General features: G+C 57.4%; 1 long non-coding RNA gene across 2 annotated transcripts; it reads right to left on the bottom strand.

Annotated features, from left to right (window-relative positions):
• Positions 1-26,651: 26,651 nt before the first annotated feature.
• LOC108178478 (uncharacterized) lies at positions 26,652-36,762 on the bottom strand. Of its 2 annotated transcripts, none has more exons than XR_011382431.1 (3): positions 35,766-36,762; positions 32,360-33,353; positions 26,652-26,934 (listed from the first exon to the last, which is right to left on the bottom strand). It is a non-coding gene; the product is annotated as an uncharacterized lncRNA (long non-coding RNA). The 2 variants fall into 2 exon arrangements; XR_001795204.3 differs by having other exon boundaries at positions 31,636-33,353.
• Positions 36,763-69,996: the final 33,234 nt, after the last annotated feature.

Below are 69,996 nucleotides of genomic sequence, written 5' to 3' on the forward strand. Positions count from 1 at the left end.
AGCCTCTTCCGGGTCCCCCTCATGGGTGCAGGGGTGCAAGGACTTGGGCCATCTCCTACTGCTTTCCCAGGCCAGAGCAGAGAGCTGGGTCAGAGGAGAAGCAGCCGGGACTCGAACCGGTACCCATATGGGATGTTGGCGCCACAGCGCCGGCCCCTTCTTCTTTTAGATTAAAAAAATGTTGTGGTAAAACACCCATAATACAAAGCTTGCCATTGTGGCCACACTTGGGGATACGGTTCTGTGGCCCAGAATCCATTCGTAGCCTTGTGCATCACCGCCATCCCCATCCGGAACTGTTGCAGCTCACAGAGCTGAGCCTCTGAGCCCCTTAAACCAGAAGCCCCCACCTCCCCCAGCCCTGGCAACTCCCACTGTCTCCACGAATTTGACTACTCCAGGTGCCCCGTCTGAGTGGAATTCCAGCGTTTGTTTCTTTCCGATTGGTTGATTTCACTCACTCCATGTCCTCCAGGTTCAACCACATTGTAGCATGTGTGAAGATCACCTTCCTTTAAAAAAAAGTTGTGTTTACTCATTTATTTGAAAGGGAGAGAAAGAGAAAGAGAAGGGGAGGGGAAGGGAGGGAGAGAGAGAGGGAGAGAGAGAGGGAGAGAGAGAGAGATCTTCCATTGACTGGTTCATTTCCCAAGTGGCTGCAACAGCCAGGGTTGGGCCAGGCTGGTGTCTACACCCGAGGTGGGATCACCAGGTCAGCCGGTGTTGCCCCAGATGCTGCCTCATTTTTCACAGCCTGGGGGGCTCTCTTCTAACCAGAGGCTGCGTGTCCACGGCCAGAGGAGCCTCCCAGGTGCCGCAGAGCGCCTACTGTGGGCCCGGCGCTCAGGTCACCCATGTGCGGTGATGTCACTGTCCCCTGGTGCAGAAGAGGACGCTCATCCGGGTTCTGTGGCAGGCGACGGCTCCTCCCACCCTCCTCCACTCGACTGCTTCCCACTTTCCTGCCAGGAGGCGTCCTCCGCTCAGTGTGCGCTGCCCCCGCGGGGCCTGAGCCTGGCCGTGGCTCCAGGGGCTAATCAGGCAGCCGTTCCCCCGAATGTGCTGAGTGGTTCAGTGGGAGTTCCGTGCCCCAAACCTGGCCAGTCACACAGGCTACAGGCATCTTCTGGAAATTTCCTAAGTGTTTGCAGAAGTGGAGTTTTGCTTTCAACCATTTTTTTGTAAAGTTTCCATCCAGGAACAATTTTTTTTAAGACTATGTATTTTATTTGAAAGGCAGAGATACAGAGAGAAGGGGAAAGAGAGAGAGAGAGAGAGAGAGAGAGAGACAGAGAGAGAGAGACAGAGACTGCCATCTGCTGGTTCACTCCCCAAAGAGCTGTGCCGATCCAAAGCCAGGAGCCAGGAGCTTCTTCCGGGTCTCCACGCGGGTGCAGGGGCCCAAGGACTTGGACCATCTTCTACTGCTTTCCCAGGCCATAACAGAGAGCTGGATCGGAAGAGGAGCAGCCGGGACTAGAACCGGTCCCATAATGGGATGCCAGCGCTGCAGGTGGAGGCTTAACCTATTGCACCACAGCACCAGCCCCTCAGTTGGATTTGCTGAGATAGAAAGTGAGCCTTCAGTGGCTGTGGACACTTTTCTCACCCCTTAGGAAGACTGAGCAGAGTGTGAAGCCAGTGTGGAAACCTGGGGCCAAGAGGTGGGAAGAGAATAACTCCAGTGTCGTTGGAGCACCTGGGTCTTACTGCCTGAAGCGACTGTCTGTCCCCGCGCTCCTCAGTGACGGGAGCCAACACAGCTTCTTGGCTTAAGCAAGCAAACTGCAGCTCTCCCTCTTGCACCCAAGATCAGACAGGAAATGGTGCCCATCCCTAAATAGTGTTCCCAACGTAGCTCTGGATCCCAGTTCGGGATCAGGACTAACCACGTCCAACTCTCACCAGACCCTAGCACCGGTCCTCTGGGGTGGAAGCGAGATCCTGGCTGAAGCGTTGCAAGAATCCATGTAGTCAGTCACAAAGCACACAGGGCTCCCGAGCTGTACCTACACAGGGGTTGGCAACATCCAGCCCAAGGGCCAAACCCAGCCATCTCCTGCTTTTGTATGGCTTGCAAGCCAACAATGCTTTTTACATTTTTTCAATGTTGGGGAGGGAAAAAGACTATTTTGTATCATGTGAAAATTATATGAAGCTCACATTCCAGCATTCATGAATAGTGTTTTATTGGAAGGCAGCCACATGTGTTCGTTTACATATTGTCTTTTGCTGGCTGCAATGCAGAGCTGAGTAGTTGCCAAAGAGAAGTCTAAAATGTTTACTCTCTGCCCTATGGAGAGAAAGCTGGCCGACTCCTGCCACCCCCGGGCTTCCTGCCCGAGCTGCACATCGCGTCCTGCCCTGGCCCTTAAAGAAGCAGGACCTTCATGGAGTCGGCTAGTGCTAGTGCGTGAAAAGCACTCGGCACGGGGCCTGGCAGCCCCTTCGTGCTCAGTAGCCCAAAGCCAGGAGCCAGGAGCTGCTTCTGGGTCTCCCACAAGGGGGCAGGGGCCCAAGTCCTTGGGCCCCCTTCTGCTGCTCTCCCAAGAGCGTTAGCAGGGAGCTGGATCAAACGTGGGGCAGCCGGGACTTCCGGTGTGACCTTGGCTGGGTGTTCCGTCTTGCTGGCTTCGGTTGGTTCCTGCAAAACAGGAAGAACAGGGTCCCTGTGAAGATCAGGTCGGTCATCGTGTGGACAGCGCCTGGGAGACTGCTCGGCCTCGTGACACCTCAGCAGGAGGCGGCCGGGATTGACTGTCTTAAAGGCAGGAGATCCTGGCGTGTGTGTGTGTGTGTGTGTGTGTAAGTGTGTATGTGAGCTGGATGAGATATTCATTTTGGGGAAAAGAAAGAGAAATAGGGTCAGCCTAGGATAAGGCCTGGGAAGACCACCGAGCTGCCAACTGCCCCGGCCTCCCCCGTGTATGGCCGGAGTCACCCCCGATTGTGTCTTGCTCTGCCTGCTCTGCCCTGGCAGCCCTTCTGCTGGTGGGCCATGGCCCAGAGGAGCCCGGCCTCCGAGCAGGCCCAGCAGCCTGGGGTGTAGGGAGGAAGGCAGAAGAGTGATGGCAACCTGGGTCCTGGGTAGGGGGGACCTTCTGGGCCATCCCCTCTACTCCCAGTCCATGGGACGTTTTAGGCCCAGAGAGTGAGCTGGATGGAAATAGACAGAATTGAGGGTGCTGGGAGGTCTGCTCAGGCTTATGGCTGACCCGGAATTTCCGGAAGTGTTGTGGGAAGGACCTCTGTGAACCCAGTGCCTCCCCAGTCTCGGGCTGTGTCCAGCCCGTCCATCACCTGGCCCAGCCCAGTCCCCTCCCCAGACACTCCCTGCTGTGTTCCCAACCAGGGCCCAGCCCTGCAAACCCTGCAGTGGATACAGGTGGCAGGGGAGCAGGGCAGGGCGGGAGGGCCTTCCTGGGCCAGTGAGGCACTGTTCCCTGCTCCACTGAACCAGCGATGGCATCAGGGAGCGGTGGGGTGGCAAGAACCCAGTCTGGGGAGCAAGCACACGGTGTTGATGACACACACGCTCACGCACACAAGCATACACATGGCATTGATGACACACATGTTCACACAAGGCAGTGATGACATGTGCACCCAGGCACACAGTCCCCACCACACAGAGGAGCACACCCAGACCCCCTGGGGCACACACACGTCTTCCTGCCCATCCTCATGCTGCTGGCACCACCCGGGCTCCCGGTGTTCTGCAGACATCTCTGCCCGCCTGCGCTTGTCTGGAGGCCAGAGCAGGCTGATTCCAGCCTCCCGGAGCGACCATGAGCACCATGGAGGCCCCCGCAGGTCAGCAGGTTCCCATACCTGGAGGCACACCTGGGGGCCTTGGGTCAGAGTCCCCAGCGCAGCGTACCCAGTGCACACCTGGTGAACCAGAATCAGTGGTGGTGCTGACCAGGGAGGGAGGGCTGGCATCTGCCAGGCTTTCCATGGGCACAGGGGCTGGATGCCCAGGCCCCACACTGCGCAGATGTGGGAAGCCAGGCCGAAGGAGGGAGGCACACAGTAATCGGACGGCTGAGCCAGGGCCAGAACCAGGTCTCACTCCTGCCCCCAAGCTCCAGCTCTGCAGAGGTCCCCGTGCCCCCCACCAGCCCTGAGTGTCTCTCCACCCCTGCCTGCCTCCTGGCAAGGGGGCCAGCTGGCTGTCACATTCTGCAGGCCCTGGGGTGCCAGAAGCCGAGGTGACTGTCTCCACCCCCATCTCGCATGTGGAGGGCCCCTGGTCAGAGGCCCGCCTTAGTGAGGGCCAGGGCTGGGTTCCCTGCAACCACAGATGTTCCACACAGCACGCCGCGCCCCCCACCCCACTCCTGGGAGGCCGGAAAGGGGAGTCCACACACTGCCCAAACATCTGGGCTTTGCAGAGCGAGCCAGGCTGCGCCATGCAGATGTGCGCAAACGTCTCCATGCTGGGTGTCGGCTGAGAGCAGACATCTGGAGGGAGGGCGCTCGTGTTGTGGGGGAGACACATGGTTCTGTTCTGTGATGCAGGGTAGAGCTGGCACAAAGCTGGGGGCGGAGCATGGCCCGGGACGTCACTCCCCGACCTGGTGGCCAAGGCGCAGGGAGATGGTGTAGACGGCCCAGGCTCACGTAGCACGCCAGTGGCAGCATTGGTGCACATGGCAACTGTGCAGTGGCACTGTCTAGTCGCATCCTGTGCCATGAGCAGCCCAAGGGTTTCTGGGGGACCGATCCCAGTGTACCCTTCTTGCCTCAGCATCATTCACAAATGGAGGAATTCTGCAAAGGGGACAGCGGGCCCCTGGGAGGCACTTGTTTTGCCGTGTCTGGTACTGGGCAGGGGGATTCGGTCAGAAGCAGAGCTAGCCCCTCTGCCCAGGCCAGTGGCCAGTGGGTGCGGAGGCCCGCTCTCCCAGGGCTTCGGAGAACAGACACCGCTTCCCAAAGGAAAAACAAGCTCTTGCCACAGAGGCTGGCTGTGGCCAGCAGGGCTATTTATTTTTCTGTCCCTAAGCCCTTAAGTCATCTGTTTACACAGGGAAGAAAAGGAGCTGGGCTCCGTGTCTCAGCCCGGGGCCAGCTCTCCTCCAGCCTGGGGCCTTGCAGGCTGGAGCCAATGGTGGCAATGGTGGTGGTGGGAGTTCTCTGGGCCTGCACTCTCAGAGCCACAGGGGGCACTCCCACGCAGGGCTCCACTTGGGCCTGGCCATGGCCTCCTCAGACCCAGCGGAAGTTCTCAGGTCTGCTTGGCCGGCCAAGCGGCTCCACACTGGAGTTGCGATGTGGCTTTGCCACGCTCTGTGCTCCTGCCCACTCCCCTGCCCCGCCTGCACCAAGGGCACCAGGGTCCAAGAGCCCAGGGAAGATGCTGCCAGCTCATCTTGCCTTCCTTCTCCCTGGAGTCTTAGGTGTCCCCTCCTAAGAGGCCATCTGGGGAAGGGGCGGCAGTGTGGCCGGGCCAGGAAGGGCAGCCGGGGGAACTTTGCTCCTAAAGGCTGTCCTGCCTCGTCCGCGATGCAGGTGGAGAGTTCCTGGCTGAAGCAGGGATGAAGGCCCGGGGCTGGCTAGGGGCTTGGCCACAGGAGGAATTAACCCAGGACAGTGTGGCCGGGATGCTGGCAGACGGGCAGGGTTCTCCGGGGCCTGCCACGAGTCGCTTGCAGGACACGCAGCGTCTCCCCGAGAACTGTGTCGAGAAAAGGCACTGCCTGAGGCAGGCACGGGGCAGGGAGAGGGTGTCTCCCCTCGCACCTGGGACGCCGCTCTGCCCTGTGGCCCGTGTCTCTCGGGTTAGGGGACGAGATCAGAAAGGGCTCCCAGCTGAGGGTCATGGGCCGGGTCACAGGAGCCCATCCTGCCCCCTCCAGCTTCCAGTGAGCAGGAAGGGCCGCGTTGCCAGTGCTGAGCACTCCCTGCCGACGCAGGTGCCCGCGGTTTCCCTGCCTCTGCACAGACCTGCCGTGATCCCGTCCACGTGGCTTGCGTGGTCCAGGCTCGGCCTCCCCCGGCGTTGACAAGGCAGCTGAGAGATGGGGGAACCAGGACCTGGGGGCTGCCTGACGTTCCCATTGCTTTTGTCTGCCTGGCAGTGCTGGGAGGAAGGGAAACCGCCCCCTCTTTGGAATCCTTGACCTTCCTCTCAGAAGCGGCAGCCCGGCTTCAGCTGTTCCAGTCAAAGATGGCGGCCAGCGTGTGCGTCACCTCTCTGGCTGCCATCCTGGACGCTGGACCAGTCGCAGGCAGCAGGGTCAGGGCAGGAGTCCCCCGAGGAGGCTGGGCAGCAGGGCCCACCTGTGTTCTGGAAGGAAGGGGCCAGTATTCCCCAGACACTCTGCCCTGGGGACCGTGGCCTGGCTTCCAGGGGTACCAGCTGTGCTCTCAAGTGACCAGGGCCCCAGTCAGACTGGTGTGACCTGTGCAGCTCAGAATGCTCCCGACCCACAAAGTCAGGTTAGGGTTAGGGATAGGGATAGGGATAGGGTTACGGATAAGGATAGGGTTACGGATAGGGATAGGGTTAGGTATACGGTTAGGGTTAGGGATACGGTTAGGGTTAGGGATAGGGATAGGGTTAGGGTTAGGGTTAGGGATAGGGTTAGGGTTAGGGTTAGGGTTAAGGTTAGGGTAGGGATAGGATTAGGGTTAGGGTTAGGGATAGGGTTAGGGTTAGGGTTAGGGTGGCAGGCTGGGCCCATGGCTGAGGATGCAGAGCTTCCCAAGCCCGCTGGCCCCTGCTCCTCCTCCTGGGACCTCCAAGAGACAGGGAGGGAGGACAGCCCCTCTGATGCCCCAGCAGCAGCCTGTGAACGGCGCTTCCCGCCAGGGCCTCTGGGCCTTTGCCTTGCAAGGCTGAGGTGAGTTCGAACCCACTGGGTGACCTTGGAGAGGCCACAGACCCTCTCTCGGAACACTGAAGGCAAGTTCCATCTTCTGCTTCTCTCTTCCTCCCCTCCGCGGGGAAGGAGAAAAGCAGTTCTTCAGCGAAGGCTGATGCGTGGGAGAGACACACCCCCCCTGAGCTCGCTGGTCTGCCCTTGAGACCAGACGCACAGAGGCACGTACTCACCAGTGCGTGAGTGCATGTGGCGTATGCATGTGTGCATGCACAAACACATGAGGGCAGGCACACAGCCACATGCACACTCATGCAGGGACACGCGGGCACTCGCACGGGTCTGTGTGCCCTCTCCCGCCTCTGATTTTGACAGTTCAGTCAGACTTCTTGATACCCGGGACCCGAGAAGAAGCCCCTGTAAAGTCGCCGAGTTGGGCGTCCCTGGGGCCGCAGAGGCGGCTGGGTTTGTGGTAACCGCGCAGACAGAAGCTGTGGTTTTGTGGCTCCAGTAGCCAGCTCATTCTCAAGTGCTGATTGCACTGTCTTGGAGGCTACTCATACCTTCTCCCAGCCCACTGCTCCCAAGGAGGGAAGCCCATCCATCAGCCCAGAGCCAAGGCCACAAAGGCGGAGAGAGAGGGGTTCCCTCGTCCGGGGTCCCGCAGTTGGTTTCAGGGAAGGAATGATGCTGCCTGCTGCCCCTCCCCCTCAGCTCCTCCTGGAGCTTAGCTGCTTAGGACCACGATCTGTCCTGTGTCTGAGACCGAGCTGGGGACATGGGAGGGGCTGAGACTGGGAGCAGAGGTGGCTGGAAGCAGAGCAGAACTCCAGGGTGAGTAACTGGGCCCCAGTCGGAGGAACTGTGCACTTGACAGTTCCTGGGGGACAGCCAGGGGAGCAGCTGTGCCCCGAGGGCTGGCCTCAGCCCCTGACCTGGACCCGGGCAGGCTGGCATGCCCTGGGCTTCCTCTCTGGCGTCCAGCCCCTTCCCTGGAGGCCACTCCTGACAGGACAGCTGGTGCCCAGGCCTCTGCATGGGAGACGGCCTGTGGTGAGGCCACCTGATGGCTCCTCATCAGCTAGTGTCCTGTAGCCCCCACCCCTGTCCCCTGGGGAGCCTGGGGACCTCCCCTCCCCCAGAGCAGGAGGAGCCCCTCTCTAAGCACCTTTCATACTCTTCCCTTCTCCCTCCCCGCCGGCACCTTGATTGGGGTGGACGTGGGGAAGGGAAGGCCTGTTACTAAGGCCCCGGTGAGCTGCTCTGCGGCTGGACTGTCCACAGTCAAGTCTGCACTCTCCACGCTTTCAGTACCTGCTGGGGCTGGACATGCTCCTGCTGTGCCCAGGACTCCAGCAGGCACAGGTGGCCACTGGGTAACAGGTAGCCATGGGCAGGTCTGTCCTGCTAACAGTGAGCCATGGCAGCAACAGCTGAGTCACCTACCCCTGCTGCATATGCACACTCTTGTTAGCACCTCTCACATGTTAATACATGGGATCTGCATACGACAGTGTCAGCACACTGTCCCCCGTCACAGAGGAGGAAAACAGCGCTCAGAGAAGTTAAAGGCTTCTCCTGAGGTCACACAGCCAGGGCTTTGGGTCTCAGGAGCCCCGGGCCTGAAACACTTTTGTGAACTGCCCCTGGACTCTCAGGGGGTTTGTCTTCAGCCCCTCTGCAGCACTGCTGAATCTACCACAAACTCTTCCCGGGTGCCGCGGGCCAGCCCCGACTTCGGTGAAGGGTGGAGACGAGTGACTCTTTCTAGGCCTTCCCGGCTGTGCCTCCTGCTGCTGCCTCGCCCCACCCCCACGCCCCGGCCCTGCCTCTGCGGGGGTCAGGAGTGCACCCTCCCTGCGGAAAGCCTCCTGCTGTGGCCTGCCCCTCCCCCTTGTCCTCCCCAAACAGCTGAGCCTGTGCAATGTGAGAGGAGAGGGTTTCCAGAAAGCACCCAGAGGTCACTCTGGGCTGGCCCTGACCACGGTCCTGAGGAGCCACGGTGAGAGAGAGGCGGCTGACTGCTGGGGGCGTGGGGGGGCTGGGGCTGCGGCTGCGGCGGCTGGCTTACAGAGGAGCGGCTGCCAGAGAAGATGGAGTGGGCACCTGCACTGTCCCACCGAAGCCTGCCCTCCTGGGGCCCCTGTTCCCCCTCCCCAGCTGGCCCTCCCACCTGACCAGCCTCCCATCTCCACCAGCCCACCTAGACAGCCCAGGCAATGCTCAGCACACCCACCCTACTCCCATCACACCACACAGCCTGCCCCAAGCCCACACCCTCCCTAAGGCTCCTCTGGCCTGCATGCCCTCTCCTATCACCAGCCCCACCCACATCTGAAACCCAAACCACCACCCCTCCACCATCCAGCCACCTCCCCACCCAGACTCAGCCCCTCCCCACTCACCTGCTCCGGCCTTCCTACCTGGTCCCCATTTCTTTGATCTGGGCCGCACCATGCAGGCTCTGACCGAGGCAGGTTTTCCAGCTCTTCTGGGACTGCCCCAGAACCACTCCAGGTGCTCCACACTGCAACACGGGTGTTTTCCACTCAGGGTGTGGAGGAGCGGAGCAGGTGGCACCGGACTGCTTGGGAGAAACGGAGAACACAGGAGGGGTTTCCTCACGGCTCAGCATGCCGGCTGCGCAGCTCCTTGGAAGACAGTGGTTTTGACGCGGCCAGCCAGGCTGCAGGGCTCCCAGCAGGTGCACTTCCAGCCGTCTAGAGTCATCGTGGCAGGGGAGGCTGGTGTGGGGATGCAGCAGGGCCTGGCTCCAGGACTCAGATGGCCCCTGGGCACTGGTCTATGGACGTCCCAGCTTCCGGGTTTAGAGCCAGCTCCGTCGCTGGCTCTGTGGTTTGGGACAAGCCACTCGGCCTCTCTGTGTCTGGAGTACAAGACAGTGACACGAGATGGGCTCTGACCTCGCCAGGTTCTGGGCCGGCTGCTATCCTTGGCATTGCACCTGCAACTGCGGGATGGACCAGGCCCCCGCCCTGGGTTCCTGCTCCCTGGCTCCCTCTCTGGGGCTGAGCAGGGGGGATCAGGCAGGGCGGCCTCTGCAAGGATCCCCCCACCCGCTGAGGACGCACGGGTTGGCACCCTCGCCTCGTCCAGGCTCTCTGCCCAGTGGCAGGTCCTCTGACTGCACACGGCCACTGGGCACTGCCGCGAAGGGTCCTGTGTGGGGTGGGGCTGGAGGGTGCTGTCCGTGTGGGGACCTGGGTAGGAAGGAGGTATGAGGGCCAGGAACTGGGAAACCCTGACGAAGGTCTACACCACCTCTGCCTTCGTTTCCTGTTTCTCTGCCTTCGTTGTCGGCAAGCCCAGCGTGCAGCCTGGTTTAAACACGCCTCCTCTCAATCATCCTGCTGCAAGTTAGGGGGTTGGAGGGTCTGCTCTTGGATCAGGTGCCCACTGGGAGACAGCCTGCCCCTCCCCAAAGGTCAACAGGGTGGTGGCAGGGACCATTACCCGGAGGTCTTCCCAGAACATGGCCATGAGGCAGCAAAGACACTGTGGGCCCCTCGAGGGCCCTTTCGCCCTTTATATATGTATACTTTAAAATGATCAGATTTTCCTGTGCACATGCAAACTCCCTGAGAACAAATTTTTGCCTTGATCTGCTGTTTGCAGCTGGATAAGCTGCCAGCCCCAGGAGACTGGGCTCCATTACTCATCGTTCATTCTCTCTCCTTCCTGCCTCCATCACTCTTCCCTTTGCTGTCACTCAGCAAAGCAGCTTGGGGTCCCTGTCTCCCCGCTACCGCAGGAAGGCTCTGCTAATCCTCAGCCAGCCCAGGAGTGGGCGCAGCTCGCCAGGGCTGAACCGTGACTACTGAGCCATCCCCTGGAGGGCACACCAGGGGCGTCGGCCTCCGGGCAGCCACCTGGCCTCACTGCCTCAGTTTCCTCACTGTAGGTGGCCAGGGACAGTGTGAGAAGGACCTGGGAGGGGCAGTCAAGGCAAAGGGCAGGCGAGACCCTTGCTGGCCGTGATCACCTGAACCCTGCTCTGTGCCAGATGCACGGGAGGGCCAGAGGAGTCGGGCTGGGTCTAGAGGCTGCGGCTGAGCCAGCTGCCACTCAAGTCCCCGAGGGGGATCATGTGTCCTGGGAGTTAGCGTGGGTGGGCACCTCTTGCCTCGTTGGCCCCTGTGTGAGTGAAGATGCTTACGAGGGTGTGTGTGTGTGTGTGTGTGTGTGTGTGTTTGTGTGTCTGAATGCACAGGACTCTCCAGCAAGTTGGGCAGGGACTCGGTTTCCAACCCACAGACTCTCTTAGAAAGCAGCAGCAACCCTACTCCGCCAACCCTCACCCTGCATCACCCATCTCCCCCCACCCACGCATACACCCCCTGCAGCCCTCCTCCATTCAGAGGGTCCTTTTAGCAAAGTAGCAAGAATGTAGACGGCTTCGATCTGGGTCCAGTGGCTGGCCCGTGGCCTGATGCCACTAGAGTTTCCCATGGCAAAACGGGAGTCCTGGGTGAGACTGGAGGCAGAGGAGCTCCGTGCGTGTAAGAGGCGCAGCTCGGGGCCTGCCCGGCTCTTCCTGCCCTCCCGTTACACTAAACAATGGGGCCTCCCCTCGGCCAGATGGGCAGGGGGAGGGCAGGAGGAAATACCCATTTCCCAAAAATATTGACTTCAACCTTGAACCCAAGCAGCTGGTTGGAGCTGGTGGCCTCTTTCTGGAATTGTTTATGTAGTTTTCCCTGTAAACACAAAGGATGGGAAACAAACCCAAAAATATTTTAAAAATAAATGAATGAGTGAGGAGTCGTTTGTGGGTGGCATGGACAGGGCCTGGGGCAGACATCAGGCGTCACCCTGGGAACTGCAGGCCAGAGTTGAGCGGGACTGACCCCGAGCCTCTCTCCAGGCACTGCCCCCACCCCATTCTCTCAACAGCTCCCAGGCGTTCCCACCTTCCTGGAGAGACGTTCGTCCTGCAGCACTGTCACCCAGTCACCACCGTGAGGAAAGCCAGGGGCCCTGCGGCAGTCAGCCTAGCTCCACTCACACTCGCCTGTCTGTGGGCCTGGGCGAGCCCTTCCCCTGGCCGCCAAGGCCCCTCTCAGCACCCACACCCTGGGATTCCCTTCTAGCTCCCAGGGGGCCCAGAGAGCACTTGGGAAAGAACAAGGAATTCCGTGGGGAGATGCAGGGGGATGGGACAGCTCCGCCCCTGGGCTGCTGGGAAGCAGTCTCTTCAAGATGCTTGACCTTTCCTGTTGAGGATTGTTTGGGCCACAACTTGGCCCTGCAGTGTTTGTGGGTGATGGGTCCCCCAGGTGCAAGCAGCGTGTCCCACGACTGTCATTTCCACACTCACCCAGGTCTGGAGAAGCTGCTCTGTGGCCTCTGGTGTCTCCTGAGCCCAGATCAGGGTCCGTGTGCAATGCCAGTACCCCCAGCCCGACAGTGGCCCCCCCGTAGCCCGGCCCCACTGCGGCTGTGGATTTTATAGGCATGTTTATGTAGAGGACAGAGGATTTGAGCCACTGCCCAGAGACGGACACGTAGATCTTCCCCATGGAGGCGGGGAGAGCCTGGGGCTTGGCAGGAGAGCTGGACTCACTCACCGTGTGTCCCCAGGCAGCTCCCACCTCTTATATATGAGTTTCAGCATTTCCACAGTTCTACTTTCTCTTACATACAATGAACAATCACCGACCAACTACCTTGTATCAGGGCCAGGCCAGGTACTGTGGGATACATTCCTGAATAAGACAACCTGTGCCCTTGATGGGGCCCCACTTTGGTTCAGGGATGACCACTCTACTACACCTGGTGCCTGTACCCACTGCAGACATCACTAATCAATCCCAGCACCCTTCAACACTGAGCCCAACCATAACCTCAGGATCTCTTTGAACCCAGCACTCTAGGGCTTCCACTCAACTACCACATCCCCCCGTCATGCCTTCCTCATGGGATCACCTGGAGCCTAAACCAAGACAGCAGCTGGGGGAGGGCGCCATGCTGCAAAGGCAAGTGCAAGTGCTACATAGGCCCTGTTCCGTGAGCGCTGGCCTGGTCAGAGACGTGACTGCAATTCTCACCTCTGCCCAGCCACGAGTCTCCTCCGAGCCTGGGGGCTGTGCTTCCTGCCTCCTCCTTTCTGGGATGAGTCAGCCCAGGCCCAGGCCTTGGGGCTGGGGGTGGGGGGAGAGGAGGGACGGACCACTCATCAGCAGACAGATCCCAGCTCCCTGCATGGAGATCAGCAGCCCCGCCCCTCCAGGGCCTCACATAGAGCGGCTGCCTCTCTTGGCAGGAGCCTCTGTGGGGTCAAGTTTGGCTCTGGCAGGTGGGACATGGCTGTCTGGCGCCTTCTCCCTTCCCACTCAGCAGCTAGATAACCAGGGATGCAGGCTGACAGTGGATGCCTCTGGGGCGTCTGGGACCTGCAGCTGCTCCCAGAATGTGACAACACCTGAGCATTAGAGGAGCGAGGTGGGGAGGCTGCACGCCAGCCACCACTGGCCCCTCTTGTCTCCATCAGCCTGCTCGCTCCGCTCCCCGCTCCCCGCTCCCTGGGCAGACAGGTGAGGATCGAGGAGGTGGCTCCCCCTGAGGGCTGGTGGAGTCTGGCCTTGGCTGGCCCTGCTCTGTGTGTTCAGGAACTGGAATCTCACAGGGGGGCTGCAGAATTTCCAAAATCCCCTCTCGTCCTGTAGCTGACAGACACGACTCACGTAAGACCCAATGAGAAAGGCCATGCCGTTGTCACTGCTGTCCTGCCTATGGGCAAGCTGGCCCAGAGAGGCTGGGCTGCTCACCCCGGGTCACACAGTGTCCAAGACTGGCAGCATATCAATCATTTCTTCCCCCTTCAGAGAAGCCTGGAGACGCCAGGGGTTCAAAGTCTGTGAAAAGAGGACCATGTAGGAGCCATATGGATCACTGGGCAAGTGCCCCGGTCCAGGAGTCAGGCTCTCTGTATCCAAAGCTTGCTCCTCTCACCCTCAAGTTCTCTCTCTCTCTCTCCCTCTCACCCATCTCTCTCCTCCTCACCCACCTCCCACCCCCAACAGATACTGAGATTATTTTCTGTGTTGCTGAGGTCTAGAGATGCTGAGGAAAGATAGACCAACTGTGCAGGTGGGTTATTGGAAATCAGGTTGTTGAAGGATGAATAGAAGTTTGCCAAGTACACACAATGGAGGTGTATATGGGGAAGAAAGCAGACTCAGCGGAATGATGGGACCTGGCCTGCCTGGACTTGGGGGGCATGGTTTGGTGTGGTACGAGGCTGGTGGAGTTGTCAAGGCAGAGTCAGGGTTCTGCGGCCAGCCAGGCCCAGCAGAAGCTGGGGACGATGGGAGGATTTCCTGCAGGGACGGGGCATGGGGCCTCTGCCCCGGCTGCTCCAGCAGCAAGGAGGGGAAGGAGGCAGAGGAAAAACCAAGAACCAGAGCCTGACCCAAGAGTGGAAGCAGGGAGCTGATGCCTGGGAACCGATGGCCCTGTATCTCAGGTCCCAAGAAATGCTCTCGTGCAGGAGGAGTACAGGGGTCAGCGGGGCGACAGGAGCACCTGAGTGAGTGGCCTGGTCCATCCAGGCTGCTGGAACAGCAGACACGCATTGCCCACAGTGCTGGAGGCTGGGACGGTCACAGCCAAGGCAGCGGCAGGCTGTGCTTTAAGGAGGGTGTTCCCCGTGCTGGGAGGGCTGAGCAAGCTCCTCAGGGCTCTTCCACGAGGCCGGGGCCCTTATGATCCCCCCTGCAGGCCCTGCCTCTTCATACCGCCACATTGCAGATGATGTCGCCACGCGTGTGTTTTGGGAGGACCCACATGCACCACAGCAGCCCTCACCCAGGGCAGCGACTGGAACGGTGGCATCTTCAGCCTTCAGCCTGGAAGGGGAGAAGCAGACCTCTGGTTCCAGAACACCAAGGGTGGGGATGGGGGTAGCAGGACCTCACAGGGAGTGAGGGAGACGCAGCACCCCAGGACCTGGCCGCAAGTCCCGGCTCTGCTCTCTGAGTGCCCTGGTTCCTGGACATGCCGTGGAGCAAGCTGCACGGCTGAGCTGAAACCCCCGCTGCACACGAGAGCAGACTGGAAATGCACATGACAAAGGTCAGAATCCCCGATGGAGAAGGAATATTTGCACATTAGGAAGGAAGGGACCAGTGACACAACGGAAAAGTGGGCGAGTTCCCTGAACAGGCAATTTGGTAATAGGAGGACTACAAGAGATGGACACGTGCACACAGACAGCTCACCTCGGTGGTTGTCAGGGAGCTGAAGCACAGTCCCAGTTTCCACCAGACTGGGGCTCGTCCTAAGGCTTCACACCTTATTCTGATAGAAGAGAAGTAGGCGAGAGCATGGAGCCAGAGATGGTTCCCCAACTGAGAGGAAGTGTCCATTAATACAGCCACTTTGTGCAGCACCCCAGCTGTGCTCTGAAGTTCTGCATGACCTGGGACCCAGCAATTATGCTTCTGGGAACCCACTCCAGCTACTCACCCTGAAGAGGTGCTAGTTTGTGTATTGGATGTTCGCTGCAGATTGAAGGAGAAGTGAAAATGGAAAGCATTGTGAATATTCCCCAGAGGGAATGGCTACCGGAAACAGGTAGTAGTAGGTTAAACATCTGCCTGCAGTGCCGGCATCCCACGTGGGTGCCGGTTCGAGTCCTGCCTACTCCTCTTCTGATCCAGCTCCCTGCTGATGGTCTGGGAAAGCAGTAGAAGATGGTCCAAGTCCTTAGGCCCCTGCATCCATGTGGGAGACCCAGAAGAAGCTCCTGGCTTCTGGCTTTGGATCAGCCCAGTTCTACCCATTGCAGCCATTTGGGGAGTGAATCAGTGGATGAAAGACCTCTCTGTCTGCCCCCTCCCTGTAACTCTGCCTCAAGTAAATAAATAAAACTTAAAAAAAAAAAAAAAAACAGAAGCAGGACCTGTGCTGCAGTGGAAGTCCGTTCACTGGTTACAAGGTGACCCTGAGTGCTTCCCCGGGCAGTTCTCAAAATCACCTTGCGGGGGGAAAGGCACTGCCTACCCACGGGATAATCCCGAGGCAGGAATCCTTGGCTGCGTAAGTAAGCAAAGCCCACCCATCACAGGGGTGGGGGATGTCCAGTCCGCGGGCCCTGTAAGGCTCTCGAAATCATCTGCTGGGGCTCTGCTGAGGCAGCCGCAGGCGGACTCGAAGTTAATAAACCCATAGCAACTCATTGTTAAGCTGATTGCTGTGCACGGCCTGTGGATGACGCTGTGCCTGTCCAGATGGCCCTCGGCAGCAAAAAACGCCACCCCACCCCTGGCCGAGCTGCTTACTTTTCTCCAGTAACTCGGAGTCCTGAGGTGGCAGCTGAGGGAGTCGGGTCAGCGGCGCAGCCGGGCAGGGGAACCCTCCTCTTGTCTCCCTTTAGCTCGTTGCCTGTGGGCGTGATGAGGCTCCTGTGGCTCCGGACATCACATTTGTGTTCAATGCAGGAAGGGGGGGCTCTCTTTACTAGGCTCTGGCTGTTTCTTTGTAAGAGAAGGCCTCCCTCCCTCTCAGTAACAAGAGCTGGGTCTTCTGCCAACCTGTGCGGCTGTCAAAGGAGGGCCTGGTTCCGAGTCACTCCCAGCAGTCCTGACTCAGGGCTTGCAGGAGGGGCCCACTCTGCCTGCTCCTGGGAGAGCTCCTGGTGCCCGGTAAGGCAGAGTTACAGAGACAGAAGGAGAAGACAGAGAAAGAAAGTGATCTTCCATCTGCAGGTTCCCAACAGCCAGGGCTGGGCCAGGCCAAAGCAAGAAGCCTGGAATTCTATCCAGGTCTCCCACGTGGGTGCAGGGGCCCAAGCACTTGGACCATCTTCTGCTGCTTTCCCAGGCACATTAGCAGGGAGCTGGATTGGAAGTGGAGCAGCCAGGACTTGACCCGGTGCCCATGTGGGATGCTGGCGTTGTAGGCAACAGCTGAACCCATTATGCCACAATGCCAGCCCCAATTCTTCACTTTTAAAAAGGAGACTGTATTCACATATGACTTGCGTAATTAAAAGTCAGTTTTACAAACTCCTGTTGGTGAACACTTCAGCATCTCCAGATCCAGCCCAGTCCTACAGAGCCCGGCCGACAGAAGCAAAGACCTGGTTCTCCACAAAGCTCAAGTGAGGAAGCGGGCAGTGCAGAGTGGGAGGGAGGAAATGGCCGGAGGGCCTCTTGGCTCCAAGAAACCAGCAGGGAGCGGATCAGGGGAGGCTCTCTCAGCAGGGCTGTCTTTGACGGACAGAAGGTCAACTTGCAGGCCTTGCTCTGCAGATTCTCCGGAGCCTGCCCTTACTGGCCTAACACAATCTGCCTCTCGTGAAAACACCTGTCAGATGCTGGCAGACAGCAGCGGTGCCCTTCAAGCCGGCGGCAAGGCGCCCTGGAACACAGAGGGCAGCCAGGATCTAGGGGGTACTGGCTTCACAGGCTCAGCGCAGCCGTGACAGAGCCCCAGGCACTTGGAGCCACCGGCTGCACCCCGAATGTGGAAGGTTGGGGCCACGCAGCCCTAGCCTCATTACCACAACCCAGCACGCACTCACCGGTAGCCCCATCTCACAGTCAAGAAATGGAGGGCCAGGCAAGGGAGCTGATCAAGTTCACCCAGTAGAGATGTTGTAGGCAGGCATACAGGATGAAATGGATCAGGTTTGTGAACTGGAAGACCATGCCTTCACCACGCCCCCGTGGGACCTCATGCCCCTACATGACCACACCTGAGCACTCACCTGCCAATCAGGGTAATGTTTTTTTTTTTTTTGACAGGCAGAGTTAGACAGTGAGAGAGAGAGAGACAGAGAAAGGTCTTCCCTCCGTTGGTTCACCCCCCAAATGGCCGCTACGGCCGGCGCGCTGCAACTGGTGCGCTGCGCTGATCCGAAGCCAGGAGCCAAGTGCTTCCTCCTGGTCTCCCATCGGGTGCAGGGCCCAAGCACTTGGGCCATCCTCACTGCCTTCCCGGGCCACAGTAGAGAGCTGGCCTGGAAGAGGGGCAACCGGGACAGAATCCGGTGCCCCAACCGGGACTAGAACCTGGAGTGCCGGCGCCACAGGCAGAGGATTAGCCAAGTGAGCTGTGGCGCTGGCCACCAATCGGGGTAATTAACCACTCTCCTTTGGAAGTGGATTAAAGGCCTGAAACATGGTGAGCCCAGACCCCCCTGTTTTTTGCCTCTTTCACCATTGCGGACCCCTGCAGCCCCTGTGCCTTCGGGGGACCACCCCATGCTTTCTGGCTTGCGGGCTCCTCTGCGTGGCTGGCTCCTGGTGCTCTGTAGGAATCCAGATTTCCCTTTTGTAGACAGGGCCCTCACTCTCATGCATTTCTCTCACTGAATAAAAAGCTTACAACTTACCATGCTGCTTTGTTTATTTGTGCCAGTATTATGAATATTAGGCAAGAACCCACGGGCTTATTAATATTCTGAAATTTATTAATAAGCACCTGGCAACAGAGAGGGTCTCAGACCAGCCAGTGGCCACCTGGAAGAGCCTGCGGGGTTGGGGGGGAGAGCTGTAAAGGCGAATGAGAGAGCTGGAGCAGTGGCAGCTGCTGTGAGTAGAGCCCCTGCAGCCCCACCTCTGCTTCCTCCATCAGCCTGGAGGTGCCAGCCGAGATGCCAAGGTCAAAGCTCCACAGGGAAGGTTCAGCATCTGGTGCGGGCGTTTAAGACTACCGGAGGTTAAGACGCTGCTTGGGTCGCCCACATCCGGTGCTGGGGTGCCTGGGTTTCAGTCCCAGCTCCACTTGTGATTCCAACTTCCTGCTAATGCAGACCCCGGGAGGCAGCAGGTGCTGGCTCAAGTTGTTGAGTCCCTGCCACCCGTGTGGGAGAACTTACTGGGGTATAAAGCCAGGTGTAGTCAGGATAAAGCCAGGGAGGGGCTCACGCCCAGCCGAGAGAGAGAGAGAGAGAGAGAGAGAGAGAGAGAGAGAGAGAACCTTCCTTACAGATAGTGGTTTACACAGCACAAAGCGGCGGGAAGGGGTGTGGGGGTCTGAGCTAAAGCCGGGCTGGGCTGCCGAGAAAGGTCCTACGAGACCACAGTGTGAGCTGGGAGGGGTTTGGGCCAAGGCTTATGCTGAGGCTGATGGCGGGGCTCCCCAGATAGTGGCGTGTCCAGCAGTCCAGGCCCGGGCGGGGGGCTTTGTTAGCGGGCAGAGAAATGGGGTCCTGCTCGCTGTATGTAGGTGAGAGGCCAGTATGCATCCCAAGCATTTTGTCATTGCTCATCAGCGAGCATCTCGCTCCCATGCGGATTTCAGCAGGGTGGGGGGGGAGGGAGGGAGGAAGTGATCCGGGTTAAGGAATTCATTGGGCTCCTGAGCTGGAGGTCACACCCACCTTGCCCCAGGTGCTCTCACCTGTGTCCACCTCTGTCAATCAGACTATAACCACTCCCCTCCCCTTTTGCAGTGAGTAAGAGGCACTGGGCGCACTCCCTCTCTGCCTCTCGCCTGCCCTGCTCTCGCCCACAAGCAGCTCCCCGTTAACCCTTCTTGGCCCACCCTCCCTTAACAACACCCCCACATTCCTGTGCATTCTTCTCACTTTCTAAATAAATCATAAACCTCATCATGCTGCGTGTCTGGTTTGAGCCGGTGCTTAGAATTCTTCTCTAAGCAAACGGCAAAAACCCAATAGAGCACATTTTGGCCCAACTAAGCCCATAACAGAAGGAAGCAAGGAAGGGGAAAGAAGGGGAGGGGCTGCTGTGGCAGGCGGCCCAGGACGGGGGTGGGGGGGATGGGGGGGGCTGGTGGCCCAGGACAGAGGCTGGCGGCCCAGCACAGGGGCTGGCTTGCTGTGGCCCGCAGTGAGCCTTGCTCCACCTCCAACTGCTTCTCTAGTAGCACCAGGTCTCAGGGGCCCTCTTTGGGGGTCGGGGGTCTCAGGAGCCCTTCCTGCCTGGGCTCTGCACCGGAGCTGTTGTTCACCCAGCCCTGCTCCTTGGGGCCCCAGCTGGGCGGAGCTCCACGGTCTCTCCTGCTCTTGTATGTACCCAGCCGTCATCACCTGTGGCTCTCTGAGCTCCCCCTTCTCAGTCCTGGCCAGCCCGGAAGCTGTTCTCTTCCTGTCTTCTCAGAGTGGCTGTGCGTGGCCGGCACCGGCTGCAGGGGCCCTCAGAGTAGCACCGGGGCCTGTGTTTCCACGGGAGGGCATCCGCCTGGGCCACGCTGGCTGCTGCGCTGGCTTGCGTAGCATGGCCCTGTCAGGACCAGGAACGGGGTTTCTAGCCCTTCTGCATGGCCACCTTGCTCCGTGGTCTCAGACGCGTCCCCAAGGTCTCAGGCCTCAGTTTCCCTCTCTGCAACAAGTGACCAACTTCCACCAGCATGCCTCCCCATGAGGACCACGGCAAATTGGCCTTGATGTAAAAGTTCACCGTCTTGGGCATCAGCCGTGTGCCCCGGCATGCATCGCTTCAACAGCCCTCTCCCTGTCTGCTGACCTCTTTTCCTCGGGACCGGCTTCATCCACAGTCAGTCCTTGGGGTGGGTGTGGCTGGCCACTCACTGAGCACCGCCCTTCCTGCCCAGTCTCGACCCAGGCTTCCAGTTCAGCATGCTCTCCTCCCTCTGCCCAGCCTGGGTTCAGAGAACAGCGCATGAGAGCAGTCAGATCCACGGGGCGAGCCAGGCTTGCTGAGCTGGTACCGGAGCCGGGAGCCCCGGGGGGCCCATCACAGCAGAGCCAGCACTCTGAGGAAGAGACCCAGAGACTGGGAGCAAGAGAGACGTCTTGGTGACATGGCGTGGGCTTCTCAATCCAGGCACCCCAGCCTCTGGAAGCCCACGATGCCGTGTGATGGACGGCGGCAGGACATAAGGGTCACTCATCGGCAGCTGGGAATCCTGACTGATTCAGCACACGTGAAGTGGTAACAGCAAGAACGCAGCCCCTGCTGCTCTGCCCGCAGCCTCCCCGACTCCCCGGGGGCCCTCCTGCCTCCGCTCTCCTCAGATCCTCTGCATTCGTTGGCCGGGGAAGGGCGGCCTCACCACTCCCGTGAACACCTCCTGCACAGACTGGGAGGTGGCAGGGCCATTAACTGGCCCCTGTTGGTCTGGACATGGACTTCCTCCCCTAGCTCTGCCCCCTCTTATTGTAGCCCATCCCTTTCCTCCTCTGGGAAGCCTGCCAGGCCTGCAGTCTTCTCTGACTTCCTCAACCACGCGATGTCTACACCCTGCCTTGGAAATTCCTCACACTCACCAAGCTGCCCAGATGCACGCTCCACTCTGGTCCTGCTGCCCCCCACCCCCACCCCGCCTCCCTTCCCTCTGCTTCCTTTCCTTCTTCCTCATTTGGGGTTTGTCTGCTTGCTGTCTCTCTTTAAAGTTTCTTCTTCTTCTTTTTTAAAGATTTATTTATTTATTTGAAAGTCAGAGTTACCCAGAGAGAGGAGGAGAGACAGAGAGAGAGGGGTCTTCCTTCTGCTGGTTCACTCCCCAATTGGCTTCAACGGCCAGAGCTGTGCCGATCCAAAGCCAGGAGCCAGGAGCTTCCTCCAGGTCTCCCACATGGGTGAAGGGGCCCAAGGATTTGGGCCATCCATGCTTTCCCAGGTCACAGCAGAGAGCTGGATCACAAGCAGAGCAGCCGGGACTCGAACTGGCACCCATATGGGATGCCAGCATTGCAGGTGGCGGCTTTACCCTCTACACCACAGCACCAGCCCCTGTCTGCTGTCTTGTGCTTCTTGCCCATCTCGGCAGCCTGTGCTCTGGCATTCAGAGGCCTGTCGATGCCTTCTGTGTACACCTCCTCGCCCCTGCAGGAGGGAGGGCCTCATGCCCCACTCTGCCCGCTGGGACTGCCCGGTCGGTTGGGGCTCATTCTCCCATTCCTTCCTGACCACGTGTGACAGTCACCAGGCATCATGGGCCTTCACATTGAAGTCAACCCACACCCCTCCCAGGGTGGACCCCTAAGCACCTCCCCTGCCACGGGACCGGGGTGGTCCCCATAGGGTACAGTGGGAGATCAGAGCTTCCAAGCCAGTCTCAAGATGGGCATGGGTTACGCCCACAGTGCCTGTGGCCCACGTCAGCTGGAGGCGTGGCCAGGTAGCATGCAGGAGGACACCTGGCTACATTGGAGCTACAAATAAACATCATATTATATTACATGTCTGTCAGTGTAGGCTGAGAAGCACTGGGATATACTTTCACTAAGGATGCATTGTTTATCTGAAGTTCAAATTCAACTGGTATGCGGTCATTTCACCTTTGTTTCGGCCAGAGCTGCCCACTGTCAGCACAAGGCGAAAGCTGGGGAGATTACAAGAGGTGGCATAGCCATCAGCCCCCGGAACTGACACCTTGGCGTTTCTCTCCCTGGAGAACTCTAAAAAGCCAAGGGAGATGGTCGTTTTGCAAAGGGTCATTCTATTTAGGGGCGGATGAGTTTCCAGGACGCTCCCAGCTCTGGCCAATGACTGCAGGCCCTCGGGAGCCTGAGTGCTGGGGACCTGGCTGTGCTTAAAGTCCCGTGAACTCTGAGATCCTCCCAGACCACTTTTCTCCCAAGGGTTAAGCTCAGGATCTCATGGTTGTCAGAACTACAGAAAACAACTGGGTGAGGGGTGGCACGTGGTTTGGCACAGTGGACTCAGCTGCTGCCTACCATGCCGGCATCCCATATCAGAGCACTGGTTCAAGTCCCAGCTGCTTTGCTTCTGGTCCAGCTCCCTGCCAACACACCTGGGAAGGCATTGGATGATGGCCCAAGTGTGTGGGCCCCCCACTCATGTGGCTGGGCTAGCGCTGGCTGCTGTGGCCATTTTGGAGTGTAAATCAGTGGATGGAGATCCCTGTCTGTGTCACTGTGCTGTTCAAATAAATAAATATTTTTTTTAAAAAGCAAGCAAGCAGAAAACTGGAAGGGGCCCTGAGTGTCAAAGGCCTGGAGAAAGGTGGGGCGGGGGGAAGTTGCAGTAGACCTCGGCAGCAAGGGACGAGCACTTTAACTCGCTTCTGCATGGTGAGCCCGAAGTTGGCATGGACTTGCATTGTTAGATTGGAGATGGATTCCTCTGGAGGGAAAGTATTGGCTCTAAAATACAATGAAACGACATTCCCCCTGCTCAGAAAGAGCCAAAATGTGTATTTAAAGGGAAAAGATTTTCCAGTGTAATAATTGTAATATTCAAAACAAGTTGCCAAGCATAAACACAAAGTGATTACAAGTGGGCCTTTGTGTTAGGCCCGTGGTCTCAGGCACCCAGTGACAGCTCAATCGAGCAGAGCGCTGGGTTCATGAACAGCTCTCCCAGCTTCCTACAGCAGTAGACCGCAGCTGCGGCGAGTCTTGGCTGCCCAGCTTGCATTTTGGGGCACACTGGTGGCTGGTCACCAAGTAGAGGTGACACAAGTCGTTCTGCAGGGTCAGGGGGAGGTGCCCACGGAATCGCAGAGCAGGCTTTCCCGAGGTAGCTCAGAGACGGAGGGGCAAACCTCGGGCCAGGACCATCCAGGGAGTGCATGGTGCTGGGAAGAAGCAGGGAGATGCCCCGTGGAATATTCTAGAAGGGACAGCTCTAGGTTTTGTGGTTGGAATCAGTCTCTAGATGAACAATAACATCAAAGCAGGTGTGTGCATTGAATCTGCATTTGGAGGGTATGCCTACAAGCAGGAGGTCCCATGTAGGAAGTGGGGGGCCTGTGGAAAAGACCCTCACAGCACTCGGCAGACCCAGCTCCTAGAGGAAAAGGGAGCCCCCCAGCATGCCCTGTAATGTGGGGAAATGCACAAGACAGCCAGTCTGGAACAGGAGGGAGCCAGAGAGGCACTGGGAGTGAGGGCGGCCGGCCTTGGCCGTGGTTTTGGGTATTTGCAAGTTTGGACCACATTGTGTTTCTCGGTTTCTCTCTCGCCCCACCCTACCTGGCTCTGTCACCCCCAATTTCCTTCATCTTCTCCACCAGGCCGAGGCGGGGGTGTATCCTGGGCTGGGCCGTCCCCTTGGCTCGGGCCCATGGTATGTGTGTGTGTGTGTGTGTGTGTGCGCGTGTGGGGGGTGGGTGCTCTGGGGGTGGGTTTGTGGCACTAAGGGTGGAAATTGGTTTTCCCAGTTTGGAATGTTGGCCTCCTGCGGGGGCTGCTGCGGACTCGGTGGACTGTGAGCAACGGCTCTGGGTCTGACTCGCCCAGGGGAAGCCTCGGGGGCACTTGGGCTTTGCTTCTCCCTGTGAAAAAGACCCAGGAGCAGCCGACAGCCCCAGAGAAAGAGGCGACCAGGAGAATCTGGGCTTGCAAACCTGTGACTGAGCATATAGGTGACCAAATAAATGGGCCAATTCAGAGGAATTGTGGGAGGGGGTGGGGGAGGTTCTGGAGAAAGGATGGAGTCTGAGAATCCGGGTGAGGGCTGCTTTAGAGGGGGAGAGAATAGTTCCAGGGAAGCAAGTGGAGGGGGATTGAACACCAGGGTTTAGGAGAAAGGCCGTGGCTGGGAGGTGGCCGGGGGGAGGCCCGCATTGGGAGAGAAGCAAAGCCTCCTCTCAGGGCTGACGGCGGAGTCCTGAAGCCTGGAGCGGGCACTTGGCACGAGCCCTGCCGTGCGGCTCCCACCCGGCTCCTTCCTTTCTCGCACCAGACATTTATTGAGCCTCTACTGCTTGTGCTCGGGAGGCGCCCAGGCTGGTGGGAGTGTCCGTCTCGTATAAGCCCGCCCATCACACAGAGCGGTGCAGTCTGGACCAACCGTCACAGCCCAGAGCTCCTCCTCTGAGGACACAGGGCAGACCTGTCCATCTCCAGCTGTGCAGGGGCCCTCAGAGAGCGGGAGGGCTGCCAGTCACCCCTGGGCTCCTCTCCGGCCTGGGTGAGCTGGCCTGGACTCGCCCCTGTCTGTGGCCCACCTGAGGAGTCAAGGCAGGTTTTCTTGCCCATCCCAAGGCTCCCATCCTAGGCACCGGCAGGGACCCTTTGCCCAGACTCCTGGGACTCCCCACCCCAGCCCAGTTTTGTTCACCATAGCATTTGTACCTTAGACCCTCCCTCACTCTGTGGAATCCCTCGAGTTCTCTCTGCTTCCCTAGAAACCAATTTGCAATAGCCATTCCCCTGGGAGCCGAAGGTAGTGGAAGCTTCGCTCCTGACCTCTTTGAAATGTTTTTGTCAGCATGGATATCCTTGTCATCGTCAGGGATTTTGTTTCTTACAACTTCTTAATGACTTAGTTCCACAAAACCCACTAAAACAGACAAGTCAGCACTGTTGCTCCCATCTGCAGGTGGAAAGAGCTGAGGCTTGGAGAGGTTAAAAGACTTGCCAACAGGGGCCAGTGCTGTGGCTTAACAGGCTAAGCCTCCACCTGTGGCGCCAGCATCACATGTGGGCGCCGGTTTGGGTCCAGGCCGCTCCTCCTCTGATCCAGCTCTCTGCTAATGGCCTGAGAAAGCAGTGGAGGAAGGCCCCTGCACCCACATGGGAGACCCAGACGAAGCCCCTGGCTCCTAGCTTCAGATAGGCACAGCTCTGGCTGTTGGAGTCATTTGGGGACTGAACCAGTGGATGGAAGACCTCTCTGTCTCTCCCCCCAACCCTGTAACTCTGCCTCTCAAATAAAATAAATCTTAAAAAAAAAGGCATGGGTCAGAAGTGACTTTTTTTTTTTTTTGACAGGCAGAGTGGACAGTGAGAGAGACAGAGAGAAAGGTCTTCCTTTTGCCGTTGGTTCACCCTCCAATGGCTGCTGCAGCCGGCGCATCATGCTGATCCGAAGGCAGGAGCCAGGTGCTTCTCTTGGTCTCCCATAGGGTGCAGGGCCCAAGGACTTGGGCCATCCTCCACTGCCCTCCCGGGCCACAGAAGAGAGCTGGCCTGGAAGAGGGGCGACCGGGACAGAATCCGGCTCCCCAACTGGGACTAGAACCCGGTGTGCCGGTGCCGCAAGGCGGAGGATTAGCCTAGTGAGCCACGGCGCCAGCCAGAAATGACTTAAGAAAAGAAAAAAAACCCAGATACATTGGACTTTATGAAAATTAAAAACTTCAGCACTTCAAATAACACTCTCAAGAAAGTAAAACGACCACACCCGGAAGTGGGTGAAATGATTTGTAAATCATAAATCTGAAAAGAGACTTGGGTCTAGACTCTAAAATAATCATTACAACTCAATAATTCCCAAGAAACCCAATTAAAGGATCTAAATAGGCATTTCTTCAAGAAAGCTGTACAAATGTCAGCAAGTTTATTAAAAGATGCTCACCATCATCAGCGAGCAATACAAATCCCCGTCACAGCCAGCTACCGCTTTGCACCCACAGGACGGCTAACGTCACAGGACAGACTGGTAAGTGTACACAGATGCGGAGAAGTTGGGAGCCTCTCCCTCACCGCTGACCGGTACCTAAGGCCAGGCTACCAGCTGTGGAAACGGCTGAAATCAGTGGCCACGTGACCCTATTCCAGGCCCACACATGTACACGGAGAATCAAACATGTCCACACAAGGCTTGTGCACCATTGCACCATGTCAGTCAAGACGGACGGAAGGCACCTGCCGTGTATCCTGACAAGGGGCGCAACCACACGGTGGAATCCTACTCGATGGTGAAGACTCCCTTCACACACGAGGCCCACAGCAGGCAAATGTGGGGGCGGGGTGGGGGGCAGTTAACGGTTGCCTAGAGCTGGGGACGAGGTGGGGAGCAGAGGACGACCGCCAGGGCCATGGGGTTTCTTTCTGGGGTGAGGAAACTATTCTAGACTTACTGTGGTGCTGAGTCCACAGCTCTGCGGCTATCGCAACCACCAGTAAATTATACGCTCTGAGCACATTGTGAGCCGTGTGAATCAGGACGCAAAATAGTTGTTGCTTTTTTTATTTGAAAGAGAAGTAGACCCAGGGAGAGACAGAAAGAGAGAGACCCAAAGAGAGAGAGAGAGAGAAAGAGAGAGAGAGAATCTTCCATCTGCTGCTTTACCCTCCAGACAGTCAGGGCTGGGCCGGGCTGAAGCCAGAAGCCAGGAGCCAGGAGCTTCATCCAGGTGGTTTGGTCGGTAAAGCTGCTGCCTGAAATGCTGGCATCCCAAGTGGGCGCTGGTTCACACCCTGGCTGTTCTTTTTCCAATCCAGCTCTCTGCTGATAGCCTAGGAAAGCAACAGAAGCTAGTCTGAATGCGTGGACCCCTGCCATCCACATGTGAGACGTGGATGAAGCTCCTGGCTCTTGGCTTCAGCTTGGCCCATTCCTGACCACTGTGGCCATTTGGAGAGTGAACTAGTGGATGGAAGCTCTTTCCCTCTCTCTGTCTCTACCTGTCTCTCTGTAATTCTGCCTTTCAAATAAATCCATACATCTTTTTTTTTCTTAAAGATAACAAGAAGGCAAATCACAAAGCGGGGGACCCTTTTCAGTTGGGGGAACATCAGATCCCATGACAGCCCAGAGGGGAAGGACGCCCCTTTGAGGAGAGAGCTCTAGAGGGCCCTACCCTTGGGTGGGTGGTAGCTAGGCCTGGCCTGGCCTTGGGACACTGGCAAGCTACGCCATATTGGAAAAGCCCAGGATTCGCGGTGATGCCGGTGCCTTGGCCTCGTGTGTCCTTTCCTAGAAAAGAATCATTTCTAGGGGAGCAGAAGACCTCGGCCAAGCCATCAACAGCGGGCCACCCCAGGGAGGGCTGAGGTTGCAGTCAAAAGAGGTGGAAAAAGTTGAGGCTCCGAGAAGTTGAGAGACTGACCAGCAGCCGCCCAGCTAGTGTCAGACCCGTGGGCTTCTCGGGGGAGGCTTGGCTGATGCCTCCGAGTCCTTCCTCGGCCTGGGTCCCCAGAACACAATTTCCTGTCTGGCTGCCGACACTGCAGCCACTCTGTCCTCAGCACCCAGCTACCCGCTCACCTCCACTCTGGCCCATCCCACCAGAGATGAGCCGAGTCCTGTGTGGGGGCTTGGGGTCCAGGGCAGGAAGACAAGAGACCAAACCCCTCACCAGCCTCTCAAGGCCTAGCCAGGCCTTCCAAAGCCTGCTGCGGGAGCGTGGGACAGCAGTGCCTACACGTGGACAGGTTTGAGAATCTTTCTGCTTAAGTCAGTCCTGCAAATACACCTGGGCACCAGCCCACTGGGTGGCAGGAGCCTGGGAGAGTATCCACGGACAGTCTTCTCGCCGAGGGGAAAGGCTGGGCGAAGGCACTGCCATCCATCCGGCTCTCGTGGGGCAAGTCGGGTTCCTCTTCTCTGCCTCTCACTGTAGTTATCCTGAGTGCAAGTTGGTCTGAAGGCAGAGCCCACACCCTAGCTTGCAGCTCCTGCACAGTGCTGGCAACTTGGGCATTCTGTGACCAGCTCCCAGGATGCTTTCTAATGGCTTCCCTTCCATCTGTCTATCCTTCTTTTTTTATTTTTTAAAGATTTATTTATTTATTTGAAAGGCAGAGTTACAGAGAGGCAGAGGCAGAGAGAGAGAGGTCTTCCATCCTCTGGTTCACTCCCTAAATGGCTGCAATGGCTGGATCTGGGCCAATCTGAAGCCAGGAGCTTCTTCCAGGTCTCCCACATGGGTGCAGGGGCCCAAGGACTTGGGCCATCTTCTACTGCTTTCCCAGGCCACAGCAGAGAGCTGGTTTGGAAGTGGAGCAGCCGGGACTTGAACCAGCGACCACATGGGGTGCTGGAGCTAGAGGCCAGGGTTTTAACCTGCTACACCGTAGCACTGGCCCCCTCATCTATCTTTTTCCTTTCACAAAAAGAGATATATTTTTAGGATGTTCAGACTTGAACAACACGAGGCAGAAGTGTTTGGAGAGTAGCTAATATCTCAGAGGCTGCTCTCCAAGCCCAGATGACATGGATTTTGGTTGATGCATGACTATTCCACAGGCAGCAGACTCACCAAAAGCCTATTTTCCCCCAGAACCCTTCAGCGGGTTCCTCGTGCCTTGAGGTCGAGGGAGTGGACGCCTTAGACACACCTGCATCCTCATGGCCACAGGCTCTGCTGCTGCCTTTCCCTGCTCACTCACTTCCACGTGTTGGACCGCGACCGGTTGGTCACCAGCTCAGGACCGGCCCTCAGCTCCCCGCGGGTCCACGAGGAAGCCTGTCTGTCTATTTTATGTAGCTGATGTAAGAAGGTGGGAGGAATCACCCTCACAACAGAACAGAAAGCAAAGCCTGATTTTTCATTTTGTTAAACTGGGCTTCCTTCCTTCTAGACGTTTCCCTTCATACGCAGACACCTGTCTACACAACTGTATGTGTTTTATATGAGATGTGTTTGCCTGCCTGCTTTTTCTTAGTAGGATGTGACCCCCCCTTTTAAAGATTTATTTATTTATTGAAAAGGCAGAGTTACAGATAGTCAGAGAAAGAGAGAGAGAGAGAGAGAGAGGTCTTCCATCCTCTGGTTCACTCCCCAAATGCTCCAACAGCCAGAGCTGTGCCTCTCTAAAGTCAGGAGCCAGGAGCTTCTTCCAGGTCTCCCACATGGGTGCAGGAGCCCAAGGACTTGGGCATCTTCCACTGCTTTCCCAGGCCACAGCAGAGAGCTGGATGGGAAGAGGAACAGCTGGTACTAGACCCAGCGCCCACATGGGATGGCAGCACCTGCAGGTGGCAGCTTTACCCACTACGCAACAGCGCTGGTCCCAAGGTGACCACTTTTGTGGGATGGGGAGACCAGGGTCCCGGACAAAGACTCCAGAAGGAGGGCACAGGCCGGCAGGGCAGGAGAAGGCCGGGACCTTGTCCTGCTCTGGACCCCTCCGCTGGTCTCAAGGAGCTCCATCTGCAGTGAGGGATGCCCAGTTGACTTCCAGAAGCCTCTCCAGCTTTGGCTTCTGTGCTAATGGCGGCTATGTATAGATAATTTACTGTTAATTGGCCACTTAATGCCCACGAGCCAATCAGTGGACTATTCCTGCCCCAACTCTGTGACAGGAACTCAGACCCGGGGGATGAGGGAACTCCAAGGTCACACAGCGGGGCAGGTGCAATCAGGACTGGGACCCAGCGCTGTGTGACCCCAGGCCAGAGCGTTCGGCTACCACGCTGTCTCACGTCTTCCAGAACACCAGCTGGTGGCCCCGGGAGAGCACACACCAGGAGGCAAAGGGCTAGTAAGGACCTCAGCCCAGGTCATCAACTCAAGGTTTATACAGCAAAGCAAGAGACACCAGCCTCGCAGAGTGAGCTGGGCTTAATTAACTTCAAGAGCTTGTAGCGGGGCTGGCACTGTAGCACAATAGGTTAATCCTCCGCCATGCACTCTTCATGTGCACCAGTTCTAATCCTGGCTGCTCCTCTTCCCATCCAGCTCTCTGCTGTGGTCTGGGAAGGCAGTGAAGATGGCCCAACTTCTTGGGCCCCTGCATCCACATGGGAGACCTGAAAGAAGCTCCTGGCTTTGGATTGGTTCAGCTCTGGTCATTACGGTCATTTAGGGAGTGAACCAGAAGATGGAAGACCTTTCACTCTGTCTCTCCCTCTCACTGTTTGTAACTTTACCTCTCAGGGACAGTGGCCTGTACTGGCCAGAGGGCAGGCCAGTGCCCAGGCTCAGGGAGACACAGGTCAGGATCCAGCTGCGCCGCCTCTGCTGAAAACACACCCCTCCCCCGAGCCCACCATCCCCTCTATACCACAAACTCACCCTGCCCCTGTGCACTCCATCACTCATGTACACCCCGCCACCCCGCTATCCACAGCGTGTGGCTGGCCCCAGGCCCAGCCGCTTGGCTGCAGGGCTTGGCTGCAGTGACGGACTGGGAGAGGGCATGTCACGGCTCCTGGCACATCCGCAGCCTTTACTTTCTGTCCTTCTCCTCCACCAGCACCCCTGTCTGCCTGCAATTGAACCCAGATGCAAGGAAATAGCTTGGTTGTAGGGCTGAAGTGGAAACACATGGGTGGGGTGACAACTCTCCTCCGCTACAGCTCCATGACTGTCATCCCTGGAACTTGCAGTGGGAGAGGGACATCTGGGAGCCCAGGGCAGTGTGCTGTGCATGCGGGACATACAGCATGGAGCAAAAGCCAGGGGCTGCATGCCCACACCCCTGTGTCTTCAGCCAGGGAGCTGTGGAAGCGACAGAGGGTTCTCCACTGCACCACCTCCAAATCCTGTTCCTGCCTTCCTAAGATGCGTGGGGTCTCAGATCCCAGTCCTGACCCTGACACTGCTGGCTGTGTGACGTCAGGAAAATCATCACTTCTTGGAGCATTCATTTCAGCATCTATAGAGTGGAGACAAAAATGCCTCCTCCTAGGACTTGTTGCAGTATAGCAATTTATCGGAGTGGAAAAACAATCTTTGAGTATAAGGGATTTACAAAGCAAACCCACAACCCCTAATCCACAATCCCCAAGCCCCGAAAGCTCAGAGAACCAAAGCTTTTCATAACTCGCTTGACAACAAAAGCTGACCTGAACTGACACAAGACTATTTACCGCATTTCTGTGTCCTCCCTGGGGTGGTTATTCCAGTGTTTTGCTGCAGACTACTGCCCTGTCCGATCACGGGGGCTGCCCCAGACTTGCTAGGGGTGGGCGTGTATCTACACACATCTCAAGTCCAGAAAGCTCTGAATTCTGACACACACCCTGCCATGGGGACTTCAAACATGCCCTTGGCAATGAAGGGGAAGTACATTGGCTGTTGGTTGAAGCAGCAAGACATCTGTAGTTTGCTGGATTTGGAGCTTTTTTTAGAAGCCTCCTTACCCAGTGACCCACGAGTGACGACCTAGTGCCACTTGGGATTTCCACGCTCCGGGCATGAGACAATACTGCGAGATCTCTGCTTGGCTTGCCCACAGCCCTGTGGGGACCTCTGAGAGCTTCTCCCTTACCTGGTGCAAGTGGAGCCGCAGGCAGCAAAGCTGATCACAGGTAGATCCAAATCCGGTCTGATGGGCTTCAGAGGCAGGCTCCAAGCCTCTGAAACCCTGAGCGGGGAAGGGGCTCATGAGGGGGCTGGGAGAGGCCGCCCACTTCACTGGGGGAGGGGGTGAGTTCTGCTGCTTGTCCCCTCCCAATCCCAAACCCACACCTCGGCTCCACAGGCATTGGCCACTTCCCACTGCCTGCGGGGACCATGGCCAGGGTTGCTACTGGATCTGATTCCTTTTCCCTCTGCAGGATTCCGGGTGGCTCCATCCCCTGGGCCTGCCCTGTTGAGCAGGTGGGCTGTCAGTGAGCCTGTTAGGGAGCAACAGGTGGGTGTTCCCCGGGGCTTCTGGGGCAGGCCACCTGACCAGCCCCTCAGCCCCCACCAGCTGCCCACAACAGCAGCCAGGGCGGGCCACGCTGCTGCCTCCTGCTGAGCCTGGCCGGGCTGGTGCCTTTTAGTTCCAAAAGCGAATGATGAACCCTGTTCTCATTAGGACGAGCAGATCCACACCCGCGCAGAGAGCTGGAGCCGTACGCATCTCCTTCCCCTCTACTCTCCGCGCCTGGGCCCTCCCGGGGGGAGCTCCTGTTTACAGCGCAGGATCCTGGTTGTGGTCCGTCTTCCCGGTGGTTATTTACACCTATATATCATTTGGATTTGTTTTGGGCGTTTTATATACACACCTCACATAGTGTTCTGCAGCTTGCTTTCTCCTGCTCGCCATGTGTCTTGGAGATCGTCCCACGTCGGCTCACATATGTCTGCCCCATTCATCCTCGCAGCTGTCTCAGCCACCTTGCAGAGGCACAGGGCTTATGTAACCATCCCCCGCTGACAAGCAACACGTAGGTCCCCCGCTAGGAACATCTGTGGGTGCGTACCGCGTATACATCTGCACACGTGTGTGTCCCGCGTGCCCACAGGTCGTCTGATGCAAACATTTGCACATGTGTTCCCGTGTGCCCCTGTGGAAGGAGAGCAGCTGCATCGTGGAGGGTGACATGTTTTATTTTCGCTAGCTTCTGCCAAATGGCCCTCTCCAAGGCTGTGTCTGTGTTATCAGAGTTGGGGCACGGTTTCTGCTAGCAGATTGGGCTCAGGGCTTCCCGGCAGGTGGCTCTGCCATGGAGGCTATGGGAAGCAGCGTTGGGAGGTGGCCTCTGGCTGTGTGTGGGTCCTCCGTGGTGATCAGTATGGGGATTAAAAGCAGGGCGTGTGGGGTCCAACAGATGTGCATTTGCATCCTGCCTCTACCGGCTGGGAGTGCTGCGATCGCCACCAAATACAGCTTCTGTGAATCTTTTCAACTGGAGAATGGGAGTGGCCGTGACAGCACCAGGAACGGAAGCGTTGTGAGACTCGAGCAGGAAGATACAGTGTTTAATGCGTCCTTGCTTGCAGAAAATGGGGAGCAGACGGGATCTGGCACTTCTGTTGTGATTACACATATGATGGTTGTGAAGGTGATGGTGGCGGTGATGTGCAGGATCCTGTTCCCGGAAGTGCAGCTCCCTTTCCTTAAGGATGTCCTCTTGTCTCCTCCTTGTGCCACCACTCAGCGCTGCCAAGCTGGGCACCACGTGAGCCACTTGGTGACTGTCTCATAGCGCCTGCTGTGTGCAGAGGTCAGAGCCCACGGCGGGTGGGTGCCGGTACCCAGAGGGCAGACCTTCCTGGCTGGAAGGGCAGACAGGACACAAGCAGATAAACACCAGTAAACAGAGGTGGCGCATTGTGCAAACAGACACCAGTGTCAATGGTGCCTCCCTCCACCCCCGAGAGACACGCGTCCCAGCCAAGTCACCAGGTGGGGACACAGGCAGTGGGGTGGCTGCACAGGAGAGAGCGGAGCCGGAGAGATGGCCAGGCCGGGAAGGCAGAGTGGAAGGAGAAGTGGATAAAGAAGGAACCAGAAGGTGGCTGGGCAGGAGAGGAAGGTGCCCGGCCTGCCTGGCCACCCAGTCCTCGGCTCAGGACCCCGCCCTGCCTCTTGCCAGCTGCTGGCCTTGGGGGCATCTGGCGACACCCTTCCAGCCTGGGTCTTCTAGGAATTTCTGCACTTGGGACCCTCTGGGCTCTCTCATCTTGAATTGGAGTCCCTGTGGCCATCACCCTAATCCCTCCAAAGTGCTGGCAACGAACAGTTTGTAAACTCTCTTCCCATCTGTTTCCTCACCCAGCTCCGCCCTACAGCCTTGAATACGTTGGAGCTGAGGTTCGAATCTCGTTTGGCTGGGTCGGGGTCTGGGCCTTCCGGGGGGCGGAGGAGGGAGGCTTGAGTCAAGGTGCCAGGTCAGCCAGCCAGAGCTGAGCTGCCCGTGGCGGGGGCCGGGGCGGCCTGTAGCAGTCGGTGTTCCCTTTGGGCCAGGCTCTCTGTGCATGTGATGTCCAGTCCTCACCGCGACCTCTGAGACAGCTGTGGTCATGGTGCCCACTGCACAGCCTCCAAGGTGCTGAGTTACTGTCCAAAGTCCCCCAGCCAGTGAGCAGCACAGCGGGATCCCCTCCCCCCCCACAAGACCTGCCCTCCTGTGCACCTGCCTGGAGAGGGTGCTCATGCCCTCAGGGACACCTGAGAGCTCCGCTTGCCATGGATTTCATTCCGACCCATGCTCCAGGCCCGGCTCCCTTGCCACCTCCTCCAGGGAGCCCTCCCTGACCTCTCCTGCCCTGCCAGGCATTCATCCTTCCCTCATTCCCTGCTGTCACTTAGACCCCTTCTATCTAGGTCACCCTGGTGCTGTCCATCACAACACACCTGGGAGGAAGGGGCTCCTCCTCCTCTGTGGCTTAGGCCTTGTCTTTCCAGAGTGTTTACTGTTTTCTAAATAAATGCACTTTAATACCATGGCAAAATAAATATGGACATGTGTTTATCACAGAACTGAAAACAACGGGGCTGGCAGTGTGGCTCGGTGGTTTGAGCTGCCATTGATGACGCCAGCATCCCATATCAGAGCACCCATTGGAGTCCCAGCTGCTTTGCTTCCAATCCAGCTCCCTATTAATGTGCCTGGGAAAGCAGCGGAGAAAGGCCCAAGAGCTTGGGCCCCTGCCACCCTCATGGGAGACCCAGATGAATTTCTTGGCTCCTGCTGTCACTGTCAGCCTGACCCAGCCATGGTGCTTGTGGCCATCTAGGGAGTGAACCAATGGATGGAAGACCGTCCCCCTAACCCAGGTCGCTCTGCCTTTCAAATTAACAAATACATCTTTAAAATTAATGAGAACTGTGGCGAGCCAGGAGGCCAGTGGCTTACTTTCCTGGAACCACACAGGGTAAGGCAGGACCCGTGTTTCTGCAGCTCTGGGTGCCGTTGTCTTAGGGCAAACTCCCCCAGAAGCAGGCTCTGAGACAAAGGCTTGAGTACAAGGGGTTCACTTACGAAGTGTACTCGGAACAGTTATTGGTGACATTGCCTCCGTCTTCCCTCCCCGGGCGAGGCAGGGGCCAAATGCCAAGTTCCCCATCACAGCTCGTCTGCCCAGGTCATAGCTCCCTTTCCACAGCTGTCCCAGGGCCCGCCGAGAATCGCCTCATCAGAACAAAAGGCATTTCCAGCACCAGGCAATCCCAAGGGACTCAGGAGTTCTGTATGAGGAGCTGGGGTCAAAGACGATGCCAGAACAAAAGACGCTCCTTGAACCTTATCGCTTAGGAAATTAGAAAGGTGTTGAGAGCTCTGGCCGGGAGCTGAGAGACAGAGAAAAGCGTCCACTTCCTGTTATAGTGCCGTATTGCCACAGACCTCCTTGTCACCCTCCCTGGGGTGTCCCCCTGTCACAGGTGAGGGCTCCTTCCATGGGTACAGGGACTCCCTAGCACCGCAGGCCTGGACATGGGCAGGGTGGGCTCCAGCAGCCACACAGGACCCTCGGGCAATGCACCAACAGCATCAGCTGCAGACACCGCTGTGTACCGGGCTTGTGGCAACACAGCAGTGAGCGAATAGAACAGGGAGGCACATGCAAGGAGCCCATCTCCTAGTGGGGCGCCCCAACTGTCATTCTGGGTAAGCTGAGGGACAAGTTCATGGCTGTGTCGGAGGGCTGAAATCCCGAGGCTGTGGCTGGTGAGGAGCTAGTTACCCAGTTACGCTCTCTGGCGCCCGGGGTCCTGTGTGAAGGGAGCCGGGACAGCAGCCGCGCTGTTTGGAGTTTGTTGAATTGAACGCACATAAAGGCTTGGCCGGAGCATGCTCACACACATCATCACCGTTACTGGCCCGGTACTACAGAGAGGGCTTTGGCCAAGTCTGGCTCCCGGGGGCTTCTCCTGTTGGCTCCTGGCGGGGCTGCATTGCTGCGGGAGAAAGAGAGGCTGAGGAAGCCAGCATAGGAGAGGGGCTCTGCTGGGGCACCCGGGCCACGCAGGCCAGGGCCGGAGCCCCAGCCCATCTAGCTCTTGGCAGAGTACCTTGGGATCCCCCCAGAACCCCAGAGCTGGGAGGCCATGAGGAGCCACTGAGAGACCAGCTCCCACTCCCCTCCCTGCTCCTCTTCCCGGGTTGCAAGGGGGGCCCAACTACTCCACCATGACCTGGTGCTGGCCCCCAGCAGCCGTGTTGCACATGTGCCAGCCCTTGAAGGCCCCTTTGTTTTGGTGTTGTTCTTGGTGCACGGGACAAGGAGCCAGGAGATGGTATCTTTGGCTGCCTTTCCTGCCACCATCCGTGTGAGGAATGCACTGTCTGCTTCCACGGAGGATCAGCATCTCTGCCGACAGACCAAGACCTTGGCCTTGCCCGTCTTCTGCGTGACACCAGGAGACAAGGGCAGACAGGGGACCAGGGAGTGTGGGCTGAAGAGAGGCCAGAGGGAGCTGGGGGCTGACCGTGGTGATCCCAGCAAGCATCCTGGTTCCTGGCTGAGTCTTTGCTCGTGTCTTCCTCACCGTAACGCCGCGAGGGAGATGCGTGCCTCAGAGGTGAAGTCAGTTGTCCGAGGTCACACAGTAGCACGTTGGCCGCAGCACTCAGCTGTTACCCAGAGGAAGGGGCGGGGGCATGCGCAGACAGGAGTCTGTCCCTCCGCACAGCCCTGCTGTCGGGCCTGTCAGTGTGCGGGAAGGAAGGAGCCCTCTGTCCTGTCCTGCTGCCGTGGCCCCAGGGCTGTGGTCACTAGTGGTCCCTGGTGGCTGGGCTTACTGCCGGCAGGCAGCTCGCACAGCTGCTGTGAACGGCAGCCAGACTCCCCCGGCAGCTCCCCGGAGCTGCGAGAATGTTCCAGAACAGCTTGGAGTCATTAGGCACTGGCTGCTCACCGCCTGTGGTGAAAGCCAGGTTCCAGACCCCCGGCGCCTTCTGCCGCCCACCCTTCTCCCATGCCCCCAAGTAGCTGGGAAGCCACTGCTGCCCCACCGGGGGGGGGGGACAAGAATGCGCTCAGCCTCCCCCTCCCCACCGCGTCCAGCCCCCAGCTTTGCTTCCCTCTGCGTGTGCCGCGGTTGCTGCTCCCGCTGCTCAGTGTGAAACGAGCCGCAGCGGCCCCTGGAAGGAAGGCAATGAAAGCAAAGCCGGGTTGGGGGCAGGAGGCGCTGTGTGACTCCGGGCAGCTCACATCACCACTCTGGGCAACTGCCTAGCGTGCTTCCTGGCGGGGACTCCTGGCCCCCGCCCTGGGCAGACCAGGGGGACGCCACACGTAGCCGGGGCAGCTATGCCACAAGCTGACCCTTCCAGCACCTCTCTGCTGTTGGATGACAAACGAGAGGGAAAGGACTCGAAGAACATTCCGGAGCCCTCCTGGGGCTCTGCGGGGCCGGAGGGGACAGCATGGGAGGGCAGCACGTGCCGGCATCTCTGTCCCAGCAGACACCTTCCGAGGAAATCTGCTTTGCTCACTAGAAGCAGCAAGCAGCTCATGGTTGGGGATGAGGAGAGAGAGTTGCTGCCGGACTCCAGAGGGCTCCTCCGCGGTCTGGGCTCAGGGTGGCTGGCGGAGAGCACCCCGGGGCTTGCCCTGTGCTCTCTTCCCAGCTTGTGGTGCGAGACTCCCTCCCTGTATCCATCTTATCGCCGTCTCTGTCTCTAGCTCTAGCTCTGTCACTTTGCCTTTTGAATAAATAAATCTTTTTTAAAAATTGATGTTGGGGATGCAGGTTAAAGCCCTGGCCTGAAGCGCCGGCATCCCATATGGGTGCCGGTTCTAGTCCAGGCTGCTCCTCTTCTGATCCAGCTCTCTACTATGGCCTGGGATAGCAGTAGAACATGGCCCAAGTGCTTGGTCCCCTGTACCCACATGGAAGACCTGGAAGAAGCTGCTGGCTTCAGATTGGCACAGCTCCGGCCATTTTGACCATCAAGGGAGTGAACCAGCAGATGGAAGATTCTCTCTCTCTCTCTCTCTCTGCCTTCAAATAAATAAATACATCTTTCAAAACAAAATTTATGTCAGAGACTAATGGGCCGTGGGAAGAAGACAAGGTGGGAGCACGGTGGGCACCTGTCTCCTTCCTCTTCCTCCTCTGATTCTTGGGAGTAGCAGTGAGGCGGGTATGGAGATGCTCGGGCCGGTGGGTGGGCTGTGTGAGGTGCACACGTGGACACCCCAGGCCTTGCCAGTGTGTCCTAACTGGACGGTCCTCCAGGACAAAGAGCAGGAGGCCGGGGCCCCGCGGGCTCGCTGCTCCCACACAGGCCTTCTGACAGCTAGAGGGGCCCCTGTCCTTTCATCTCAAAGCCTGGTAAGTTCACGGCTGGGGAAAGCAAGCAAGAGAAGAAAAGGAGAAAATCCCAGGGCAGCTCTTTTGCCAAAGCCCAAGTTTCCATCCCTCCCTCTCTCTCTCCACCCCACTCCCTTCCTTCATTTTCTTCTGTAAGGTTTCAAGGACTTGAGAAATACAAACCAAAAGGCTCCTGGGCTGGACCAGGCTTCGCTAACCCCCCAGGGAGGCTCTGTTCCCCCAGCAGCTGGGTCTGAGCAAAGGGACAAAGGAGCAGCAAGGCTGGCTGGGACAGGAGCTGTGCCTGGGGCCCCTGAAACCGCTGCCTCTGGGTTCCAGATGTGCTACCAGAGGAGGGTCCAGGCGAGCCCATGGGAGGAGGCCAGGAAGGCCGGGGCCGCCTGGAGCTCGACAGGGCCTGCAGAGTGAGTCATGTCCCAGGGTGCCCTGTGGGGCTCAGCTACTTGCAGCCGGGCACTTAAGAGCTGCAACAGCCCTGGTGTCGCAGGGTCCTGGGCTCCCTCCAGGAAACCCCCCAGCCCACAGTCACCCACCTCGTTTGCACATTGAAACTCGAAAGGGCCGCCCTAACCACCCAGCTCACACAGCCCCCTGCGAAGACTTTGGGGTGGGGCCAGCACCTTGCCTGAAGAAAATCAAAGCCCAGAACATCTGTTTTCTCACCCAGAGCAAGTTCTGGAACAGGCAGAACCCCTGGTCGCGTTCCTGGAGCCCTCTGGACGCCCACCCAACAGCGGGGCGTGGAGCTTCCAGGAAGTGGCTGGAGCCAGTGACAGGGCTTCCTGCAGCCCGCGAACCAGGCCGGCCGCAGCACGGGGCACTGATATGGAGGCCAGGAGGCTTGACGCTCAGAGATGGAAAGTGACCCTACCAAGACCAAACTGCTGAGTACTGCCCGCAACGTGCCTCTGCCCGTGCCGGCACAGCCAATCTGTCCTTGCTGGGGTCACCAACCTGAGGATGACAAATGATCGCACAGGACCTCAGGCCTGGGGAGGGCACGTGCCTGGGATTCTCAGAGCAGCGCCCCCCTCCACCCCCCTGGCTGGCCCCAGCCCCTCCTTGTGCAGCACAGCCCTGACTTTCTTGCCAAGCACTTGTCCATGTGTTGCCACATCGGATTTCAGAGCTTCCCGGGTGTGGTGCGGGGCCCAGCTTCCTGCCTCTGTTTGCGGGGAGATATCCCCTGCCTCACTGGCAGTGGCATTGCTGCTGTGACCCTGCTGCCCGCCTCCAACCAGGCGTGTCCCGCAGCAGCTGGTCTCCACGCCCCTTCCCCAGCACACCTGGCAGAGAAGGCTGTGGGTCGGACAGCGCGCAATGCCAAGGGGGAAGGGACTTCTTCCAGGCATCCCAGGTCCTCCTGGCCTGCAGCTGGAGTTCTTTGGCTGTGCAAGTGTACAGGAGTGGGTGTCCTTGGGAGGGAAGAGATGGGAGGAGGAACTAAGTATTTCCCTGAGGCCCAGCAGAAGGGTTGGGAAGGCAGGCTCTGGAGCCAGACAAGCCAGGATCAAACCACATCTCCACATTGCCAAGTTATGTGAGTTCCTGAGCTGCACCGAAGCTGTTTACCCGTCTGTGAAATGGAGCCAGGAAGAGTTCCTTCCTCCCAAGCCTGCTGCGAGGCTGACGGGGCTGGTGAGTGCTCTGTGTGGTGGCTCGCTCCCTTCTAGGCTGGGTAACTGTCAGAGGTACTGCGGCCCCACCGCTGTCACCAGAGAGCAGGCCTGGAGGCACCCTCAGGCAGGTGCTCGGACTTGCCCCCAAGCCACAGGGAGGCACCTGCTGCAGGCAGGTCACATGGAGGCAGTAAGACGGGGTCTAAGGCCCAGTCCCCCATGTCTTCATCGGTGTCCTTCCCACTTCTCTAGTGCAGTGGACTCAAGGAAGCCCCAGAAGTCCCTGTCCCAGGCCTTTCTTCTCCAGCTCCTGCTTCCACGGGAGCTTGAAGGCTGAACCCCCGCAGGAGTCCCAGAAGCCGCTCCCCTCTGGCTAGGAAGTGTGGCGTGTGCACAGGCTCCGTTCCAGCCCCCAGCTGGGAGTGACGGGAGCAGGGCACAAACGGCAAGGAGCAGTGACTCCCTCCTGGGAGCCCTGCCCCGCCCCCCCCCGCCTCCCTTCCACCTGACCTCATGGCGGTCTATCTTGGGGGCCAGAGGGGAGCCAGACGCTCATGATGACAGGTGAGACAATTAGTGGCCTGCTAGTGCCTGCGAGTAAGCTCCCCTCCCGGGAAGTGCCTGGGGAAGCTGACCTGCAGCTGGTGGTCTGGGCTGGGGTCCTGGGCAGGGCATCTGGCACCAGAGGGAGACCCAGGTACAGACAAAGGCCCCTGCTTGCCTCCGGGGACTTGTGTCTGGTCCTCCCTTCTTCCTGCCTGGCCTTCCAGCCGCTCCTTCTCCCTTGCCGCCGCCTCTCATTTGTCAAAATCCATGTGTGGCCAAAGAGGAGGCAGAGGAAGACAAGGTTACAGGCTGGTCCACAGAATGGAGAAGTCAGCTCGACACAGGGAGAGCCATTGGCCCTGCCGGCTGCTCTCAGCTCAGCCATGGCTCTTCTGTGTGGCCCCGGGTGCGGCCCAGCTCCACCCTGGGACCCATCTCCACCTGCCACGCCTCTAAAGGCTCCTCCAGCTCTGACGTTCCAGGACTCTCTGCTGGAGCCAGCCAGCCTGCTATGGGTGCATCATGTGCTGTGCACCTGCCCAGTGCTCCTCTCCCCACCTCCCCCCCGCCTCCTAGAAGGATCATTGTCATCAGCCATTGCCACAACACTGCTGTGTAAGAAACAACCCCAAACCTGGTGGCTTAACACAGTGCTCACTAATTCCCAAGGAGCCGGGCTGGGCTTCGCTGGATAGCCCTGCCTCTTTGGCTGCTTTCCGTGGCGGGTCTGGGGCCAGAGGGGCGACACTGTATCGCCCTCCCAGGACACACTCCCCTCCCAGCAGCCACGAGGCGGGGAAGGGGGCCTCCTGAGGACCCGTGCATTGTCACCTCTTCCCTAGGTGAAGAAGCCCGGAGTGAAGAGGCGGGGGGTGTGGCCCCACCACGAGGAGGCCATGGCAGGCGTGGCAGCCAAGAAGGGTGACGCGCTGGAGCCATCTACCCAGCTACCCCCACAAAATGACTCTGCCTCTTTTAATATGGAGGAGAAAACTCTTCTCCCTCGGTCTCTGTGTTCCAGGAGGGATGGGACACAGTAGAGCCCCTCTCCTCCTCATTGAGGATCTGAGAGTGAGCACTGAGCAGACAAGCAGGGGACGTGAGCTGCGCGGGGCTGGACAGTGGAGTGGTCACCATCGCCAGGTGAAAGGACCTGGAGGGAAGGGGGCTGAGACCAGGAACGCCTCCAGACGCCAGGTCGAGGGCACACAGAAGCTGTCAACGGGCGAGCCAGGTGAGCTGACTGCCCACCGAGAACTGGTGTCTGCACCTGCTGGCCCCAACGCAAGGAGCTCCCACCAGCTGGGCTCCAGCCGGCACTCGCTGACCCTGGCTTTGTGTTAGACTCTGATGAGCACCTCTACGGGCCCTGTAGACCCAACCCCTCAGGCCTCCAGGCCTCACTGGGCACCCCCACCCTGCGCGAGGTGTCCACGAGCAGGTCGGCCCTCCCACGTGTGGTGCCCAGGATTAGAGCACACGGTACACTGTGGGTCAGCATTTTCCTCCTCACTGTCTGATCCTCTGGGGAACTCCTTTCCTCAAGGTGCCTCCAGTCCCCAGGGGAGTCCGAGAAGGCGAGAGCACAGCCCTGGCCCACCCAGGGCCCTCTAGCTGGCTGAGACAGCGAGCCCATGTGCAGGAAGTGTTGGAAAGTCCCATCCAGGGGGCCTGCACTGTGATGTAGAAGGTTAAGCCTCCATCTGCGGCACCAGCATCCCGTATGGGCACCAGTTCAAGTCCCAGCTACTCCACTTCTGATCCAGCTCCCTACTGGTGGCCTGGGAAAGCAGAGGAAGATGGCGCAAGTGCTTGGAGACCTGCTACCTACGAGAGACACCCAGAAGATGCTCCTGGTTCTGGATCGGCTCAGCTCCGGCCATTGCGGCCATTTGGGGAGTGACCCAGCAGCTCTCTGTCTCTCCTTCTCTCTGTAACTCTGCCTCTCAAATAAATCCAAGAACATCTCGGTAGAGCAGCACAGGACCTTCCACAGTGCGTAAGTGACGAGCGTGGGTGGAGGCTGACACATCCAGGTAAACACTGACATCCCAGAGCCCCCCCCGCCCCCCGCCCCAGCTCTGCCTCTGTCTGCTCCACAGCCACCACGCAGCAGGCTCTGTGGTGGTACAGGAGGCCACGTGGCATGGGCCAGTCCCTGCTGTCACAGTCCATCAGAAAGACCTGGGGGAGGGGATTCGCCAGAGGGCAGGGACTTTCAAAGATGTTGTGAAGACTCGGAAACCCTGCGGCAGACAGACAGGGGGTGGATGCTTTCCACAGGCGGGAGGAAGCCGTCCCTGCTGGGAGGAGGAGGGACTTCTCCCGCAGGAAAGCTGGTCTGCAAGCGCTCCGCAGGAAAGGCAGTGGGCAGCCGAAGAAGCGACACTGGAGTAGAATTTCGCTAACCATGGCAGCTGGAGGAGAAGGGCCTGTCAGAGACCTACCGACGTGTCCACGGCCACGGCCACCTCCCTCACCTCCTGCCCGGTGCGGACACCGGGGCCGAGGCGAGCTTCCCAGCTGCCTCTCAGCCGCTTGTCATGCTCTTTTCACATTTTCTCTCCGTAAGCCACGGTTCCTTGCTTCTGGAAATATAATACCCCTTCCGAGAGAAGTGCTATGGAAACCTCACCACAAAAACACTGCCTTCCCTGGGTGTACTAATTAAAGGAAAGGCCTGGTGGAAAAATGATTTAAGGAAACACGGCTCTGTTATTCCTGAGTTGATCCATCTACTAAGGAGAACTCACCACCGAGCTTTCCACGGGGATGCCCCGGGGAGCCCGTGCTAAGCGAACTGCTCGGTGATGCGTTCCGGGGTCAGGTGTCTACCGAGTGGTCAGCGTGGCTGGGGACTGGGGGTGCCAGGCTAACTGGGTCCCAGCATCTGCCCTCCGGGAGCTTGCCCTGGATGAGGACGAGATCACAGCCACCATCACAGAGCAGAGAGGCAGTGGGAGTGAGAAGGATGTGTTTGAAGTAGCACCGGAGCACTGGAGAGGGTGACTGTGCGGGTTAGGGGTCGGGGCCACCAGGGAAGGCTCCCAGGGAGAGGAAGTGGGGTGGGGACGACTCACACTCATGGGTGCTTGTGGGAGAAAAGCTGGGGGGTGGATAGAGCTAGCAGGGGGTTGTGCAGCCGACTCAGCGCACCCAAGGCGGAGAAGCAGGACAGAGCGAGTGACCACAGATCAGGGTTGCTGGAGTAGAATGTGAAGACGGGCAAAAGTGGGGGGCAGTGGGGCTGGAGCAGCGGGCAGAGGCCGGATCCTGGAGGCCTGGGGCCCTTGGTGAGGGTGTGGAGCTCATCGAACAGACAGCGAGGAACATTGGATGTTCTAGGCAGGGCCATGAAACAGATGTACTTGCGTTTCAGAGACAACAGCTGCAGCAGAGTGGAGGCCGGCACCGCGGCTCACTAGGCTAATCCTCCGCCTGTGGCTCCGGCACCCCAGGTTCTAGTCCCGGCTGGGGCACTGGATTCTGTCCCGGTTGCTCCTCTTCCAGTCCAGCTTTCTGCTGTGGCCTGGGAGTGCAGTGGAGGATGGCCCAGGTCCTTGGGTCCTGCACCCGCACCTGCATGGGAAACCAGGAGGAAGCACCTGGCTCCTGGTTTCGGATCAGCACAGCACGCCGGCCGCAACACGCCGGCCGCAGCAGCCATTTGGGGGTGAACCAACAGAAGGAAGACCTTTCTCTGTCTCACTCTCTCTCTCACTGTCTAACTCTGCCTGTCAAAAAAAAAAAAAAAAAAAAAAAAAAAGAAGCAGCAGAGTGGAGGATGCATTGCAAGCCAGGGGTCAGCTGACAGTGGACAAGGAGAGAGAGGTCAGGAGCCTGTCCCAGGGCGGTGGCAGGAGGGGTAGAGGGATGGGATGTATGTGGGACACCCTTGGGGGCTTATGGATGTGAGAAGAGGGAGAGGGAGAATTCCGGAGTGAATGACAGCCAGACTTTGAGCTTGGGCTGCAAGGTGGATGCCAGTGCCCTGGCCTGAGGTGAAAAATGCTGAGAGAAGGCAGGTTAGGAGGCAGGGAAATAGGAACCGGAGGAGGGGCCTTCCAGGGAAGCTGACCGTCGGCCGGCAGATGCTTGCGTCTACCTGTGGAGGAGGATGGAGCCTGGGGACAAAGATCTGAGAGGCATGAGCTTCGGAAGCCACACAAGGGCTGGGAAGCCCCACGCATGCGGCAGGATGTAGTCGACTGTGAGGAACAGAGTGCACATAGAAGCGGCTCCAACAACAAGGGCATCTGTTTGCTTCCCGCCATACATTCGGGCGGCCTCACCATCTCGGGGTGCCATCAAGGGCCCAGACTGTTATTGGCTTCACCCCGGATGCCCCAGCTCACCCTCAACCATGCACCCTGCAGTAACAAGGGTGGCAGGTGAGGCACCCACAGGACACGCAGTCCCAGGGCGATGAGTCGGAAAACCATTTGTTAACAGACAGAATGCTCACCTTGGCTGTGTTCGACAAGACACAGAAAGCCATGGGTTCAGAAAAGAGTTGGCTGGTTAAGGGGCAGTAATGAAAGGGAATTGAATACCCACTAATTAGTGCTTGTGGGGAGGGGAGAGGTAACTGCTTGTTAACCCTGCATGATAAGAGGCGAATTGAGAAATGCTTTCATTAAGAAAGGCCAATTAACACTTGTCCCCTGTGGACTTCTGCTTGGGACTGTGATGGCATGGCAGATAGCAGACCAGCACCTAGGCAAGTAAGAAACTGCAAAAAATATACAAAACATCTGTTTTCAGATGCCCTATCACCAGCTGAATGAGGCTGTATTCTCTGGAAAGGAAAACAAATAAAATGAACTAACTAAAATAAAAAGATCGCCCTGGAGGCATTTTGCAAACCTTGGCCCCTGGAGTGGGAACACAGGCAGGGCACAAAGTCTCACTGTGCTGAGGCGACAGAGATCAGAATTTGGAGAGGGGCTACAGCTAGAATTTGTAAGCAGAATGTGGGAGAGATGGGGGCTGTGCGGAGGAAGGGCTTCTGAATTCACAGCGAAGTCGTTCCAAGCCTTTGGCTATGCGGCACGCACTGTGTGTACGTAGGATGAGACTCCCCGGTGCTGGTCAAAGAGCAAGTTTTGGAGAAAGGTTAGTCACTGGAGAGTTTAGCTGAACAACGTTCTGAGCCCAAACAGACTCAGGAGAGGTCCTAGTTCAGGGCAACCAGAGCTGAGACTTGGCTGAGTACCCGGAGTATTTCCTGGGAACCTTGGAGAGGCCACACCTAAGGAGTAGAGTTACACCAGAAAGCCCAAAGGGAGGGCTACCCTAGCCCCATCCTAACGAAGTTTAAAGACAAACCTTGTTGGAGCTAGTGCTGTGGCATGGAAGGTAAAGCCATCGCCGGCAGCACCGGCATCCCATATGGGCACTGGTTCAAGCCCAGGTGCTTTGCTTCCAATCCAGCTCTCTGCTGTGGCCTGGGAAAGCAGTAGAACATTGCCCCAGTCCTTGGGCCTCTATACCTGCGTGGGAGACCTGGAAGAAGCTCCTGGCTCCTGGCTTCAGATCCGCGCAGCTCCAGCTGTTGCGGCCATCAGGGGAGAGAACCAGCGGATAGAAGAGCCCCCGCCCCCCACCGACCCCCAGCCTCTGCCTCTTCCTCTCTGTAACTCTGTCTTTCAAATAAAATAAATAAATCTTAAAAAAAGGAGACAAGCCTTGCAAGAAATCAAGCTTATTTCCAAGTAGATTTCTAGAATAAAACTCAGCACCCTTTAATGAAAGATAACTAAGTCCAGTACTCAAGAACATGGGAACCACGGTGTCTACCTTTCAGTAAACAGTTACCGGACACCAGAAGTGAAGAAGTCACACTTACAACCAAGAGAGAAGTCAAGCAAAGAAGCAGGATGTCTGTCACCTCTGTGACAGCCAGAACTAGTAGACAAGAACTTTAAACCCGCTGTTAAAAATAGATACAAGTATTTAAAGAAAAACATGACTGCAATGAGGAAAGAAAGGATCTACAAAAAAGGAACCTTCTAGGACTGAAAAGCACAGTATATTAAATGATGATTTCACTGGATAGGCTAAATAGCAAATTAGTCATGGCAGAAAAAAATCAATAAACTTGACAGCTAGACCGAAGCACAGAAAGAAAAAACAAATCTAAGAAAAACATTAACAGGACTTCAGGGACTTTTTTGGACAAACGGCCTTCCATGCACGTGATTAGAGTCCCAGGAAAAGTGTGTGAGGAGGAGTGCATCTTTAAAAAATAATGGCCAGATATTTTCCAAAATTGGTGAAAAATATAATCCCATAGATCCAAGACACTCAATGAATTTCAGTAGGAATAACTACAAGGAAAAGCACACCTAAGCACATCACAGTCAAATTGCTGAAAACCAGTGACAAAGCAAACACCTTTCAGGGCAACCAGAGAGAAGTCTACTCCTCACACCAGTCTTAGGGCTGCATACACATTGTTGAAAACACTGAGGGCTGGCGCCGCAGCTCACTAGGCTAATCCTCCGCCTTGCGGCGCCGGCACACGGGGTTCTAGTCCCGGTCGGGGCGCCGGATTCTGTCCTGGTTGCTCCTCTTCCAGGCCAGCTCTCTGCTGTGGCCCGGGAGTGCAGTGGAGGATGGCCCAGGTACTTGGGCCCTGCACCCTATGGGAGACCAGGAGAAGTACCTGGCTCCTGCCATCGGATCAGCGCCGTGTGCCGGCCGCAGCACGCCGCTGCAGCGGCCATTGGAGGGTGAACCAACGGCAAAGGAAGACCTTTCTCTCTGTCTCTCTCACTATCCACTCTGCCTGTCAAAAAAAAAAAAAAAAAAAAAAAAAAAAAAAAAGAAACTGACCTGAGCAGGGACAGAGACTTGAAGGCGTGCTGCCCTGCTGAAGTCTGGTAGGCTCAAGTTATCTGCCATTGATTACCCCAAAGCTGAGTGCCTTAAAGGAAATGGGGGCCAAAGAGAGCAATCTAGAAAATGTTAAATGTGTGTCTAAAATAGAAACCACGAGTGTGGCTGTTAACATATGGGGCTGTACAAAATGGAACAGATGAGAAGCCTGCTGTGTTTTTAAGAGAGTTATACCAGCAAGAGAATATCATAAACCTTTTCTTATAAGGTATTTGTTCGAAGTTTAACTTTCGTGCTTATAAAATTCTGCAAACTGAAAACAGGCTGCGAAAACTGCTCAGTGCCAGGGGAGACACGTTCTGCAGTGCAGCACTTTGGAGGGGCCAAGGAGGAGGAGGGGGGAAATGTGCTTGCAGAATGGTGGGCGTCGTAGCTCCAAACCTCAGGCTCTGTGTGATGACATGTAAAAGCTGGAAGGCAAAGAGGGAGTCTCTCAGTAATCTCCCTCTTTGTAGGGGCCAGTGTTGTGATGTGATGGGTCATGCTGCCACCTGCAATGCTGGCATCCCGTAGGAGTGCCAGTTCGATTCCCAGCTGCCCCACTTCCAATCCAGTTCTCTGTTAATGTGCCTGGAAAAGCAGCAGAAGACGGTCCAAGTGCTTGTGCCTCTGCTACCCATGTTTGAGACCCGGATGGCGTTCCAGGCTCCTGGCCTTGGCCCGGCCCACCCATAGCTGTTACAAGCATTTGGGGAATGAAACAGTGGATGGAAGATCCAACTCTCCTTCCGTCTCTGTGTGTTTCTCCCTCTTTTTCTGTAACTGTGCCTTTCAAATAAATAATCTTTTTTTTTTTTTTTAAATCTCCCTCTTTCTACCAGGAGGAGAGACCTTTCCCATAACACTCTGCAGGCTACCCCTCAGGTTTCCTTGGCCAAGGCTGGATCTTGTGCCCATATTCTCACTGCAGGGGAGGCTGGTGAAAGCAGGCAACTGGTCTTTTTAGCCGCAGTTACAGGAGCTGGACTTCTCCAGCAAGGGAGAAGTAGGGAGGGGCTCGAGGTGACTATAGGATAGGGAACCACAGTGTTTGTCCCGCCCTGGGAGCGCCCAGGGTGAGACATGGGGTGACCCAGTGTAGGATCATGAAGTTCCCCAACATTCTATGGAGCTTCGTGCCTGGGGTCAAGGAGGCGGAGCGCCACATGAGTGGTTTCAAACAAACATCGGCTTCCTCACCTGCTCTGAGCGCCTGGAGGGTTCTGACTCAGGGTCTTTCTCGTGGTTGGAGCCACGCTGGTAGCAGGCAGCAGCCGTGCTCCCTGGAGGAGGCGTCACTTCCAGGAAGAAGGCTCACTCATAAGGCTGTCGCGTGAAGTTCTCCAAACCAAATCAGCTCTGGGCTGGCCAAGCAGAACTCTCTGGAAGCGGCCTGCAGGGCCTCAGGGTATGAAGTCAGCTTCTCCCAGAGGAAGCGTTCCCGAGACTGAATGAGAGAAAGATGAAGAAGGAAATTACACTGCTTTTTGTAATGTAATCTTGCAAGTGGCGTGGCGCCGCTTCGGCCATGATCTGTTGCTCACATCGTCTGACCCTGGTACGACGTGGGAAGTGACCAGGCAAAGGCAAATGCAGGGAGATGGGCATCTTTGGGGACCCTCTTGGAGACTGGCTACGAAGACAGCAGGAGGTGGGAGGTGATCCTACACAGCCTGATACATCACAGGGCCCAGCGACGAGAGATCCAGAAGAGAAGTGTTGCACACAGGTCATCAGTAGCTAAGGACTGAGCAGTGTTCGCTGGATTCGCCTGTCTGAGCCATGGAGAGCAATTCAAAGCAACCTCCTCTGAGCCATGTGCAGTGGACGGAGGTTTGAATGGATGCAGAACAACCAGAGAGCTGCAGGTACCGACTACTTTCCTGAGAGGGCTGCACGAGAGGGAAGGGAGACTGGGACAGAAGCTAGACGAGGACAGGAGAGGATTTGGTTCCTTGTGTTTCTAGACAGAGGCGGGGCAGCCAGCGGCCTGGGTGAGGTGAAGATGAGTGATGAGGGAGCCTCTCGGAGGAGGCAGGAGAACTGGAGATCAAGGGTCCAGGTGGGCCGCTTGGCTTTGAACAGAGATACCGCATCCTGTGGGGCGGCCCTGGGGGAGGCGGGATGAGTCTGGTGGGCAGGACCTTCAGGTGAGGATGCCTGGCAATCGAGAACTCTACCTGCTGGCCTCAATTTTCTCCGGGAGAGGGGAGGCAGGGTCATCGCGAGCCGTGAACCACCACGTCACTTACCACGCTGATTGCTTACATATGCGGGAGGGCCTGGAAGCAGCCTGTTCTCACAAGCAGGGGTGCCCTTCCCCGTGAGCTCACGCACGCTGGAAACCTCTCGGCACACTCATTTTTCACAGCTGGTGATGTCTTCAGACAGCGGCTGTCTGAGCTGCCATGAGGTATAGGTTGGTGGAGTTGAAGTGGAAGATTCTAGAAGTCAGTGGAGGTGAAGAATCAGTGGGGTCTCACTGGGTGTTCCCCCGAGGGTCTGTCTCACTATCAAGCCTCCTTAATCCTGGGCTTCACCACCCCAGGCAGGGCACCTGCTGCCTCTCAGGAGGTCTTTGGGTTCTTAGGCAAATCCTTTTGGTGGGGATGAGGTCTGACTGCCGACGTCCCTTGGACTCTGCAGGGTGTCCCAGAACAGGCCCTTCTCCCAGGGACATCCTTCAGACACGCGAGGCCTGCCTGTAGGGTGAGCGTGCCCTGTTGCTGCCGTGTTCCCTCATGGACAGTTTCCCGATCCCTACCAGAGCCTCCACCCTGCCCCTAGATTCCCTGCAAGGCAGCTGTAATCCCCAAGACTCTGCCATGACTGCTCCCCCGCCTCCTTTCCAAGATCCCCGGGGCGTTTGGCAGGGTGGCCAGCAATTCCTGAGCACTCGGTGCGGGGAGTGACAGGTGGAAATGTGTCCCACACTCTGCAGGATGTGTCGATCAGACGGGCAGTCTGGCAGGTCTGTCACCCTCTGTCCAGATGCCAGGTCCTCTTGGCATCTTGTCTGCCCATAGCCTGCCCAGGTGAGGGCTCATCTACTTCTGGGCCTGCATTCCTTCTGAAGCGTCAAGTCAAACAGGTGATCAAATACTGCACCCTGGCGTGTAGCAAGAGGGTCCAGACCCTCGCTCTCCATCTGTCTGTGACTCATGGTGGAGTCTGGGTGCCAAGGGACACCTGACCATGCTCCAGGCCAGCGCTGTGAAATATTAATTGTCGTTCTTCCCCTCTTCTGCTTCCCCTTTCGTGCTTTTCCCCTTTCTCTCTCACCCCCACCCAGATCCTGTCCTGTGCTCCTTGTCCCGGGAGGGCAGAGGAGAGAGTCTCCTGGCTGGGAGCTGGAAGTCTCAGGCCCAGGAAGGCAGCAGGAAGGACTCACACCAGCAACATCTGAAGGAAAACATGAGCGGGGGCAATGCTCTCATGGTCCCCAACTTGGGGTGGGGCTGGGGACCTGGGGAACAGTCATGGATGGTGGTGGTTTCAGAGGGAGGAGCCTGGGTCCCCTTTTCTAGAGATTCTTGGGAAGTGGCAAGAATCCAGGGAAGGGAAATGGCTTATGGAATGTTCTGGCAGCAAAGGGTTAGCCTTGCAGAAGTCTCCCTACACTAGCACAGCACCTGGGAACAGAACTACTCCATTGGCCCCAAGAGTGGCCTGGGACTAGACTAGAAGAGAGACCCATCCGGGCCCTGCAAGGGGGCAGAGGCTGTCTCCATGGCAACCTGCAGGGACCAATGAACAAGGACTAGCCTGGTGATGGACATCACAAATGACACTGAGGACCGTGTGCTTGGAAGCCAATTAAGTCTTGGCAAATTAGAAGCCACCATGGAAACAGAGAGGCGCTCCAGATTAACCACAATTGCATTTCTTCCCTGTGGCAGAACCTGACCTTGAACTACGAATCAAGTGGCAAAGGGCAGAGTGCCACTCTGGTGCTGGAGCTCACACAGCTGCACAGGCTGGTTCCCAGCACCATGCTATCCACCCTGTTCCAGACCCCCTGGCTGTTCACACCCCATTATCCTCAGAGAACTGTGCCCAAGGGGCCACGTACACTCCTGTGGCTGCTGCAGAGGATGGGATTCTGCACTTGGAGCTGCCATCGCAGAGTCGGGGGGCAGTTGGAAGGGACAAGTGTGTTTTTGCATGTGGGAGGACCATGCACCATCAGGGGTCAGAGGGAATACTGTGACGGTCACCCTCTAAGATGGCACCAAATGCTTCTCACATCTGGCTTTCCTGCCTTGGGTAGCTGCCTCCCACGGTGAACCGGAGCCGACCTGTGTGACCAGTGCAACACGGCAGAAGTGAGAGTGTGTGGCCTCCGAAGGTAGATCATCAAGGGCACTGCAGCTTCTAGCTCAGTCTCGTGGATCCCTGGCACTGGGGGGAGCCAGCATCCACATCATGAGGATGCTGAAGCAGCCTCGTGGAGATGCCTACATGGAACTGAGTCCTGCCACCCTGGCAGGTGGATCCTCCCACTCCAGCCAGGCCTTCCTGGGAGCACAGCCCCTCGAACATCTGCCTGCAATCTCACTCTCAGCAAGCCCCCGTCCAGGTCCTCATGCTCGGGGACTCTGGGAACGAATCACAAGGTTTGGGAGATCTGCTATGCCACATCTGATCTCTAATACATGATCCCCCACTGTCAGAGGTTCCAACATCGATACCCCTCCTAAGGCAGACAGAGAGGTCACGTGGTAGTCTCCAATCACATGGCGGAGCAGCCAAGCTTCCACCAGTGCCCAGCTTCTGCACTCCCTGCTTCTCACCTACCTCTCTCCTCTGGGCTGTATCTGCCCTTACCCCCACGTTCTCATCACTGCTTTCGGAAACAGGCAACAGGCTCATTCCATCCCCTTGGCAAATCCTTTGTGCTCAAGCCCCAGGCCCCTGCAGTGTGGAAATGGTAACAGCCACTGCTTGTGATCTATTGTAATCCAGCGTGGCCAATTTGTAACGGATCACATTTGTAGCTGCACCGTCTGCCAGTGGGTTCTCGTGTGGGGGCTGGCTCCTAAACCGCCGTGATGCTGCGAGACATACGATTCTTGGCTTGGCGTGCAGCTTGTCAGATTGGCTCCAAGAAAGGAGAGTCCTGGCCAAAAAACCCCAGTACTTAACCAAGGATAGAGGCTATAATGCGGCTGCACGATGTTTCCATAACCTGCTCTGAGACTCAGAGGAGGAGGGCAAGCATGACATGCACCGGGGAGGCAGCTGGGGAACCTGGCCGGGCCGTGATCATCAGGATGGGCCACGGCACCCATGAGGGAGGCGACCTTGGCCGTGAACATGCTGGCTGGTATCTGACAGGCCCTCTCCGGCTACCCCGCTTACCAAAACTTGAGTTTTAGAGGCAGAAGCCCAGCAGTCAAAGGCTGACCACAGGGCCTTTTCTCATTCTGTTTTTTTTTTAAAGACTTATTTATTGATTTGAAAGCAGTTACAAAGAGAGAGGAGAGAGAAACAGAGAGAGAGAGAGAGAGAGAGAGAGAGAGAGAGAGAGAGAGAGATCTTACTTCTGTTGGTTCACTACCCCAAATGGATCTAACAGCCAGAGCTGGGTCAGGTCAAATCCAGGAGCCTGGAACTCCATCCAGGTGCTCACATTGGTGCAAGAGCCCAAGCACTGGGACCCCCTTCCACTGCCTTCCCAGACCATTAGCAAAAGGCCAGACTGGAAATGGAGCAGCTGGGACTCTAACCAGTGCCCCTGTAGAATGCCGACATCCCAGGCAAGGGTTTAACTTTCTGCACCACAATGCTGGCCCCGCCTTTTCTCATTCTAAGTCTCTGTCCCCACTGTCCCTTGGCCCAGAAAGGCTTCCCCCTCTCCCCAGAGTGACAGCCAAGATAGGCCCCCTATAAACCCTGCTGCACCTGCCTTTCCTGCCCACGTCTCCCCATCATTCTCCAAACAGGGGCATCAATTGCAACTCTCACCTGTTCGGATGCCTCTCGGCCTTGTGCGTATCCCCGTTCGCCGTTTTCACACCCTACTCCCCCAGCTCTGAGCTCTCTGGGAAGCCGGGGACGCATCTAATTGGCATCGATGTTCTCAGAGGGCCCAGCCAAGCCTGGGCCTGGCAAGGCACGCATGCTCAGGATCTGCTGGATTAGATGCAAGTGAAGGCACACAGTGGGACAGGGGACATGCCACCCCTCGGGCAATGGGGCTCCGCAAGTTAAATCCCACAAGAGGAATGTCTCCACCGGGTAGAACTTGGCTGCCTGGGTCAGGCAGGCGGGACAAACAGCGTGAGGAATGAAGACACACAGCCAAGCCTCTCTGACAAACTCGCCATCGGAGGAAGGGCTGCAGCGGGAATGTGTGGCACAGCCCCACGCTCTCTGGGAGCCCCACTCCCAGGGCCAGGCTTGTCTTCCCCGGAGGAGCCGCCCTCGTGGCAGCCCCCCTGTGTGCTTCTGCCGGGGACAGCCTCGCCTGCCTGCTCTCCTCCCTTCCTGCGGGCCCCTCTGGCTCCAGTGTTCTGCAGCCAGATGTCTCTGACCTGCCACCAGCAGCTGCTCTTCCTTCTTAACAGGACGTGGTTCCAATGCCCCCAGCAGAGGCGCTTGGCAGGGGGACACTTTCCTGGCAAAAGTCTCGGCTCCGCCCCAGGCAGATCAGGAGTTTCTGGCCCAGGCGATGTGGGGGTGAGCACAAATCAAACACACGCTCTCCTGGTTAGGATTTGGGGTCTCCAGTGACTGAAAACCCAGCTCTCCCGACTTGAGCAGGCAGAGTCCACTGGGACACATTCCCAAAAGTCCAGGATGGCTCTGCTTCAGGTGCACCTGCTCCTGGGTTTCCAGCTGCCCTAGGAGCAGTCTGGGAAGCCCTACTCCCTTCCAGTTGTCTCTGTTTTCAGACTTCATGTTGTAGCGAGAGGGATGTTAGCATCTCCAGCCCATGCCCAGGCAGGTGCAAATCCAACAGAAAACACGAGGGAGATTTTCCACCTCGAATTATAGGACGCAAACTCCTGGGCCTGGCTGTCATTGGCCCAACTTGGATTCCAGCCTATCTCAGAATCGGTCACTGCAGCACACTGACTGGCTGATCCTAGGTCCCACGGCCCCAGCAGGTCAACCTGGGTCACCTGCTGCCGTTCCAGCTACATGGACAGAGAACGGCAAGGATGGTGCTGGCCTCAGGAGCGGGCTGACAAGGTCGTGAGCTTAAGAAAACACCTGCCACACAGCTAAGGAAAGAACAAGCCCAGAATACTTGTGCCTGCTGCAGGGGTGAGCAGTTGGGGTCCTAGGAGCGTCTACATCTAATCATCAGTCGTGAGGAACCACAAAATTTTCCAGGCTCTTCTTACGGTGCTTTATTTACCTGTGTGTGTTTGCTGACGACACATGGGATCCACAGCCCCAGGAACCATGTGGGTGTGAGCTGGTCGCCTCCCGGGACCCATGAGCCCTGCTTTCTGTTTGGGGGTTGGTGACTCAGGGACAGGGCCCTCCCCTCATTCCACAGCCTGGGTGACGCCTCCTGCCCATCGTGATTCGCCTAGGGTGGGCGTGTGGCCACAGATCCTCAGGTTAGGACGGCTCAGGGCTGCTGCTAATGATGCTAGGGTAAGGTGCTCTTTCTCTTTGGCAAGATGTGAATAGGAAAGTTCGTAGCTCTCGGAGCCTTGGGCGGTCGTCTCGGCACCACGGGGAAGTGAGACTGGAAGTGAAGCTGCCATGGTAGACAAAGCCATGGTAGACAAAGGAAGAGTGGGAGAGAGGAGGAGGGGGAGAAGGGGGAGGGCAAGGAGAGGAAAACTACCCCTAGTGACACTGCTGAACCCTAGATCAAGCTTCGCCTGAACGCAGACCTGCGTCTGGAGTTTTCATTAGGAATCAATATCTTCCCTTTATGATTCCAAGCAGTTTGGGTCAGACTTTCTATTACTTGTACCCCAAACATTCCAACTGAGTCACTCAGAACATGTTTGAGCTGCTTCCAAGTCTGGAAGTGAGCTCTTACAAAAACAGCAAGCCGCCACCACGCCGCCGAGGAGAGACAGCCCCTGCCAGCAGCTCCCGGCACTCACGCGTGCTACGGGGGTGACCAGCTGGGGTCCTAGGGGCCCCCGCCCTGGCTCCATATGGGAATGTCCACCCCAGCTGTGCTGACAGATGAAAGGGGAAGACCACCTGGGAGGGGCTGCAGTACGGGAGAGGCAGAGTGTTCCTGGGCATTTGGGAGGCTGCCCGGCGGGCTGCTCTTTGGAGGCCCTGTGGCCTGCAAGAGGCCTGGAACCCTCAGCTGGGCAGCTGCGTGCCCTGTGGATGGAGCGTCTGGGCTCAGATGCGGATGGATGCAGGGAAAGGAGGAGCTTAGATGCCGCCCATGAAATGCCTGCTGTGTGAATGTCTCTGCCACACAGGTGACTTCAAGGGAGTCAGGTGTGTGTAGCCCAGGGCCTGAGAGTACAGCCTGGGCCCCAGGCTGCTTCTGCTCTGTCTGGCCCCTACAGGCCAGGTTTGCACCATCAGATTCCCTCGAGGACAAGGCTCAGCTCTCATACTCAGGCTTGGCTGAAGGATGGGCCTTTTCCAGACTGCATTCCCTCCCTGGGGGCAGCCTGCACCCCGGGGGCCAGGGCCACTGCTGCTGGTTGGCAGTACAGAGGTCAGCCCCCTCACCTGTATGCTAGGCGCCCTGGAGGGCACCCCAGCTCCCAGCTCCCTATGGGGTCGGCTGTAGCTCCCTCGCTACAGCACTGCAGTCACACTTGAGCCTCTCCCAGTCCTGCTCGCAGCCCCCAGTTCATCCTTTGCCAATCTCCAAACCAACCTACCCAGCGGCGGTGCGGTATTTGGGGTGCCTGCTTTCCTGGACAGAAGCCATCAGCGGTCAGTAAGCAAATGCAGATGAGAAGCACAGATGTCTTGTTTGTGTTTTGTTTAAGGCTAAAAGGGGGTCGGGGCTGTGGTGCAGCCTGCAATGCTCGAATCGCAGTCTCGGCTGCTCCACTTCCTGTCCAGCTCCAGGCTAGCGCACCTGGGAAGGAACAGGAGATGACCCCAAGGCTTGGGTCCCTGCCACCCGTATGGGCGATCAGGCTGGAGTTCCTGGCTCCTGGCTTTGTCCTGGCCCAGCCCCAGCTGTTGCAGCAATTTGAGGGGTGAACCAATGGATGGACAATCTCTCTCTCTCTCTCTCTCTCTCTCTCTCTGTCACTATACCTTTCAAATAAATAAATTTTAAAATAAAAGATTTTAAAAAATTAAACAAGCAATATATGTTCATTGTGGAAAAACTGGGAAATTCCAAATGGCTAAAGCAATCGGTCTGCTGAAGACCAGGCAACCTGCAGTGAAACTGCGATGGTTTTGAACTTCCATGCAAGTGTTGATCCCTTTCTATGCACGAGGCCCTTCACGCTCCCAACCAAGCCGTGAGGGAGGCCCCCTTATCTGCTTTACTGAGGAGCCAAGGGAGACTCAGGGCCCTGGGGTTAGGCCGAGGGTGAAGAGCGAGGAGGAGCAGGCTCTGCGTGCTGACAAGCTGATGCCAGAGTTTCTGAGCGTGTTCTTTGATGGGCAGAAGGGGGGGGGGTGCAGAAGAACAAGCCAGGGGCTAGGCAGCCAAGGCTTTCCCCACAGCCCGGCTCTGCCGTTCACTTACCAGTTGACCTCCTGTTGGGGTCTCTGGTGGGGCAGCGGCTGCAACTACAGATCTTTGCACGGGGTTAGCAAGCACAGTGGCTCTGGCTGCCTGCAGGGGACACTACTGAGATGGAAGGAAAGCCAGAGGTGGGACACCCCCACCCTTCAATTCCCACAGCAGATCCTCTGTAAGCTGTCCTGGGGCACTGAGGGGTCCCCCTGGGGCTGCAGGACCCTCACAGGGCGGAAGCCAGAGCAGGCCCTGGTGTGTGTGTGTAAAAGGCTTAATTTATCTTCCTTGCCCTCTTTGGACAAAGGAGAATGTTTTCCTTTCTTTCTTTTTTTAAAGAAAACTTTCCATTGTGGAAATGGCATGTGTTTATTTTGTAAAATCCAGCCACAGGGGCATATAACTTCTGGGGGAGGGAGGCGGGCCGAGCCTGAACCTTCTCTGCTGGGCTCCTGCAGCCACTGGACGCCTCCCTGCCAAGCTCTCTCTGTTCAGAGGAACAGAAACCTCACCCATGGCCGAGAAGGAGAAGCAGAGAGAGGCGAGCTGAAGTCCGAGAAGTTAAAGTGCCACTGAGATGCCCGTGGCTGAGTGCTCCACCTTGGCTGCGGGCCCTGGGCTGGGCGCCGTAACCCTGGGACCTAGGTGTGCCGAGCTGTACCTTACAGGTGAGCAAATCCACTCCCAAGAAGAGGTGCCTGCCCAAGGCGGTGAAGCGAGAATTACACACAGGTTTAGCTGAGTCCAAGACCACATGCAAGATCTAACATCGTGGCACGTGGAGCCACGTGCTCATGGCCACAGGGCCTCCTGCTTGTGGGGAGGGGCTGAACCCCAAGGGAGAGGGGGTCCCAGCTCTTCTGGGTCAGCATACTCCTAGTGGGGCGTACCAGAGCTCCCTGGAGGACACAGGCTCTTCAGGGAACCCCTGGAAGTTCCTATTGTCTCTGAAAATGCACCCTTGGGTAAAAGGTGATAAAAGCGGAGACTCCGGGCAGGGGTGGATTAGCAGCTGTGCTGTGGGGCTGGGGGATGAGTTGGGGGAGGGAGGCATCCAGCGCCCAGACCACCTGGCTTCCCAACAGTGGGTGAGTCGCATCACCTGTCTGTACCTGCGTTTCTTCTTCCGTTGGATGGGGGAACAGAGAGGTAGGTTGGGAGGACGGCACCTGCACCATGCTTGGGGCAGTGGCTGGCACAGAGTGACAATGTCACCAACAATTATTCTCCAGAGGGGACTCATTGTCAGCAAGCACCCCGTGGGGCACAAATCATCACAGTTGAAGCCCAGCGGCCACACACAACACCCTGAGCTCTTTGAAGCTTGTGCTCCCACTGGCCCACAAGGAAGGCCCTGCCCCAAGTTCATTGCACCCAGTATTTCATCTCATCTTGGCTGGAGGCACTTGGAATTCTCAAAAGGGCCTAATGGTCTTGGGACCCTCAAGGCTCTCTGTTCCAACAGACAGTACTACCTGTAAACCCTCTGGCATGCCCCTACAGGTCCCAGTTCAGACAGGACTCATCCAGTTAAGAAAAAATGACAGCATTCAACATTCTGGAAGAATTTTTCTCCTTGTCCCCACTTCTCTTAAAATGTTTGTAAAATTTATTTCAGAGGCAGAGTTGGAAAGCGGAATCAGTCCCCCCTCCACACACACACACACACAGAGGCGGTTGGGGGGTGGTTTCCATCCACTGATTGACTGCCAAGGTCAGGACTGAGCCAGGCCAGAGCCAGGAGCTGGGAACTCAAACCAGGTCTCCCATGTGGGTAACAGGAACCCCACCGCTGAGCCATCGCTGCTGCTCTCCAGGGTCTGCCTTGCCAGGAAGCTGGAGTCAGAAACTGGAGCCAGCTGTTAGAGCCCAAACACTCCAATTTGCACTGAGGGTGTCATCACAGGCCTCTGCCCCTGGCCTTTTCAGGGGTCGTTCCTTGGGTCTTTGGGGCCCGTGCAAAGCCTTAACCTCTCCTTGGTCAGCAGGATCTGTCGGGAGATCGCCACCACCACCATCGCAGTATCATCTTAGGCAATGCGACCACCTAATCTAACGGAGACCACAACCCTGCTCTCAGCGGCACAAGCCCTGCCCCCAGCGATGCTGTTCTTCACCTTCACCTCTGCTGTCATCACACGTGGTCATCTCTGCAGGGCCACAGCGGCCTGCGGCAGCAAGGCACAGAAACTCGCCAAGTAACAAGCGAAACGAGGAGAGGGTGTGGCGATGGTTATGGTTCCCACACCTAAACTGGAAAGGCTAAGGCCGCCCCAGGGATGCCCACGAGACCCCAACGCCCAAACACCACTGGGAAGCTGGTCTTCTCTCCATCTCTCCTCTCTGCTCTCTCCACTGGCTGTTCGCTTTGCAAACAGAGCCCGTCCATGCGAGCTTCATGGATTTATAAGGTGGCTGCCTAGCATATAAGTAAAAGAATTTTCATCTCCCAGGTTCTGGGACTGAAAAATCCCTGAGGAGGTACCAGATTGGCTTAGCTTGGTCACCTTTGGGCCAATCATAAAGGCTGTAGATATGTAATTTTGTGATTGGCCCGAGCCTCCTTGGCCACGTGTCTAAGAAAGACATCAACTGCAGGATACTTGGCACCCTAGCTGGTGCCCACATCCACCCCAGCCACCACTACCATCATCATCAACACCACCACCTTCATCATCCACATCATCACCTCCACCATCATCGCCATCACCACCACCACCACCACCACCACCATCACCACCGCGGTAGCTCTTTCCCTGAGAACCATGACGTGCCCAGCCCTGAACCTCACACTTGGAACGGCAACAGATTTGAGTTGATGAAGTCTGCAGTCCTGCAGGAACGTCTCTGGGAAACAAAGTTGATGTTTTCAAAGAAATGGACGCCTAGTCCTTGGCCGAGGATGGAAGCGAAAAGGGAAGCTAGGGGATAGCATCTGGCACCTCTGCGGCACTGGCCCTGAGCCCCGGGCTGGCTCCACACCCTGGGAAACCATGGAGCCTATGCTCTGATGGGCCAGCAGCCCCCTGGGACCCACTGGGAGCCGTTCTTCCACAGCCACAAAGCTGCGCACCAGCCCGTCGCCCTGGGCCCTGCCAGAGCCCTTGTCCCATCTGCCCCTCCTCCCCTGGGTGCTGGGGTTGTGCTTGGCTCCTTGCCTCCTGCTCCATCTTGGAGCAAACATCTGTTTCCAGATGTTGTCCCAGAGCCTCATAAAGCAAGGAAAGGTCCGAGTTAATACATCCACTGCAGACCCGCCTGTCGACAGCGACTCGTATCAGGAACGGATCACTCAAGGAAAGCAAGACCCCTCATTTCCTGATGGGGGTGGGGTGCACAGAATGACAAGCAGGGCACCCCTCCCACTTCAGAAATGACCTCAACAAAGCAACTGCCTTTAGGAGAAAGAGAACGAGGAGGGAGGGGGAAGGCCTTTGTCATGGGGTTTACGGGAACAAATATTCCAGGCGGTTCCTGGGGAAGGAACCACAGGGAGACAGACTCAGCCAGGAGAGCAGACCCTCCCCTGGATTCACTGGTTATTGGCCACCGTCTGGACACTGGGCTGAACTTGAACCTGGGGCCTATGAGGTGCCTACTAGAAGAGACCTGGTTGATGTCTGGCTCTGGCCCTAGTACGCTGGGTGACCTTGGGTCACACTCCGACCTCTCTGTGCTCGGCTTGCACAAGTGTCACGGAGCAGTGGAGCCTTGGAGGACTTAGAAAGGTCCTTCTGGGCTGAGCCGGGGGTGGGCGAAGGGGCTCCCCAAGCCCCCAGCAGGAGAGCTGCTCCTTAGTTCCAAGGCAGAGATCCATGGGCAGGACACATGGGTTGGGGGCCGGAGGGGAGCAGAGACCCCCCACTGCCATGACTTGCACGCCCCCAGTGCCGGTTGACGGGTCCAATTCGGTAAACTCATCAGCCCTTCACGATCCTGGCTGTCATCGACCAGCGCTGTCTGTCTGTCACCCGCGCTTGCTGGCTTCCCGACCGCCCCTCTTGCCTGTCAGGGAGCCCTGGGCTGCTTCCCGGAGCACGTGCTCAGGGGCGCCCTCCCTCCAGCTCTGAGCGGCAGCCCCCGCCCCAGCCCCAGCCCCAGCCCCGCCTCCACGCACTGACAGCTCTGCGCGTGCGCACCTCACTCCCATGCTTAGCGGATTATTCTTCCTCCAAGAAGTTGCAAATGGGGCCCTCACAGTTGCCTTTGCTCCTGCTTCCTGATGGCTGGGGGCAGAGGGGCACCCCCGTCTTCTCTTCTGGATTTTGTGCTTTGTTAGGGCCTCGCACACGTGATCACGATCAAGACTTTCAGCATTCCCCTGAATAGGATTAATATCCCCCTGCCTCGGGCAGGAGGCTGAGTTCCAGAAAGGTTAAGATATTTCCTGAAAGGCACACAGTTTGCAGATGGAGAAGCCAGGATTCTGAGCTTCTGGGTTCTTTGTTTCAACTTAATCTGAGGCAGTAAAATGGTTTCATCTCAAGTGCTAATCTCAGTAGATTGATAATAGCTTCCTGCTTTGAGAAGCCTGACGGAATTGCTGAAGAGGGTGATGTTCTGTAGTTGATTAGTGATGTCTGCCGTTGGTGTGTGCATGTGAGTGTTGGCACACGTGGCAACCGTGGCCAGCCTATGCCACCTGAGGGGGGTGAGGGACAGGTGGCTAGGGCTGCTGAGGTCAGGAGGTCACATGATGCATCCCTAGCAAGGATGGACACATATGCTCAGCACTTCTGCTCGCTCCCTCTAGTTATTTTTATTTATTTATTTATTTTTTATTTTTTGACAGGCAGAGTGGACAGTGAGAGAGAGACAGAGAGAAAGGTCTTCCTTTGCCGTTGGTTCACCCTCCAATGGCCGGCGCGGCCGGTGCGCTGTGGCCTGCACACTGCGCTGATCCGAAGGCAGGAGCCAGGTGCTTCTCCTGGTCTCCCATGGGGTGCAGGGCCCAAGCACTTGGGCCATCCTCCACTGCACTCCCTGGCCACAGTAGAGAGCTGGCCTGGAAGAGGGGCAACCGGGACAGAATCCGGCACCCCGACCGGGACTAGAACCCGGTGTGCCGGCGCCGCAAGGCGGAGGATTAGCCTAGTGAGCTGCGGCGCTGGGCTCTAGTTATTTTTTTAAGATGTATTTATTTATTTGAAAGTCAGAGTTACACAGAGAGAGGAGAGGCTAAGAGAGAGAGAGGTCTTCCATTCCCAATTGGCCTCAATGGCCGGAAGCCCGATCCGAAGCCAGGAGCTTCTTCCGGGTCTCCCACGCAGGTGCAGGGGCCCAAGGACTTGGACTGTCTTCTACTGCTTTCCCAGACCACAGCAGAGAGCTGGATCAGAAGTGGAGCAGCCGGGACTAGAACTAGCACCCATATGGGATGCTGGTGCTTCAGGCCAGGGCGTTAACCTGCTGTGCCACAGCACCGGTCCCTCCTCTAGTTCTCTCTTCCGACTAGATCCTGCCACGCTCCAGGTTTCAGCTCAGAACCAGCTCTTCCAGGAAGCCTTCCTGGACCTTCACCCCATCTCCGCGTCTCCTTCTACTCCTCCTCTCAAAGTCCCAGGGCAGCTGCTTGCCTCTGCTTCGCTGCCTGGCCCTCTGGAGGTACTGCTGGGCACCACTGCCCTTCCCTGCACCTGTGACTCCCCACAGAGTCCTCTGGGCTGTGAGCTCTGAGTGTCTGCCTGTGGGTTTTGCTCTGACCGGAAGCTCAGGAATAGGCATAGACGGGCTTATGGATCGGTGACCTGCACCATGACAATGGCCAGGCAATGCGCTTCCTTTCAGCCGTAGGAGCAGCTCTAGGGGGGGCCAGACCCCTGCTTGGTGTCTGTGGTCCCCGCGTCCTCTCTGCAGTGATTATGGTGGCCGTGATGCACCACACACTCACCCTCGCCGAGGCACAGGGCCTGCATCGCGGCCTCCAACCCCCAAGGTGACTCTAGGAGATGGGGATTCTTCTCCCCACAGCCCACGTTTAAAAGCAGGTGTGGAGAGGCTACCTAACTTCCCTAAGGTCACCCAGGTAATGGACAGTGGAGCCATTACCCGAAACTACTCAGAGCAGCCTCCAAGTGGAGAGGAATGAGTCCCAGCGATGGCCAGGCCTGACCTGGAAGCAAGGCCAGGGGGAGACTTCACCTGGGACCAGGGCGTGTGAGCCGTGTCGGGCCTCGGCCGCTCCCGGAAGGCGTTGCTGAGAGAGAGCCAGTCAGGGAAGGGGCCAGGCCTCTGCTGACCGCCACAATCCCCAGGGTCACTTTCAGCAGCAAATGACCCTGAAGACAGGTCCACAGGCCCACCCCACCAGGCTTTCCTTCCTCACTGGGCGGACACCTCCTGTGTGCGTGACCGTGGGAAGGTCCGTCTCACATGGTTCTGAGCGCAGCTGTCTGACTTCGCCAATGGGTATTAGCAGGTGTCACACAGCAGAGGCACGATAAATACTCCTGGAACCCTTCCCATTGGTAGCCAGCCCCATGCTATAGAGAAGCTCAGGAGATACTCCAGGGTGTTGGGAGGACAGCGAGGTGGCCCCAGGGAAGATGAGACACCATGCAGCTGCAGCCCAGCCCCCCAGCACAGCCACATGAGTGACGCCAGCTGTACTGACAGAGCGCAAGAACCACTCAGTGCAGTCCTGTCAATTCACAGAAGCACAAGGAGCAAACGATCTTTAAGCCACTGAAGTTTAGTAACTATAGATATCTGAAATACTGTCCCATGTCGTGCCTAGGCATGGCTGGTGTCCTGACCATTCACAAGCACATATGTGTTCTTGTGTGTGCATCTAGACCACGCGGTACATATGGTTCATGTTTGCATCTCTCTCTCTCTCTCTCTCTCTCTCTCTCTCTCACACACACACACATGGCCCCTGGGGCAGCCCTGGTCCTCACAGTACTTGCACTTTCCTAGACATGGCTGCTTAAATATGCAGACATGGCACCATCTCTTGTGTCTCAAAACACCAGAACAGACAGAGACAAACACAAGCAGTGAGAGTCTAAACAGACGGCAGCTTGAGGTTACATGCACAACACACACACACACAAAGGCACACACAGACACACACAGAGACACACAGAGGCACACATGGGCACATACATAGTCATACACAGCGACACACACAGAGGCACACACAGTCTCTCACATACAGGCACACACATAATCACACACACAGGCACACACAGACACACAACTACACACAGGCACACACAAGTGCACACAGACACACAGGCACACACAGTCTCACACACAGGCATACACATAGTTACATACACAGACACACACACACAAGTTCCCACAGGCACACACACAAGTACATGCAGACACACACACAGGCATACACAGAGTTACACACACAGACACACACACAAGTACTCACAGGCACACAATCACGGCCGGAAACCGAAGCACTCACACTCCTCCGAGCCCCTCGGCCTCCTGCAGGGGCCTCAGGCACTTTCCCCGGAGCCTCCGCACTTGGCTCCGCTCTCACTTTAATTAGAGAGTTTGTCTTGGCCCCAGTTAATAAGGCTCCCGGGGCCTCCTGAGCAGCCAGGCCGCCCCTGCACATCTGCGGCACCTGCCCCTTCACCCCAGCCCTGCTCTGCAGGGTCACAGCCAGGGCACAGATCCGCGTGGCAGCGTGGGAAGGAAGCGGGGGCTCAGGACGAGGGGTGTACAAATGTCTGCTCTGCAGTGCCCCCCAGGGGCCCGCGAAGCCCGAGGCGCTCTCCCCAGCCACAATGAATGCTCCCACATCCCCACCCCAGGGCAGCGCTGATTGTCCGGCCTTGCAAAGCACACGGATGGCCTGCCTGCCTCGTTTCCTTGGCCCTGCTCAGGGAAGGCCTCAGCTCTTGCCCTCTGGGCTTCACACCTGGTACAGATCCATAGCTCCCAACAGCAGCCACTTCTGATGGTCCCTCTGGCCTCGGGACAAGTCCAAGTCTCCTGCCACGCCTGGCAGCGTGAGGCCTCACCAGTGCCCTTTTGCCGCCATGGTCAGCCTGTGCTCCCAAGTGCCCATGTTTTCTCACCTCCAGCCGTTGCACAGACAGCTAGCTCTGTCCGACATGCACTCCTGCAATGCCACTTGCATTCTGACCCCAGGCCCCAGCCTGCAACCCCCAAGCACCCACCAATTCCTGCCTTGCCGTACTCCAGAATGCCGGTCTCCACGCCTGCCTGTCTTGTTCCCAACACTGGCTCTGAGCCCGGCTCCAGAAAATTCGCCCCAAATATGTGTTGAATAAGCGAATGTCAGCCCCTGATCTCTAGCAGAGCTAGACTCCATCCAGCCTCTCACCTTGGCTCACTCATCCCTTCCCCCTTCCCCAGGGCTTCCACAGTGTGCTCAGTGCCAAGGACACAGAGCTGACCACAGTCATCCTGCTCCCTGGGGAGGGACAGACATGGGCTCAAGGCAGGACACAGCTTGGGCTACGGGAGACAGGAACTGGGTGATCTCTCACCAGTGGGGGCTTGCTTGGAGGCTTCTGCCTTGCTGCTGGCCACATACAGGTGTCAGAAGCAGAGCAGGGACCATATGGCCTGGGAAGGCGTGTGTGTGTGTGGGTGTGTGTGTGTAGAGGGGGGGTTCTGGCAGGTCCGAGCCTCCTCGGGTGAGGTTTGCTGGTTGTGGCTGCTACATGGGAGCAGTGCGCTGTCCAAAGAGCTAGGCTTGGAGCAGGCACAGGTGCGGAGCAAGCACAAAGGAGGAATCGACCTGAGAGAAAGCAGGAGGTGCAATCTAGAGGACCCGTCCCCCGGGGCAGGGAGAAGGCGAGCATCCAGCCAGAGCTGCAGGGGAGGCCGAGGCCTGGCAGCAAGGCAGCGAATGGCAGGAAGAGCCGGGGATCTGAGTGGGAGGTGGGGAGGGGCTCCGGGGGCTGCCAGGCAGCAGAGGGAGGGGTGCAGGGGATGCGTGGGAGAGGCTTGCGGGGAGAGTTGGAAACCGGAGCCAGCGCGTGCAGTGCAGTGCTCTGTCCTGTCCCCCAGGGGGCTTCGAGGGGGCAAGATGGGAGCCGGGGCTGCTCCCTCGCCCCAACGAGCACAGCGAGATCCTGGCTCAGCACGGTGGGATGAGGCCCTGTGTATGGCCTCCTCTGCATGCAAGAAAAGAAACCCGGTTCAAACTAGCTTGAGCCAGAATGACTCCTGGAACTGGGAAGTCCACTGGTGGCGCTCCCAGCCCACTGGAATCAAAGGGCTTAAATGATGGACGGCTCCAGGAATCAGTCTCTCTCCACTCCTGTTTGCCGGCTTCATCCTTGGGCTCCATATGTATTTACCCACAGTGGAAAGGTGTCCCCTGCGGCTCCTGCTGATGTCCCTCTAGGGAGCCCTTCCCAAAGAAGCAGCCGTCCCCTCCCAGTCAGTCATCCCCGCCTGGGCTCCGCCTACTGCCCACCTCTCACCCAATCACGGCAGCCAGCAGAAACCACTCATGGGCCCCAGGGCCGGGTGTGGGGTTAACACCGCCAGACACATGGACTGACAGAAGGACCCCCCCTCCCCCGCCGCCTTCTCTCAGGGAGAAGGAGGAACTGGTCCAGAGCAGATAAAACGATAGATGACCTCACTCCTCACTGCTGTGCCTCCAGGAGTCTGATGCCGGCCAGGTCTACAGAGTGGGCAGAAGGCCTGGCGGAGGCCCGTGACTGTCTCAAGGAGGTCTGGCCATTTTAAAGTCAGAGTTAAAGAGAGAGAGAGAGAGAGAGAGAGAGCACTCCATCTGCTGGGTACTCCCCAGATGGTGGCAATGGCGAGGGCTGGGCCCGGCTGAAGCCAGGAGCCAGGAGCTTCTTGGTCTCCCACGTGGGTGCAGGGGCCCAATGACTCGGGCCATCTTCTACTGCTTTCCCAGGCCACAGCGGAGAGCTGGATTGGAAGTGGAGCAGCCAGGACTCCAACTGGCCCTCATATCAGATGCTGGAGTTGTAGGCAGCAGTTTTACCTGCTATGCCACTGCGTCAGCACCAAGAATTGGACCTTGATCTGTAGTCGTGGAAATATTCCTCGAGAAAGATAGGCCTTCCGGGTCCTGGTGTGGAAAGACACGTGTACCCAGTCCGCACCATTCTTCAAGACCTCTGGGGAAGGGTGCTTGGTGCTGCGGTTAAGAACCTGCCTGGGATGCCTGCGTCCCACACTGCAGTGCCTGGGTTCAAGTCTAAGCTCTGCTTCTCATTCCAGCTTCCTGTTGGGGCAGACCCTGGGCTGCAACAGGTGAGGACTCAAGTCCCTGGGCCCCGGCCCACTGCGTGGGGGACCTGGATTGGGTTCCTGGCTCTGGCTGTTGCAGGTATTTGAGGAGTGAGCCAGTGACTGAGAGATAACTGTGTTTATGTGTTTCAGATTAATAAAAACAAATTTTAAAAATGAAAGGGGATCTCCTGCATTTTTCTGCCTCTACATGCTCACTCCTGCTGGTCCCTGTGCTGAGGGACAGGGTGGGGGGCGCCCTTCTCGCTGCTGCTCCACACTCAGGACTCTCGGGTGCTGCGAGGCCAGCTTTCTCGAGGGAGCCCGGCCCCTCTTCCCCTCACACGGCTTTCACAGCAGCGGTCTCCTGCCTCCTGAGGCCTTCGCCATGCCCGCCCCCGGGACCTGCTCTGTCTCCTGCCAGCTTTCTTGCCTGTTTTCCAGTCCTCCATGGAGGCTCATCCTCTTCTCCCTCTCCTTACTTTTCTCTGTCAAAAGTAACATTAACATTGTGGCATAGCGGGTTCAGCCACCTCCTGCGACATGCATCTCACATGAGCACGGGGTCAAGTCCTGGCTGCTGCTCTGCTCCAGCTCCAGCTCCCTGCTCCTGGCCTGGGAAAGAAGAGGAGAATGGCCCGATGCTCGGGTCCCTGCTCCCACCATGAGAGACCCAGAAGAAGTTCCTGGCTCCTGCTTTCAGCCTGGCCCAGCCCTGGCCATTGCATCCATTTGGGGAGTGAACCAGTGGAAGGAGGATCTCTCTCTCTCTCTCTCTCTCTCTCTCTCTCTCTCTCTCTTTCTCTCCCTCCCTCCATCCCTTCTCATACTCTCTTTTGAATAAAAATAAATAAATCTTTTTAAAAAATAGTGACGATGGGGCTGGCACTGGGTTGTTGTGGCCATTTGGGGAGCGAACCAGCAGATGGAAGATCTCTCCCTCCCTCTTTCTTTCTCTCTCTCTGCAACTCTGCCTTTCAAATAAATAAATAAATCTTTAAAAAAGAAAGTCAAATTCTTTGGATTACCACCCAAGGCCCTCTATCCAAGAATTTCTGCTTCTGGACTGTTCCTGGGCCACCCCACAAAGTGCGTTGTTGTGACATTTACAGAGATTTACAATTTCTAACCGCCTGCCTTTTGTGACAGCTGGATGTGAATCCCCCCTTACCCTCCCTATGGGACGTTGAGCTCCTAGAAGGCAGGGTCTTTTCCCTTCCCCATCCCTGGATCCTGGACCCCAACTCTGAAGATAGAAAGGTTCAGGACAGGTGAACCAGGGGGCTGGCGTTGTGGAGCAGTGTGTTAAGCTGCTGCCTGCAAGCTGGCATCCCATATCTGAGCACCGGTTCGAGTCCTGGCTGCTCCACTTCCGATCCAGCTCTCTGCTGATGAGCCTGGGAAAGTAGTGGAGGATGACCCAAGTCCCAGGGCCCCTGCCACATATGTGGGAGACTCAGATGGAGTTCCAGGCTCCTGGCCTTGATGCAGCCATTTGGGAAGTGACCCAGAGGATGGAAGATTTTCTCTGTGTCTCTTCTTTCAGTCACTCTGCCTTTCAAATATATAAAAATAAAATCTTAAGAAGACAAGCCAATCATCAGGCAGCAGTGATCTGAGAGAGAGCCTCTGTGCTTGCAGGGCAGGTCAGTGCAGGAAGGGGGGGCATCTGAGAGAAGACCCTCAGAGGCCAGTGAGGCAGGGGGTGACTTCTGTTGAGTGCCTACTGTGTGCCGGGCACTGTGTTACCTGCTTCACTGGTCTGACCCCATGAAGTCCTCACTGACAGCTGGGGGCATTTATTATAAACCCATTTTGTGGGGCCGGCACTGTGGTGCAGCGGGTTAAAGCCCTGGCCTGCAGCGCTGGCATCCCGTATGGGCGCTGGTTCTGGTCCCGGCTGCTTCTCTTCCGATCCAGCTCTCTGCTACGGCCTGGAAAAGCAGTAGAAGATGGCCCAAGTCCTTGGGCTCCTGCACCTGTGTGGGAGACCTGGAAGAAGCTCCTGGCTCCTGGCTTCGGATCAGCACAGTTCCGGCCGTTGCAGTTGTCTGGGAAGTGAACCAGCGGATGGAAGACCCCTCTCTCTGTCTCTACCTCTCTCTGTAGCTCTGTCTTTTAAATAAATAAAAAAAATCTTTTTTAAAAAACCTATTTTGCAAATAAGAATACTGAGGCTCAGAGACGCTAAGGAATCCCCACAGTGAGAACGCGGGACCCCAGAGTCCCTGGAGACCCTTCGGCTTGTGAAGCCCGGGATATTGGGGTGAGCTCAGGCTGGCTTCAGTGACGCTCCAATCCCAAACACTGGGTAAAGTTTGCCCGGAAGGGGTAAAGGTCAGCCTGAAATTTAGGGAAGGAAGGAAAGGAAGTCCTCCGTTCAGACCGGGCCCGGAGGTGAGTGACAGAAACCCACAGTGCCCGAAGCCACGGCGCGGAAACCCTCCGGCGCCCCCTGGTGGTCCTCCATGCCACGGCGCGCTCTCAAGGATGCCTCGGCCGCGACGGGGACAACCGGACATCGGCGCGGGGAAACCGAGGCGCGCTCGCTCCCTGGCGCACCCAGGAAAAGCTCCCGGCTGCCAGCCCTTTCCATGGCACCCCTTTCTATCTGGAGTGGGTGACCGGCCCAGCCGTCGAGGGGTAGCAGATCTGCTACACTTCAGCCCCGTTACAAGCACGGTCCGCGCCGCGGGACGTGCCACACCCTATCCGATGCGCGAGGACATGGCG

The sequence above is a fragment of the Oryctolagus cuniculus genome, chromosome 15, assembly GCF_964237555.1.
Source record: "Oryctolagus cuniculus chromosome 15, mOryCun1.1, whole genome shotgun sequence".
NCBI classification, from domain to species: Eukaryota; Metazoa; Chordata; class Mammalia; order Lagomorpha; family Leporidae; genus Oryctolagus; species Oryctolagus cuniculus.